Here is a 72,089-nt window from a genome sequence, read left to right as displayed (position 1 = left end):
GGCAACCCACTCCAGTATTCTTGCCTGGGAAATCTCATGGAGAGAGGAGCCTGGCGGGCTACAGTTCACAGCATTGCAAAGAGTTGGATACAGCTTAGCAACTGAACAACACCACCACACAATCAGGCAGATTGTGATTTGGGGAAATAGTTCTTGATGGAAATGTGGCATAAAATGGAGAGTGAAGTGACCTAGTGATATGGAATATAGAGCTTTGTAGGAAATTAAAATTTGTGTATAGAATAATGATTTCAAATATTCAAACAATAAAGTCGGGCTAAAGGAAAAAAACAGCTTTATTGAGATATAGTTCACATACAATACAATTCACCCATTTAAAATGTACAATTCAGTGGTTTTTAGTATATTCACAGAAATGTGCAACCATCAACCACAGTAAATTTTAGAACATTTGAATCGCCTCAAAAAGAAACCCCATACTCTTTACCTATCACCCACCCACTCCCATTCCCTTGTTCTTCAACTTTCTAGCAATAATAACTGCTAATCTCCTTTCTGGAGCTATAGATTTTTCCATTCTAGACATTCATGTGAATGGAATTATAAGTAGTCTTTTGTGTCTGACTTCTTTCACTTAGCATATGTTTGAGATTCATCCATGTTGTAGCATGTATCAATACTTCTCTTTAAAAACTGCTTTATTGAGATATAATTCATGTACCATACAGTTTACCCATTTACAGTATACAATTTGGTGGTTTTTAATATATTCATACATATATGCAATCATTACCACGGTAAATATTAGAACCTTTCATCACTTCATAAAGAAACCCTGTACCCTCTAGCTATATCATCCTCTCCTCCTGATAGGTCCCTCCCCGCCGTCTCCTGCCACAGTACTAAGTAACCACTAATGGACTTGCTGTTCTATAGATTTCCATATTCTAAACTTTCATATGACTAGAGTCATAATATGTGGACTTTGGTGACCAACTTCTTTCATTTAGCATGTTTTCAAGGTCATCCATGTTGTAGTACCTATCAGTAAGTACTTCACTCCTCTTTATTGTTGAATAACTTCCTGTTGTATGAACATGACACATTTTGTTTATTCATTCATCTGTTGATGGACATTTGGGTTTCCACCTTCTGGCTCACTTGAACAATGTTGCTATAAACTTGTATGCAAGTTTTTGTGCAGACATATGTTTTTGTTTGTCTTCAGTATATACCTAGGTATGGAATTACTGGGTCATAATTTTACATTGTTTACAACAGGTTGGTTTTAACTGAAGTCTATGCTTTATGATTGGAGAAGGCAATGGCACCCCACTCCAGCACTCTTGCCTGGAAAATCCCGTGGACGGAGGAGCCTGGTGGGCTGCATTCCATGGAGTCGCTAGGAGTCGGACATGACTGAGCGACTTCACTTTCACTTTTCACTTTCATGCATTGGAGAAGGAAATGGCAACCCACTCCAGTGTTTTTGCCTGGAGAATCCCAAGGATGGCAGAGCCTGGTGGGCTGCCGTCTATGGGGTCGCACAGAGTCGGACACGACTGAAGCAACTTAGCAGCAGCAGCAGCAGCATGCTTTATGACTCACTCTTTTTGTTATACATTATATGGGTTTTGAAAATTGTATAATTACATATATCTGCCATTATGCTATCATACAGAATAGTTTACTACCCTAAAAATCCCCTTGCTCCACTACTCATTCTTCTTTTCCTCTGTCCCCTCCATCCCCTGGCAACCACTGATCTTTTTACACTCTCCATAGTTTTGCCTTTTCTAGAATGTCATAGTTGGAATAGTACAGTATATAATCTTTTCAGGTTAGCATCCTTCACTTCAGCAATATGTATTTAAAGTTCCTCCATGTCTTCCTGGCTTGATAGATTATTTCTTTTTTATCACTGAATAATATTCCATTGTGTGAATGTAACACTTTGTTTATTCATTCATTTATTGAAGGATGTCTTGATTGTTTCCAGATTTTGGCAATTATGAATAAAACTGCTGTGGATACTCATGTGCAGATTTTTTGTGTGTGAGCATAAGTTTTTGATTAATTTGGGTAAATACTGAGGAGAGAAATTGCTGGATCGTATGGTAAGAGTATGTTTAGTTTTGTATGAAACTGCCAAAGTGTCTTCCAGAGTGACTGTGCGTTTTACATTCTCACCTGCAATGAATGAGAGTTCCTGTAGCTTGTTAAGGCTTTTTGATTCTAGTGATCCTGGTGGGTGAGAAGTGGTATCCCAGTTTTGTTTTGATTTGCATTCCCTCATGGCTAATGATGTTGAACTTTTTTTTCATGCTATTCTTTACTGAGGTAACATTGGTTTATAACATTATATGAGTTTCATGTATACATTATATTTCAACTTCTGTATACACTATAATGTACTCACTACCAAAAATTTAGTTTTCTTTCATCACCATATAGTTGACCCCCTTTATCCATCTCGTCCTTACACTCTTCCCCTTCGGTCAACAATACTCTGTTCTCCGTATCTATGTGTTTGTTTTTGTTTGGTTTGTTCATTTATTTAGTTTTTTTTTTTTTTTTTATTCCACATGTCTGAAATCATGTGGTATTTGTCTTTCTCCATCTGACTTATTTCACTTTGCATGATACCCTCAAGGTCCATCCATGTTCTCGCATATAGCAAGATTTCATACTTTTATGGCTGAGGAGTATTCCACTGTCATATATGTGTGTGTGTATCATGTCTTATTTATCCGTTTGTCCATTGATGGGTGCTTAGGTTGTTTTCATATCTTGACTATTGTAAATAATGCTGTGATGTACATAGGGGTTCATATATCTTTTCAAATTAGTATTCTTGTATTCTTTGGATAAATAACCAGAAGTTGGATAGCCAGATCATGTGATAGTCCTATTCTTAATTTTTTGAGCAATCTCCATCTTTTTTTCCATAGTGGCAGTGCCAGTCTACATTCTTACTAACAGTGTACATGGGCTCCTTTTTCCTAACACCTTTGCTAGTACTTATTGTTTCTTGCCATTCTGATAGATGTGAGATGATATCTCATTGTGGTTTTGATCTGCATTTCTGTAATAATTGATGATGGTGAACATCATTTCATGGGCCTATTAGCCATCTATACGTCCTCTTTGGAAAAATGTCTGTTCAGCTCCTCTACCCATTTTTGTTTGTTTTATTTATTTTTTCATTGGAGGAAACTTGCTTTACAATATTATGTTGGTTTCTGCCATATAACAATGCGAATCAGTCATATATATATATATCCCCTCCTTGTTGAGCCTCCCTCCCCTCCCCCTATCCTACCCATCTAGGTTATCACAGAGAACCAGGCTGGGCTCCCTGTGTTATACAGCAATTTCCCACTGTTTTACACATGATAGTGTATATATGTCAATGCTACCTTCTCAATTCATCCCATCCTAACTTCCCCCACTGTGTCCACAAGTCCTTTCTCTACTAGGTTCATCAGTACCATTTTTCTAGATTCCATATATATGCATTAATATACGGTACTTGTTTTTCTCTTTCTGACTTACTTCAGTCTGTGTCAGAGGCCCTAGTTCATCTACCTCACTATAATTTACTCAAATTCGTTCCTTTTTATGGCTGAGTAATATTCCTTTGTGTACCACATCTTCTTTATCCATTCATCTGTTGATAGACATCTAGCTTGCTTCCATGTCCTGGCTATTGTAAATAGTGCTGCAGTGAACACTGAGGTGCATGTGTCTTTTAGAATTGTGGTTTTTTTCAGGGTATATGCCCAGTAAGTGGGATTCCTGGGTCATATGGTAGATTTATCCCTAGTTTTTTAAAGAACCTCCATAATGGTCTCCATAATGGCTGTATCAATTTTCATTCCCACCAACCTTGCAGGAGGGTTCCCTTTTCTCCACATCCTCTCCAGTATTTATTTGTTGTAGATTTTTGATGATGGCCATTCTGACTGGTGTGAGCTGATACCTCATTGTAGTTTTGATTTGCATTTCTCTAATAATGAGTGATGTTGAGCATCTTTTCGTATATTTATTGGCCATTTGTATATCTTCCTTAGAGAAATGTCTATTCATATCATTTGCTCATTTTAAAAAGTGGATTGTCTTCATATTATTGTGTTGTAATAGTTCTTTATATAGTCTGGTTACAAAGCTCTTATCAGATTTATGATTTGCAAATACATTCTCCCATTCTTTGAGTTTTTGCATTTTCTTGATGGTATCTTTTGAAGCATAAAAGGTTTTCATTTTCATAAAGTCCAGTTTATCTGTTCTCTTTTGTTGCTCATGGTTCTGCTGTCATACCTAAGAATCCTTTGCCAAATCAAGATTTACTGTTAAACCTATGAGTCATTTAGCAGCATTGTAGCATTCTAAACATTTTTTCAGCTTAATTGAGTTATAATTGGCTAAATTTTTTTTTGACTTCTAAATTTTTTAAAATTTCTTTTTATAGTTGTTTTCCATCAGAGTTAAGGCTAATACTGATGCTTTGAAATTTGTTGAGACTTCATTTGTCATTTATATCTGATCATTCTTTATAAATGTTCTATATGTAATAGAGAAGAATGAACAGAATTTTTTGTTGGTCAGTTTATCTTGTTGTGGGTTTTTCCTTATCTTTATATATTTATGTCTTTCTCCAAATCTGGAGAGTTTTCAACCATTATTTCTTCAAATATTTTTTCTGTACTAATCTCTTTCTGCTTTTCTGGGACTCCAGTGGTACAAGTGGTATACACACACTCTTTGGTATTTTTTCACAGTTCTGAAGTTCTGTTAAATTTCTTCAGTTTTCTTTCTTTCCATTTTTTTGATTGGATAATTTCTGTTAATCTATTGTCAATCTCACTAATTGTTTCCTTTGCCATCTGTAATGGTTACTTTTATGTGTCAACTTGGCTAGGTTATGGTACCCAGTGTTTGGTCAAAAACTGGTTTAGATGTTGCTGTGAAGATATTTTTAAATATGTTAACATTTAAATAAGCAGACTCTGAATAAAGTAGGTTATCCTTTATTATGTGGGTGGGCTTTATTTAATTAGTTGAAGGCCTCAAGAGAAAAGATTTCCCTCTCTTAAGGAGAAAGAATTCTGCTTCTAGACTGCTTTTGGACTCAAGACTGTGACATCAATTTTTCCTTGGGTCTCCAGCCTCCTCTTGTGCTCTGAAGATTTTGGTTTTCGCAGCCTCCACTATTACATTGGGCTTCCCAGGCAGTGCAGATGGTAAAGAATCCACCTGCCAGTGCAGGAGACATGGGTTCAATCCTTGAGTCGGGAAGATCCCATAGAGGAGGAAATGGCAACCCACTTCAGTGTTCTTGCTTGGAAATTTCCACAGACAGAAGCCTGGCAGGTTTTAGTCCATGGGGTTGAAAAGAGCAGAAAATGACTGAGCACACACACACACACTAATGCATTAGCCAGTTCTTTAAAATCAATCGTTCTCTCACCATATATATATATATATATATATCTTTATCACTAATGTTTTGCAGTTTGATGCCAACGTATCAAAAAAAGAAAAAAGTACCCACTAACTTCCAAAATGACCCTAGAGGGCAGTATTGCCCCCATTGAGCCCATAGCACTTTTGAAGTAATTGCTATCTCATTTGATTGAGGTTGCTGTTTGGCCAGAGACTGGCTGGGTTGTGAGATCTGGGCTGTAGATCTCCAATTTCTCATGTGCTCAAAGACTAGACTAATCCCCTTTTTATAGACAAAACAATATGGATTCCAAAACTTTAAAGTAAGAATATATCCCATATAATCCTCATTTTATATGAACATAATGTACTGAGATGAGCTCAATAGAAGTAAATATGTGATTATATATATAAATGACTTTATACATATATATATTATATAATATATGTATTACACATTTACTTCTATTAAACTTATTCTGTGAATTTTTAATTTCATATATTGTATTTTTTGTCATCTAAAATTTCCAATGGTTAGTTTTTATAGTTTCTTTTTACTGTGCTGTGAACTATCTTTTTATTTATTTGAAGGGTGTGTTTACCTCACAGAGCATAATTATAACAGCTTTAAAGTTTTTGTCAATTTCAACATCTGAATCATCTTGGATTTGTCAACCGTTGAATGTCTTTTCCCTTGGCAATTAGTCACATTTTCTTAATTCTTAGTATGTCAAGTAATTTTGGATTGTATACTGAATATTTTGAACCTAAAGTAACAATCTGGGTCCTGTTAAAGTCCTCTGATGGGTGAGAATTTTTTACTGTGATTCCTTCTACAGTCTCCAGCTTTGAGGGGCACATTTTCTCAGACCTCTGGCCCAAACTATGGGGTTCCTTGGATTTTTTTTTCTCCTTGTACTGTCTATGGTAGCTCTGCTAGAGACTTTCCTTCTGATCAGTGTTGGGACAGAATGTAGGTAAAAATTTGGTAACTCACCCCTGTATGAGTCACTTCCTAAAGTTTTTAGTTCTTTTCTCAATTCACCTCCTTTGCTTACTTTTCAGGATTCTCAAGTAGTTGCTTGTTGTGTTCTGTTTTTACCCCCAGAAATTTTAGTTGTTTCAAGTGGAAGAGAGAGATTTTTGTGGGCTTACTCTTTTCTTGTCTGGTACCAGAAATTGGTACATCCACAGTGTTTCTTTTAGTGAAAGCCTGTGAGTGGTAAATTACTTCTTTGTATGTCTGTAAATGTCTCTATTTCGCCTTTACAATGGTAATTTGCCTAGGTATAAAATCCTACATTACTAATAATTTCCCTTTTTCAGTTTGAAAATATAATGCCACTGTCTTCTGGTATCAGTTGTTGGCTGATACAAAGTCTTCTGGTATTCTGATTTTCATTTCTTAGTTTCTTAGTGGTTTTTTTTTCTCTTGTGACTTTTAAGATCCCCTTTATCATTAATGTTTTGCAGCTTCACTTCAATGTGTCAAGAAAAAATACCCACAAACTTCCAAAATTCTCCCTAGAGGGCAGTATTGCCCCTGTTAAACCTGTGCTCTTTTGCGATCATTGTCACTTGACAGAGGTTGTTGTTGGCCAGACACTGGCTAGGTTGTGAGATCTGGGCTGTGGATTGTGGTCTCAAAGGCTAGACTAATTCCCCTTTTATAGATAAAATAACATGGATTCCAAAATTTCAGAGTAAGAGTTGTATCTATAGACCACATAATCCTCATTTCTGGGTTTATAGCCTATTAATTCCTATTTAACTGACTCATGGAAATCTGCAGCTTTCACTAAGGTTTTGGCTAGCTTCCTTCAGTCCTTGTTTTGTATTTCTTTATCCCTTTTAAGGTGTTTAAATATATTTCAGAGTAACTTAAAGTCATTTAAGGCCATCTCATTGGATCATTTGCCTGCCTTCCTTCCTTCCCCCAACTATCCATTCATTTATGTAATGTTAATTAAGTTAATATGCCAGTTTCTATACCAGACTAGGGAACAGAGATAAGTAAAACCCATACCCTTTTCTCAAGGTTAGCCTCTTCAGTTAGTTCAGTTTAGTTGCTCAGTCGCGTCTGACTCTTTGCAACTCCAGGGACTACTACATGCCAGGCTTCCCTGTCCATCACCAACTCCTGGAACTTGCTCAAACTCGTGTCCATTGAGTCGGTGATACCATCCAACCATCTCATCTTCTGTCATCTCCTTCTCCTCCTGCCTTCAATCATTCCCAGCATCAGGGTCTTTTCTAAGGAGTCAGTTCTTCACATCAGGTAGCCAAAGTATTGGAGTTTCAGCTTTAGCCTCTTCAGTGCATTATTAATCCAGATAAAAATTTCATGATGTAAAAGAGTGTTTTAAGGAACATGTGAAGCTGTGCCAGAAAGGTCTTTGATTTAAATAACAATTTTTTTCTTGGTGGGTATGGTATTTTTAGTCAGGAGAAACTTGTTCCTCAAGCTTTTATAAAGCCAGTACTGCTACTTTATTTAAAATATGTTATAGTAATATTGATCCGTGTGCCAAGTGGTTGTGAGATATTTTACAATATTTGCTGTCAATTTTATTCAGCAGAGAAATTGTTACTGGAAATAGTACTTTTGGGAAATGTTATTTTGTCAGGATGAATTATTCTATAACATATTGTGTTGAACCTGAAAGTAATCGACAAGTATTCAAAATGAATCCAAAAGACATTTGCTCCTTGGAAGAAAAGCAATGACAAACCTAGATTAAAAAAAAAAAAAGCAGAGACATTACTTTGCCTACAAGGTCATAGAGTCAAAGCTATGGTTTTTCCAATAGTCATGCACAGATGTGAGAGCTGAACAATAAAAAAGGCTGAGCACCAAAGAATTGATGCCTTTGAACTGTAGTGCTGGAGAAGACTCTTGAGAGTCCCTTGGACAGCAAGGAGATCCAACCAGTCAATCATAAAGGAAATCACCCCTGAATATTCATTGGAAAGGCTGATGCTGAAGCTGAAACTCCAATATTTTGGCCACCTGATGCAAAGAGCCAACTCATTAGAAAAGACCCTGATGCTGGGAAAGATTGAAGGCAGGAGGAGAAGGGGATGACAGAGGATGACATGGTTGGATGGCATCACCCACTCAATGGACATGAGTTTGAACAAATTCCGGGAGATAGTGAAGGACAGGGAAGGCTGGCGTTCTGCAGTCCATGGGGTTGCAAAGAGTTGGACACGACTGAGTGACTGAACAATAACAACAAATAACATCATTTCAAGAAGACATTTGACAGCATTTAATTTTTGAGCAAAAATAATAGAAATATAAATGTGCTTGTATAATTTTATGAATTAAGTATTTGTTACTAAATATTCCAAGAAAGAAGTGATTGGTTTAGATTAGGGACCTCTTTATTTATCATAAGTATTTGTTCAGAGTTTGGACTTTGAATTTTTATTTAATATGTGAGTTAAAAATATGAAGAATCAAACAGTGTATTAATTGTTAAAACTCTGTTTTTTGAAGAGAAGATATACCTTGTTTGGGGAAATAAACATCGTTAGGGAGAAGTAGATAATTTGTATGATAATTTTACCTAAATCAAATGGCTATTAATTGAATGCTATTCCAAAATTTATTATAGAAACTTATACATGAGCAAATTTGTTTTAAACCATAAAGTACTATATTTACAGGAAATATTATAATTTGTAGTAACAATTTAAAGGAATCCCAGGGCTAAAAGTATTAGTTTACTTGATGAGTAAGGCCATAAGAAAAAAAATATGAGTGAATAAATTTTCCCATTGGAAGAGAGGAAGAATGGAAAGGAGATCCCTCATTTTCAGTTTTTCATTCACAATTTAGTGTGCAGTCCTCCAGAGGATAGGACTAGTGGTTCCATTATTGGTAAAAATATTAGGATAAAATCCAAGAAATTGAGGAAAACATTGAGATATTAAAATGGAATTGAAAATATTCATGTATATCCATGATTAAATAGTGTGCTAGTTATCTATTATACATAACAATATTTCCACCAACTTAGAGGCTTAATGCAAGATACATTTATTATATTACACTTTCTGTGGGTCAGGAGTCTGGGCATAGCTTAGTTAGATGCCCTGCTTCAGGGACTAAAAAGCTGCAATCGAGGTGTCAGCCAGGGCTGCGGTCACATCTGCTTCCAACCTCACATGTTTGTTGGCAGCCTTTCATTCTTGTAGGCTGCTGGACTGAGGGCCTCAGTTTCTTGCTGGCTCTCAGCCAAAGGCTGTTCTTAGTTCCTTACCCAAGTGGCCTTCTCCATAAGCAGCTCACAACATGGCAGCTGGCTTCTTTAAAACCAGCAAGGGAGATAGTGTCCTTGCAAGACTGGTGTTAGTCATACATACTATAGTCATATATGTATATATATATGATCATGTGCATCCTTTCACCTTTGGCACCTACTACTGACCAGAAGCAAGTCATAGTTCTTCCCACTTTTCGGAGAAGGTAGCTACATAAAGGTATGAACACCAGAGGACAGGGATCACAGTGGCACCATAAAGTCTGTCTGCCACAATTATGTATTTTTTTTTTAGCTCTGTCCATTAAAATGACCTAAAAGCAATGTCACCTCAGTACTAATGAACACTCCCTCGTGCTCAGGTTGTAGCTTCTGAAGACCATTCCCCTTAAAGGGAAGCTGGGTCCTTTTGGAGAAAGAGCTTACTGCAGGGCTGGGACAGGGAAAGTACAAGGAGATCTAGGGACATCTTTTATGCTCACAATCCATAATGTTCTCAAAAATCAGTGGGGTTATGTCCCACTGGCCACAGTCATAACATTCAGAACATTATGAAGACTAATGGTGGCAATTAATGGAAACAAATGAGTTCTGTGAAAACCCATGATTTGATAATGATGTTCAAAATAGAGAAACTAAACAAACTCAGAAGGTGGCAGGTTGCTCTGAACAACTGTAGGACCATCTCTTCAATAGTCAACATCATAACAAAAGATACCTAAAAATTAAATGCTGTGGGTGGTCCTTGAACAGATCATGATTTGGATGAAACAACTGATTTTTTGTTTTTTATGTTATTTGGGAAATTTTTAATATGGTTTAGGTATTTGATGAAATGGAAAGATGGAGTTTGTTGACTTAAAAAAGGAGGTTATAAAATAGCGTGCACACTGTGATACATCCTTGCAAAAAGTACACACACACATACACATAATAATGTAGGAAAATCTCTTCAAGTACAGGCACTGAGGTGTTAACAGTGGTGGATCTCTGTGACGGCTGGCAGGGGGTGTTTATGAATTTCTTCTTATTTCTGAAACAAATTAGTAGCTTAAAACAATACAAACTTATTCTCTTATAGGTTTATGAGGCCTTCTGATTCCCCTCCTTCCCTTTTCTAAGAATCCTTGTGATTACATTGAGTGCACATGGATCATTCAGGGTAATCTCTCCATTTCAAGATCTTTCACTTATGGTGGGGGTAGAGTGGGAGGGAGGCTCGAGGGGGAGGGAATTTATGTACACATATAGCTGATTCATGTTGTTGTATAGCAGAAATCAACCAAAATTGCAAAGCAATTATCCTCTGATTAAAAAAAAATCCTTCACTTAGTCACATCTGCAGAATCCCTTTTGCCATGTAAATGGTTCCAGGGATAAGGTCAGGGACATCTTTGAGGGGGGCCATTATTCTGTTTGCCACAGAGTATGATGTTTTTACTTTTTATTTTTGTGTCTAGATTTTGTAATTTTATATACCATGTGTGTGTTACTTAAAATGTGTAAGTTAAAGGACTTACCTGGTGGTCCAGGGGTTAAGACTCCATGCTCCCAAGCAGAGGATGCAAGTTAGACCCCTGGTGGAGAAACTAAGACCCCACATGCACCACAGTGCAGCCGAAAAAAGAAACAAAACTAAAAAAAAATATGTAAGTTAAAAGTAGAAAAATGTTAGTTTAATTTCAAGTGACACGAATGTGGTTATTTATAAACTTTACCTGGCTGCATGTGAAGTTTGAGCTTTGCATCCATTTATTTTCTTACTTTTTATTTATACCAAATCATAAAATTCAAGTTCACAATTCCATGTTGCTAGAAATTGCAGCAAGTGTTTGGTAGCTGGGTCAGAGACTTCTGTATATCGGACTGAACAAGGAGCCATGAATCGAGAAGTCATTTCTTTCATTTGTTGTCTCCCCCAGCCACTAAGGGGTGAAGTATCAAACTCAAATTCTGTAAGGATGAATGTTTCGCCTTAGGAGAGTGGGTCTCCCCAGGGGCAGTGCCATCAAGGGTATACTTTGAAAACACATGGGGCTATTTTGGTTGTTACAGTGATTGACAGGAATCCCCTGGCAGGGATCTCCTGGCAGTTAGAGGGCAGGAGCCAAGAATGTCATGTGTCCTTCAGTGTCTGTGACATTTGTACAGGGATGAATGTTCCTCCGTTTTACATAATTTTTGAATGTCCCTCTAGCCATCCATGTGTATGAAAAACCTATCTGTGGTTGTCCAAGCCTAAGCCTAACCTTATTTACATGTAAAGTTAAAGTCCTTTTTTTCTAAAATTTACTTTTAAAAATATGGGATGCTTTCACAAATGTGCATGTCATTCTGTGCAGGGGCCATGCTTATCCTCTCTGTATAATTTTAATCTTAGTATACTGCTGCTGAAGCGAGCATAACTCAAAGTATTTTTTGAGCAGTTTTAATATCCTGGAATTTTCCAGGAACGGAACTACTGTGTAAATTGAAAGGAGTATGTGTTGTTTTGTTTGGAACCTTACCAAGAATGGTTTAATGTTTTAGAAAATCACACCAATGACATCAATGCCATTTATGGGCTGTGCTGGATATCTTCCATTGCCCTTCCAGATTCACTCCGCCCTCTCTGCCTCTGCTGTACCCTGGGAAGGGATTGGATCAATAGATTTCCTTGCTCTCTGGCTTCTGCGTAGGTTCACTCATTCGAGAGCATGGACAGGAGATTTGGAAGGCAAAAGGAGAGTGAGATATGGCACTTGAAAGGACCACTAGAAACGAGATGTTATCTAATCCATGGAAGCATAAAGTTGGATATGACACCAGTATTCTGTTTGAAAATGATAATGTTATATATACGATTGAGTCCAGGCTAGTCAGAAGGCACCAGTAAACTGCCTGGAGAGGTGTCTTAAACTCGTATGGTACTTGATCCTATCAATTCATTTCTCACTTAATCCACATTTATGGCTTCCCGAGAGTTCTCTATGACTGGTTAACAGAGAAAAAGCACAGGCCTGGTTTTTGCAGTTTGCTGCCCAGCCAAAGGCAGAAGGTATTTCTAGGGGCAAAACTGTGGGCAGTACATCTTACTGTTCACTTCAAGTGGGAGGAGAGATGGCCTCTTTTCTCTCTGGGCATAGTATAATTGGGAGATACAATCTGACACAGCCCAGAGTGTCCCTGCTTATTCTTGCTGTATGTGCCAAGAATGCAAGGCCCTGACCACTTTACCTGACTCATTTCTCTGGGCTGTATGTGCAAGGAGCTGCCTTGAGGGGGGAGGTGATATTTCCTTCTGGGGTAAAGAGCAAGCTTGCTATATAAGATGTCAATTCCCCAAGGCCGGTGTCCTTTGGCTGTGATGCAGACATGCGTTGTGTACATAGTATGTCCACCTGGCCCCTCTGCATGGCCTCTTTTTGGGCTTAGGGCTGTGGGGAACCCACACAAATATGCTGATGGTGCTGCTACTGCTTACTGTGCTGCTGGCATCCAGGAAATGTTAACAGGCTAATTTGTTAGCTTGTAAATAGGAGAAAATCCCATACCCTGACAAATATTTGTTAAATGCTTTGCAGTTGGTTTTATAAACCTTTTGCAGATTATGTGACATGAACCTGATTTTGCATTGAGTGTTGCAATTCAGAGTTCTTCCTCTGTGGCTTTGGTGCCTTAGGGGAAAATGTTGCCAGTTCTACGTTTGAATGTCTTATTTTTTTCTCTATTCAGGCAAAACTCCCTTGGCAGAAGTGTCACTGCATATCTGTTGGAAAAAGAACAGGTACATTTTAATGACTTCATGAAACCATTTGACAAAGTTTCGTAGCAAACAATACTAAGGACGAGGAGTGAATGGATTGCCAATATTGTAAATCAGAAATTCAAATATTTGTTGTTAGGTTTTTTCTCTTTACACCGTAGATAGATAACATTATATGTTCCTATTCCAATTGTTTGTAATTCTGTTTTGCCCCTTTCTTTTCCATAGTAAGTTTAATCTTAGAATTGTCCTTATTTCTCATAGTTCTAAATAATGAAATTTCAGCATTTAGTCTGAAAAAATCATAGGCCCTCCTAACTGCTGTTGTAAGAAATCCCAGCAACAGAATAAGAAGACAATATTCTGGTTTCTTAAGATGTCCTTAAAATGTTATGTCTAACAAAGGGGTCTTGTAAGACATCTGGAACTGAGAACTTATGGCTTATTCTGTGAAAGTAACCTTGGCCTTAAAAGCCTGGTTTTTTTGTTTGTTTGTATTATTTAGTAATATGTTTCCCTGGTAATGCTATTTAAACCTACATCTCCATGTCCTAAAAGCTATGAATACCTATGAGTTGGTTTTAATAGTCAAGTGAAATGAATATTTATGTACACACACAAACGTGTATGCAAATATTTATAGCATCATTATCAAAAACTGGAAACAACCAGATGTCCTTCTGCAGGTGAATGGATAAACAAACTGATTGCTGCTGCTGTTTAGTTGCTAAGTCATGTCTGCCTCTTTGTGACCGCATGGACTGTAGCCCATCAGGATCTTCTGTTCATGGGATTTCCCAGGCAAGAATACTGGAGTGGGTTGCCATTTCCTTCTGCAGGGGATCTTTCCGACCCAGGGATCAAACCCATGTCTCCTGCTTGGCTGACAGATTCTTTACCACTTTGGCCACCTGGGAAACCCATAAACAAACTGGTGCATGCATACAATGGAATACTAGTCAGTAATAAGAAGGAAAGATCTATTGATTCACTCAACAAAATGAATGAATCTTTCTTTTTGTGGTAAAGTATGTATAATATAAACATTGGTGAATCTTAAATTCATTTTGCCAAGCAAAAGAAGCCAGACTCCAAAGACCCAAAAGTACTGTATGATTCTATTGATATGGCTTTTTTTTTTTTTTGGTTGCACTGGGTCTTTGTTGCTGTACAAGGGTTTTTTTCTATAACTGTGGAGAGTGGAGGCTACTCCCCAGTTGTGAAGCATGGGCTTCTCACGGCAGTGGCCTCTTCTGTTGCAAAGCATGGGCGCCAGGGCATACAGGCTTCCATAGTTGCAGCACTTGGGCTCAGCAGTTATGGTTCACGGCTTAGTTGCCCCATGGCATGTAGGATCTTCCCGGACACGTCTCCAACCCATGTCCCCTGTATTGGTAGGCGGATGCCCATCCACTGTACTACCAGGGAAGTCCTCATATGGCATTTTGAAAAAGGCAAAACTAAAGATAGGTGTATTAGTTTCCTATTGCTGCTACAAAAATTTAACACAAATTTATTCTCTTACAATTCTGGAGGCCAGAAATTTGAAATCAGTTTCACTAGGCTAAATAAAGTCAAGGTGTTGTAGGGCTGGTTTCTTCTTGAACCTCTAGAGAAGAATTCATTTTCCATGACTTTTCTAGCTTCCAGAGGCAGCCTGTTTTCCTCAGCTTGTGACTCCTTCCTCACATCACTCCAACTCTTTGCTTCCATTCTCAGGTCTCCTACTATCTCCTTTGACTTTCTTGCTGCCCACTTTAAGGACCCTTGTGATTACATTTAGGACCCACCTGGATAATCCAGGGTAGTCTCTCAATCACGAGATTTTTAATTTAGTCACATCTGCAAAATCCCTGTGGGGATTAGGACATGGATGTCTTTCCATATCGCTGTTTTATTTATGTATTTATTGCTGTGCTGGGTCTTCGTTGCTGCACACAGGCTTTCTCTAGTTGTGGCAAGCGGGGCCACTCTTTGTTGCATTGCAAGGGTTTCTTATTGAGGTAGCTTCTCTTGTTGTGGAGCATGGGCTCTAGGGCTCAGGCTTCAGTAGCTGTGGGACCTGGTCTCAGTAGTTGTGTCTCACAGGCTCTAGAGTAGTTGTGGCGCACAGACTTACTTGCCTTGTGGCATGTGGAACCTCCCCAGACCAGGGATCAAACCCATGTCCCCTGCACTGGCAGGCAGATTTTTTACCACTGAGCCGCCAAGGAAGCCCAATCTATTAATGTATTTTTTATCTTTGATTTCTCTTAATTTGCATTTGTTTTATATATTTCCACTTCATTTACATGAATCATTTTGTGCTTCATTTAACAATAGTTCAGTACTATATTTCATATTTGAAAGTTGCTAAGAGAGTCGATCTTAAAAGTTCTCATCACAAGAAAAAAGATTCTGTAATTATGTATAGTGATGGATGTTAACTAGACTTATTGTGGGAATCATTTTGCAATATATACTTATATTGAGTCATTATGTTACATACCTGAAACTAGTATAATAATGTTTGTCAATATATTGTTTTTAAAAGCCCATGTTTTAACTAATGTAAGACTGTCAACAAAAAGAGCTATACATAAATATTGTACTCCAGTTGGTAAATAGATACAGAAATATAGATAGGTCTATAAATATCAGATAGTATACTTAGATATATTTTCTGGCTCTGGCTGCTGAAATGGCCTAGAAACAGTTACACCCCAAAAGTAGGAAGCACACCTCTCATCCAGATCTTTGTTTCTAAACACCATTCTCCCATAAATGGAATCAGGGCTCCTTGAAGAAATGGCTGATTCTAGGCACTGGGGCAGGAAGATACAAAATGAGTACAAAACATCCGGTGGGACCAGAGGGGGAAAAACATGTTCTTTCTAGACCCCTGCTATGAATCATACACTGTGATGTATTTTTTAATATTTATTTTTATTTATTTATCTGGCTGTGCCAGGTCTTAGTTGCAGCATTTGGGATCTTTAGTTGCAGCATTCAAACTCTTAGTTGTAGCATGTGGGATCTAGTTCCCTGACCAGGGATTGAATCTGGACCCCATGCATTGGGAGTGTGGAATCTTAGCCACTGGACCACCAGAGAAGTCCCTGTGATGTATATTTTGACTTTCATACCCTTGCTATACAGAGTGTGTGCTTTCCCTGTAATAAACTGTACATTTTTAAGTTTTTCTCATTTTAGGGTCCTATGATTACAGGACACGAAGTGATGCAGTTTTTTTTCAGGTTGTATTCCATTACAAGTATTACAAGGTTTTGAATATGATTCCCTGTTGTTTAGTTACTAAGTCATGTCCAACTCTTTTGCCGCCCCGTGGACTGTAGCCTACAAGGCTCCTCTGTCCTCGGAATTTTCCAGGTGGGAATACTGGAGTGGGTTGCCATTTCCTCCTCAAAATATTGCTGCAAATGGCAATATTTTATTCTTTTTTATGCCTGAGTTATACTCCATTGTCTGTATATACCGCATGTTAAGCCAATCATCTGTTGATTGGCACTTGAGTTGTTTCCATGTCCTGGATATTATAAATTGTGCTGCTATGAACATTGGGGTACATATATCTTTTTGAATTAGAGTTTTCATTTTTTTCAGATATATATTCAAGAGTGGGATTGCTAGATGATATGCTAGCTCAATTTTTAGTTTATTAAGAAACCTCCATTCTGTTTTCTTTTACTGACTGCACCAGTTTATATTCCCACTAACAGTGTAGGAAGTTTCCTTTTTCTCCACACCCTCTTCAGCATTTATTTATTTGTAGACCTTTTAATAGTGGCTATTCTGACTGGTGTGAGGTGATACCTCATTGTAGTTTTGATTTGCATCTCTCTAATGATTAGCAATGTTGAACACCTTTTCAGGTGCCTGTTGGCCATCTCTGTGTCTTTTGAGAAATGTCTATTTAAGTCTTCTGCTGATTTTTTGACTGGGTTGTTTGATTTTTTTGACATTGAACTGTATGAACTATTCATTTATTTTGTATAGTAACTCCTTGTCAAAAGCATTGTTTGCAAATACTTTCTCCCATTCCACAAGTTGTCTTTTCATTTCGTTGATCGTTTCCTTTGCTATGCTAAAGCTTTTAAGTTTGGTTAGATCCCATTTTGGAGAAGGCAATGGCAACCCACTCCAGTACTCTTGCCTGGAAAATCCCATGGACGGAGGAGCCTGGTAGGCTGCAGTCCATGGGGTCACACAGAGTCGGACATGACTGAAGCGACTTAGCAGTAGCAGATCCCATTTATTTTTGCTTTTGTTTCTTTTGCCTTGAGAGACAGATCTAAGAAAATACTGCTATGATTTATGTCAGAGAATGTTTTGCCTATGTTCTTTTCTAGGAGTTTGATGTAGTCATGTCTTATACGTAGGTTTTTAAACCATTTTGAGTTTATATTTGTATATGGTATAAGGGAGTATTCTAATTTCTTTATTTTCATGTAGCTGTCCAGCTTTCTCAGCACCACTTGTTTTAGAGGTTCTCTTTTCTCCATTGTATAGTCTTGACTTCTTTGTCATAGATTAATTAATTGTAGGGATGTGGGTTTATTTCTAGGCTCTCTATTCTGTTCCATTGATCTATATGTCTGCTTTTTTCCAAGACCACACTATTTGGTTACTGTAGTTTTGTAATATAGTCTAAAGTCTGGGAGGGTTATGCCTCCAGCTTTGTTCTGTTTTGGTGGGGAACAGGCACTGCACAGTGTGGCATGCAAGATCTTAGTTCCCTGACCAGGGATCGAACCCATGCCCCCTGCAGTGGAAGGGCGGAGTCTTAACCACGGGACTGCCAGGGAAGTCCTCAACTTTGTTCTTTTTCCTCCGACTTGCTTTGGCAATTCTGGGCATTTTGTGGTTCCATATAACTTTAAGGAGTAGTTTTTCTATTTCTTTGGAAAATGTCATGAGTATTTTGACATGGATTGCATTACATCTGTAGATTGCTTGGAGGTAGTGTGACCATTTTAACAGTATTAATTCTTCCAATCCAAGAGCATGGGGTTGCTTTCAATTTCTTTGAATCATCTTCCGTTTCCTTTATCAGTGTTTTATCTTTTTAAGTGTAGAAGTCTTTCACCTCCTTGGTTAAGTTTATTGGTAGGTATTTGATTTTTTTTTAATGTGATTTTAAATTTGATTTTTTTTACTTTCTTTTGACACTTCATTATTTGTATAAAGAAATGCAGCAGATTTCTGTGAATTAATTTTTTATCCTGCTCTCTTGCTAAATTCATTTGTTAGCTCTAATAGATTTTGTGTGGAGACTTTAGGGTTCTCTCTACATATATCATGGCATCTGCAAATAGTGACAAGTTTTACCTCTAACCTTCCAATTTGGATACCTGTAGTTTCTTTTCTGATTATTGTAGCTGGAACTTCCAATACTATGCTGAATAGAAGTGGCAAGAGTGGGCATCCTTGTGTTGTTCCTGAACTTAGAAGGAAGGCTTTCAGCTTTTCACTGCTGAGTATTATGTTGGCTGTGGGTTTGTTGTAAATGGCTTTCCTTATGTTCCTTCTATACCCATTTTGGTGAGAATTTTTATCAGGAATGGATATTCAATTTTGTCAAATGCTTTTTCTGCATCTGTTGAGATGATTATTTGGTTTTTGTCTTTCCTTTTGTTAATGTGCTATATCACGTTGTTGAATTCATTTTGCTAATATTTTTGAGGATTTTTACATCTGTATTCGTAAAAGATACTGGCCTATAATTTTTTTTTTTTTGTAGTGTGTTTGTCTGATTTTGGTATCAGAGTGATGTTGTCTTCATAATATGAATTTGGCACTGTTTCCCACTCTTCAGTTATTTTGCAATCATTTGATAAAGGTAGGTATAAGTTGTTCTCTGTATGTTTGGTAGAATTCCTCAGTGAAGCTGTCTGTCTTGGACTTTTGTTTGCAGGGTAGTAATCATATTGTTTAGTGTTTCTCTATCCTTCTATGTATAAATTTCTTTTTAAATTTCAGTGTCATTTTTTAAATGTCAAATTCTACTAATATTTTTCATATTAGATTTCTCTTAATTTGTATTTGTTTATATATTTCCTCTTCCTTTACATTAATCTTTTTGTTTCATCTTGTGCTTCATTTAAATTATATAAAATTGAACTTTAATTCAATTTGTGAATACTAATTTTTAATAAGGGAGTAGATTCCATTTATATTTATCATGATCACTAATACATTTGTTTTATTATTCATTTCATTTTTCTATGCTACTTTGTTTTCTCATCATTTTTTGGTGGCACAGTGGTAAAGAATCCACCTGTCAATGCAGGAGACATAGGAGATGTGAGTTCAATCCCTGGGTCGGAAAGATCCCCTAGAGAAGGAAATGGCAACCCACCCTAGTGTTCTTGCCTGGAAAACCCCATGGACAGGGGAGATTGGCAGGCTACAGTCCACGAGGTCACAAAGAGCTGGACATGACTTAGCGATTGAGCATGTGCGTGATCATTTTTTATTTGCTTTGTGATTTTTACATTTATTTTTCTCTTTTGAGTGTTTACTTTTATCTTCTTTGTTTCTTTGGAAGTCCTATGTGTTCCTTTTGATACTGGTAAGCTTGACTTTTTTTTTTTCGGTGGCACCATGTAGCTTGTGAGATCTTAGTTCTCTGACCACAGATTGAACCCTGGGTCCTCAACAGTGAGACCGTGGAGTCCTAACCACTTGACCGCCAGGGAATTCCCTGGTAACTATGACTTTTAAGTTTTTCAGAAGCATTCTGTGGGTCTATGGAATGTCGTGTACCCTGTATTGTAATAGCAAGAAAGTTCTCTGTGACTGTTAGTGTCACTTCAGAAGAAATCTGAAGGCAACTTTTTAAAGCAGTTCTTTGTAGCCAAGAATAATTTGGGATAATTTGAACATCAGTAAAAATAATTGCATCAGGGAATTCCCTCACAGTCTAGTGGTTAGGACTCTGAACTCTCACTGTGTTCAATCCCTGGTCAGGGAACTAAGATCCTGCAGCCTAGGTGCTGCTGCTGCTAAGTCACTTCAGTCGTGTCCGACTCTGTGCAACCCCATAGACGGCAGCCCACGAGGCTCCTCTGTCCCTGGGATTCTCCAGGCAAGAATACTGAAGTGGGTTGCCATTTCCTTCTCCAATGCATGAAAGTGAAAAGTGAAAGTGAAGTCGCTCAGTCCTGTCCGACTCTTCTCGACCCCGTGGACTGCAGCCTACCAGGCTCCTCCGTCCATGGGATTTTCCAGGCAAGAGTACTGGAGTGGGGTGCCATTGCCTTCTCCGGCAGCCTAGGTGCAGCATAGCTTAAAAAAACAAATAATTGCAGTGAACTGAGACACACTGAATATGTTTGAATCACGAATATAAGACTACCAAGAAAACTTATTTTTGCCTTAAAAAAAAAACCTGATTATGGTAGTTGACTTTTAAAATAGTGGGATAAAGAGGTCAGGAGATACTCTCCTCAGTGAAATAACCATTTAACTGGTAAAAATTATTTTAAAAAGTCAATCATTTTAAGTATCTGGAATTTGTTTTAAGGACATACAGCAAATAGAGAAGCATTTATTCAAGAAAATCTACAGACCTTAGTGATGGACCGGGAAGCCTGGTGTACTGTAGTTCATGGGGTTGCAAAGAGTCAGACACGACTGAGCAACTGAACTGAACTGAACTGAAGAACAATGGGAGTCAGTAGAATTTAAGCCAAGGACTGCTTCCCATCCCCCAGCTCAGTATGATGGAGGCTCTGCTCTTAGAACTCTTAGAAAATAGAACCAGAAAGATGAGGCCCCATTCCCTTACATCTCCTGGTCTAGAGCTTTGGTTTCACTCCAGGGAGGCAGGCCAACACCACCTCTCATCACAGCCAGCTCTGTGTTGCAGAAGGTATATATCCAGGCAGGGGCAGGGCAGATGACTGGCGATCTCTCCCCTGCCCAGGTTTCACGGTAGGACGGAAGGTCTGCACACGTGCGGTAGGCTGTATAGTACTGGGTTCCATCATTCCTGCTCCTGTTTGCTCAGAGGGCAAAGGTTCCATATCAGGAAGAGCGAGATGATAAGACGAGGGGCTACAATCCCTGCCCACTTACCCTCCTCCAGAGCAGACGTGTCACTCTGGGAGAAGTGGGCCACCAGCCTCCTCTTCCCTCAGCTCAAGCAGAGGAATACAGAGGTCCCCTTAGAACTTAGAACAGTGCCTGTCACACAGTGTGAGTGTGTGTGTGTGTGTGTGTGTGTGTGTGAGAGAGAGAGAGAGAGAGAGAGAAAGACAGTTTGGCAGAGCACACAGATCTTTTCAGTTACAGTCTTTTTCCCCCAAAAGTTAGCCTGTTGCTTCATTTTCTTCTGAAAACCGATATTGTAGAGAAGTCTGAAATCAAACTGGCTTTGTTGCCTTCGAGCACAGTGGTTAAGAGCTCTGGTCAGACCGCCTCGCTTTGTGGCGCTCTGACCAGAGCTCTTTGACTTGCCCCGTGATGTGTGACCTTGAGCAAAGTGACTTGACCTCTCTGATCCTCTCTGATCCTTACTGTTGTCCTCGGCAAAGTGGGGCAGCTCCTAGACCTCCCTGTCGTGGACCCTTTGGATCTGTTAGCCAGACCAGCCTTCCTCTCTTTTCTTCGTCTGTTTCTTCTCGCTCTAACCTTTTAGTTCTGGTGGGACTTCTAGTCATAGTACCCTCAGCCCCTGCTTGAATATCTCACTCCATCCTCTTGCCCACCGTCATGGATCCAAGGGTGAGCACAGAACATAAACAACCGGTGTCCTTCTGTGGGGAAACCAGAAGAGGGACTCTGTCTTCTTTTGGGGCAGCTGAGTTGGGACACTGTGAGCCCAGAGCTGCAAGTGCATCTGGGGGAAGCCTGCCTGCTTCCAAGCGCAATGAGAGAGCTGAGGCAGCTGGAGGGCAGAGGGATCCTGACAAGATGGTCCCAGTCGCTGAATCCAGTCCACTTAACAGCCAGCACCACCATTTTATTGGAAGGCTATGAGGGTTAAATGAGAGAATTCATGGAAAGTACCATGTGGCGTGTGGAACTCAAGCCCTCCATTAATGATGACTTGTTTTCTCCTCCCAGAATGATGGCAGGGCTTCCCCCACCCCACTCCTCACCCCCGCCTGTCCCTTATTAAACATTGTTGCCAAATATCTCTGTGGGCAGGTACTTAATTTCCTGTGAACCGTGGTGAGTTCTTTCAGTCCACAGATACAGATCTTCCTCCAGCTTAGGAAGACCTTCTCTAAGCTTTCATCCTACGCCTTGGTGGGAACAGCGAGTCCCTGGGTGCTGGGGCTGACGCTCTGTTCTTCCTATCTTTATCTTTGTCCTCCTCTGCCTGATGAGTTCCTGGAGGCGTGGACGTGGTCGGCAGTGTTAATCTCAATAGCTATTGACCTCTTCCTTGTTCTACCCCCAACTCCCCAGGCCACAGAAGGTCCAGGTGGCAGAACTCCTTGCTGACATAAAGCCAGCTCCTTTATGCTGGGTGGTTGTGGAGAAGGCTTCAGCTGTTTCCCGGGCCAGGGCTGCTGTCTTTCTAGCAGCAGTACCAGCAGGTACCTGCCATACACTACTTCTCAGTGATAGACTTCAGGCAAAGTTATGGGGACAAGGGCAACTATGCAGGTTCCACAGACCCCTGATGTGCAGGCCTAGCCTGGGCGCTAGTAAGAAATGCAGAATCTCAGGCCCCAAACTGGACTCACTGCGTCACAGGGAGCCTTTCTGACAACGTTCCCAGGCAATTTGTGTACCCATTTGAGAAGCTTGGCTCCAGAGCACAGGCCACTTTAACCCTTTTATTCATAGTCCTTTTTTTTTGGAGTGGGGAGATCTACTCACAAGTCATTTTTCATAGCAAAATCCTTCCCAGACTCCTCACCAGACCACATCATGTCATGTTCTTTTTACCGCTTACTTCATCTTCATGTGAAATTTCCCTTAATGTCACTACCATAAAGTGGGGGCTCTATTACCAAGGACTAGGAATCTTATATGCACAATTCACAGTTTATTGAAACTTTAATTTTACTAGGTCAGATTTCTGCTGTGTCTTTGGCTCGCCTCACCTTTTGGAGAATTACGAAACTTGCCACATTTCTGCCAGATGCTTCTTCCTGTTTTGTTCTCAGTTTGGGCTGTTTGTTTCTATTTGCTTGATGTTTGTATGCAAAAACAATCAAAAAACATTTGTGGTTTATGTAAACACTGAGCACAATTCAAATTTGTTCCATATGAGAGTCTCTGACTAATAATTCTAATGTCCTGTAGTTGCTCTAAGGTTAAGGTTGAATTATCATTTCTTTTTAGCATATTTATTGAATGTGTTTTCGGGTGAAAAGCCGTTATGTCATTAAAAAGAAGTCTTTGTTCAAAATGTGGAAAATTTTTCAAGAGCTGCTTTAACAAATGTTGCTAGCTGAAAGGTCATTCTGTAAGATAGTTATGTTCTTGGCAAAAATTGAAAAGCACAAGCACATCAAGAGTTGGCCAAGGAATGGGGAACTGGGAATTCTCTTCTGCTGGAGGGAATGTATATTAGTACAGTCATTTTGGAAAGTAATACTGAAAATGTGCCACATCTAGCAATTTTACTTCTTTGATACTCAAAGAGAAAGTTTTTATAAATGTGGGCAAAGAGGTATTAAAGGATGTACTAGAATTTCTTAAAGTGCTATTGGTGTGTGGGCCACTTGTTTATGTATCACCTGGGCTCCTGGATAAACTGCAAATTCCTCAGCTGTGTACTGTACCTACTAAAAATAAGAATTTCTAGGAACTGAGGCCCAGGAATTCACATCTTTAACAATGTGTTCCCTTCCAAATTTGAAAGGCATTGCTGTTTTCCTAATATGTAGTCTAATTTTATTTCTTTTAGTGCTTATTCTTATTGTTTTGAAAAGAAGTGGTATTATATGGTCCACAGAAAAGTGAGAAAAGAAGCAACTAGTATCTGTAATGCTTGCCCTTCTCCAAAGATTCTTTGAAATTTGAAGGTAATTTTTTTCCTTCTATGCTTATATATGTTTGTTTTTTAAACTTGCTACGGAAAATTTCAAATATATACACAAAGAGAATAATGCATCAAGCACCCATGTGCGTATCCTACAGCTTCAACGATTGTCTGCTCAATTGCAATCTTCTTTCAATTCTATCTACCACTCAGCCTCAACCTCTTTTCCACTCACCCTCTTTGAAGGCCATCTCTGACAGCATATCATTTTATCTGTAAATATTTTGACAATGTATCTCTAAAAGATAAGGACTCAAACATATGATCACACCATCTTTACACCTAAACCAGATTAACAATAGTTTATGTCAGCATTTATCTGGTTAGTGTCGATAGCAATCCAGTCAGTGTTCACATTTCTCTAATTGTCTGATTTTTTTAATACTTAACTTGACTTAAGATTCGGATGAAGTTCATACAGTTCAATTGACTGAGATATCTTTTGTTGCTTTTCTCATCTGTTGGTTTCCCCTCCAATGTTTTTCGCCTTATAATTTATTTATTGAAGAAAGAAGATCCCATAGTGTTTCCCACCATCTAGATTTTATCGATTACATCCCTGTTGTTTCATTGATATATTTCTCTGTTCTTTTATTTCCTGTAAATTGGCAGAGAGAGCTAGTGGGTTGATTAGGTTCAGGTTTCATTTTTTTCCATCAATGCACTATGTATTTCCATCATGAGGCATATGTCTGCTTGTTACTCTGGTTAGCAGCTATTGATGATCATTGTTCAGATCCACTGATTTATTAGTGGTTGAAAAATGGTGATATTCTATCAAGTCTTCTTCATATATTGTAGGGATGCTTCTTCAGTTCAGTTCAGTCCAGTTCAGTCCCTCAGTCATGTCCAACTCTTTGTGACCCCATGGACTACAGCATGCCAGGCCTCCCTATCCATCACCAACTCCTGGAGTTTACTCAAGCTCATGTCCATTGAGTGGGTGATGCCATCCAACCATCTTATCCTCTGTCATCCCCTTCTGCTCCCACCTTCAATTTTTCCCAGCATCAGGGTCTTTTCAAATGAGTCAGTTGTTCGCATCAGGTGGCCAAAGTATTGGAGTTTCAGCTTCAGCATCAGTCCTTCCAATGAATATTCAGGACTGGTTTCCTTTAGGATGGACTGGTTGGATCTCCTTGCAGTCCTAGGGACTCTCAAGAGTCTTCTCCAACACCACAGTTCAAAAGCATCAATTCTTCGGCGTTCAGCCTTCTTCACAGTCCAACTCTCACATCCATACATGACTACTGGAAAAACCGTATCTTTGACTAGACAGACCTTTGTTGGCAAAGTAATGTCTCTGCTTTTTAATATGCTGTCCAGGTTGGTCATAACTTTTCTTCCAAGGAGTAAGCGTCTTTTAATTTCATGGCTGCAGTCACCATCTGCAGTGATTTTGGAGCCCAAAAAATAGTCTCTCACTGATTCCATTGTTTCCCCATCTATTTCCCATGAAGTGATAGGACCAGAAGGCATGATCTTAGTTTTCTGAATGTTGAGTTTTAAGCCAACTTTTTCACTCTCCTCTTTCACTTTCATCAAGAGGCTCTTTAGTTCTTCTTCACTTTCTGCCATAAGGGTGGTGTCATCTGCATATCTGAGGTTATTGATATTTCTCCCAGCAATCTTGATTCCAGCTTGTGCTTCATCCAGCCCAGCATTTCTCATGATGTACTCTGCATATAAGTTAAATAAGCAGGGTGACAATATACAGCCTTGATGTACTCCTTTCCCAATTTGGAACCAGTCGGTTGTTCCATGTCCAGTTCTAATTATTGCTTCCTGGCCTGCATACAGATTTCTCAAGAGGTAGGTCAGGTGGTCTGGTATTCCCATCTCTTGAAGAATTTTCCACAGTTTCTGGTGATCCACACAGTCAAAGGCTTTGGCATAGTCAATAAAGCAGAAGTAGATGTTTTTCTGGAACTCTCTTGCTTTTTTGATGATCCAACAGATGTTGGCAATTTGATCTCTGGTTCCTCTTCCTTTTCTAAATCCACCTTGAACATCTGGAAGTTCACAGTTCATGTACTGTTGAAGCCTGGCTTGGAGAATTTTGAGCGTTGCTTTGCTAGCATGTGAGATGAGTGCAATTGTGCAGTAGTTTGAACATTCTTTGGCACTGCCTTTCTTTGGGATTGAAATGAAAATTGACCTTTTCCAGTCCTGTGGCCACTGCTGAGTTTTCCAAATTTGCTGGCATATTGCGTGCAGCACTTTCACAGCATCATCTTTTAGGATTTGAAATAGCTCAACTGGAATTCCATCACCTCCACTAGCTTTGTTCATAGTGATGCTTCCTAAGGCCCACGTGACTTCGCATTCCAGGATGTGTGGCTCTAGGTGAGTGATCACACCATCATGATTATCTGGGTTGAGAAGATCTTTTTTATATAGTTCTTCTGTGTATTCTTGCTGCCTCTTCTTAATATCTTCTGTTAGTTCCATACCATTTCTGTCCTTTATTGTGCTCATCTTTGCATGAAATGTTCCCTTGTTATCTCTAGTTTTCTTGAAGAGATCTCCAGTCTTTCCCATTCTACTGTTTTCCTCTTTTTCTTTACATTAATCAATGAGGAAGGCTTTCTTATCTCTCCTTGCTATTCTTTGGAACTCTGCATTAACATGGTCCACTGGAGAAGGGATACTTCTATTAAAAGAATATTCCCTTCATCAACTATTTTTTTTAACTTATAGTTCATACAGGGCTTCCCTAATAGCTTATTTGGTAAAGAATCTGCCTGCAATTCAGGAGACCCCAGTTTGATTCCTGGGTTGCAAAGATCTGTTGGAGAAGGGATGGGCTACCCACTCCAGTATTCTTGGGCTTCCCTTGTGGCTCAGCTGGTCAAGAGTCCACTTGCAATTTGGGAGACCTGGGTTCAATCCCTGGGTGGGGAAAATCTCCTGGAGAAGGGAAAGGCTACCCACTCCAGTATTCTGGCTATTTCAGTATAGTTTATACAGGATAAATACTTGATCTTTCCCTTTACTAGTTTTTAAAATAATGGTTGGTTCTCTGCATGGCTGTGTGCTAAGTTGTTTTAGTCGTGTCCAACTCTTTGCGACCCTATGGACTGTAGCCCACGAGGCTCCTCTAACCATGGGATTCTCCAGGCAAGAATACTGGAGTGGGCTGCCATGCTGTCCTCCAGGGGATCTTCCCAACCCAGGGATCAAACCCATGTCTCTTGCTTCTTCTGCATTGGCAGGTGTGTTCTTTACCACTAGTGCCACTTGGGAAGTCTGGTTGGTTCTCTAGTATTCTCCAAAGGTGATCATATTTTAGATGTCAAGATATAGTTCACATGCTATAAAATTCACTAGTCTCTAGTATATTCACAAAGTTGTGCAACCATCACCATTAGGTGATCATTTTTAAAAGCCTCAGTATAAACTGAGGGACATATTTGATGTATTTTGATCCAAAGCAATTATTCTTTTAACATTCAATTGTTTTTCATCTTTAGCCAGCTGGAGCCTCTTTAAAACTGGCTCCTGAGACCTTCTGACACTTTCTTTTTTTGCTTTCTTTTATGAGAAGATATCGCTGGTTCATCTTGTACTGTTCTGCTCCAGCCCAGGAATCAGTCATTTCTCCCAGAAACCCTGGTCCTGTAGTGGGAAATTATATATAGAGATCCCAGTCTGGGTGCCTGGGGTGCTCATTATTACTGGTTATTGTTTCTAGACCTCATATATTAATTTTTACCTCTTCATTGGAGCTAATCTGTTTGCTTTGTCCTGTGATTTATAATCCATGAGGTAGAATTTAGCTATTAGTAATTCTCAGGAATTAAACTGTCTTATTCAACTAATGATTTGTGTGAAAAATACTGTTTGAAAACCACCTAATTGTCAGTCAGTGTTTATTTTAAAATTATTTCCCTTGGGTAGGGTGGTTTAAAGATTCAGAGTAAAAATTCTTACTTGGCATTAATTATAGTCAGCTGAATTCCAACGTGACGCAACGTGTTCATATTAAGTATAACAAGTATCAAGTACCAGATAAATGATAAATTTTTATAGGGCATGCTTAGTTCAATAAAACTAGGTTCTTGCTACGGGAAAGTAAATGCTTTTTTAACCTTTGGGATATAATATAATGAATTACCACAACTTTATTCAAGAAGGTCTATATTTCTCATAAGCTAGTAATTTATTGTTTCTTATTTGGATTTCTGTCAGTGATGAGAAATGAAAAGCAACAGCTTCTTTTTTTCTTTTTTTTAACAGCTTCTTTTCTGAATAATCTTTTTCTGAAGAGATGATTGAAAGGCCTTGTATTATTCCTGGCTCAAGGACCCATAAACATGTCAGGGATTTTTAGTTAAGTTATTAAAACACTGTCAAAACCTTTAGTAGTTGCTTTTAACTATCTGATATACATTAACAGCTCTGAAGGAACAAATAAATTTTAGCACATAACCAAAATCCCTTTGACTGCTTTGAAACCATCTAGTTTGTATTCACAGCATATGCCTTTGAAATGTTCTGCTCTCAATCTCCCTAAATAAAATTTCACTTTATTGTGTGTTTATTTAAGTGAGAAAATGAAAGCACTTAAGAATGTTTGTATTCAGCCATACACAGGCTCCTTATTCTTAGTTCCCCAAGGGCAAGCACCATCTTTTTACTCCCTGTGTCCAGAATTCTCTAGGTCCCTAATACTAAAACAACAAAAAAAAGTATCAGTGCAAGAGAGGCTGTAGTAGGTCCCTTAAATGCAAGGTCTCAGGTGCTTAATCACTTAGTGCTTGATTATCAAATGCTTTCAGTGATTTTAGGTGTCTTCAGGGTCCTACTGTGAATATTTTCACAACCTGTAAATTGTGTTTTATACAATATGGAACAATCTCCTTTTTAAAAAATATATTTCTTTTTTTCGGCTGTGCTGGGTCTTAGTTGTGGCATGTGGGATCTAGTTCCCCGATCCTGGGCCCCCTGCATTGGGAGCATGGAGTCTTAGTCACTGGGCCACCAGCGAAGTCCCAATATCGAACCATTGAACAATTTCTGATCTCTGCTGTTCATACTTCCTTTGCGACTTCACTTTTATAACATGAGAATTTTGTATTAAATGTAGTTCTAGTGAAATTTTTATCATATACTGTTTCTTACAGCTTTCCATAAATGGATTTGAAATACCTTTTTAAAAAACGCAAAAAAAAAAAAAGATTATAGCTGACCTCATCTGTACAATCATCCATAGACTAATCTTTGTTGGACTTCAATAATGGTTTGTTAAATATAATTAATAGGACTCGGCCATCCTTTCCTTGTTTCCCATCAAAGTTAACAGTCTTTTAAAAAATATTTTTGGTTGTGCTAGGTCTTAGTTGCAGGCATGTGGGATCTAGTTCCCTGACCAGGGATTGAACCCATTCCTCCACATCTGGAGCAGGGAGTCTTGGCCACTGGGACCACCAGGGAAGTCCCCTAACAGTCTTTAAAAGTGTCTGTACCTAAACTGCTTTTGGCTTTTTAAATTGAACAAACATCTTTTTTATGTTCCTTGACACTTTTTCCTCAAGTGCTAGTGGACTTAGAAGTATTGGAGGGTAATTATGGAAGAACTAGAACAAGAATATTGACATTAGGTTTTGTCCTATGTTGCTTAGTTACATGATTGATGAGACCCATTCTTGACATGTCATAGCATTAAAAGGAGGCCCTTGGAAAGTACCTATTAAATGCTGGTTACCAATATTTTGAAATCATATTAGTGTGGGTATACAAGCTATTTTTCACTTTTTTTTTAAACTTGAAAAAATATTAGTTTTATTTACCTTTCTGTGAATAGTCAGTATCTCAGCCCAGTGGAATTTTCTGTAAATGATGACATGTCATTTATCATTTAATTGCTTGAAAAAAATCAAGCTTAAAGCCTTGAGAGGAAATTTACCATCAAGTACATTTTCAGAGAGTACTTCTTACTGTACCTTTGCTTTTCCTTTTTGAAAGCAACTTTATAGTTTTAAGAGGTCTGAAGGAAAGGACAAATTGCATTCTGGGAGTTTTAAAAAGTCATCACGGGATACTAAAATAGAAGGCCTCTAAATTTGAAGAGATTTCACACTAATATGCTGTTTGCTTTATAACTTTTGTGTTCTTTACTGTTTAGAAATATCTTTAACATTTAGTGAGCTGAACAAAGAAATAAAGCATATCAGATTCGAATTAATGTAAAGGCTACATTATTTAGCATTTAACTAGGAAGTTTTAAACATAGTTTGGGTTCACTATGAAAAAAGCATACCAATTTCAGTAGCGAAATTGCAAAATACACATTTTTGGAGTTGATAAATGTTTTATTTACTCAAATACATATTTTACTAAGTCTCTTTAAACTTTGAAAGGCTTAAGGACTTTGTAAAAAACACCCATATCGCCATTCTGCTGCTCCCTCTGTATTTATTAAAGAATGTGAAAAATTCTTTATGAAACAATCACACAAGACATATATTTCAGACTCCCCAACCGTAAAACACAGATATAGAGAAAATATACGTTACAAATTCCTGTTCGTTGCAATGTGCGAAACAAGTTTCAAAATGTAACACGTAACACTTTTTATTTTTTCTGCCGTAAACTAATCAATTAGGTTCTCTGAACGTTTATTAAAAAGAAAAAATTAAACGGTTGTTACGTGCTCTAGGATAACCCTTCTCCCCCTCCTTTTGCCCACACACCCATTTAGACTGGCAAGTCTATTTTCATTTTATTTCAAAGTTGCTTTTTTTTTTTTTTTTAAAGCGAAGGCAGGGGATAGTGGGGGTTGCTAAATTTATCTTCTTCTCCAGCCACAGGGATGAAGAAAACACATTTACTGCGGGCGGGGGTCTGAGGGCCTGCAAACAACTCAAGCAGGCGCCTGGGCCAGGACCGGCGCGGAGAGGCGGTAGGTCTCCGGGGAGGGCCCGGGGGCCGGCCGCGGCCCTCGGGAGATGGTGGGGGGCGGCCGGGCCGGTTGCGGGCCGCTTGCCTCGCCACGGGGTCGGCAGACCACGGCCCCGCGCGGGCTTTTACGGCCCAGACGGCGGCAGCGGCGCGTGTGTAGCGGCGGCGGCGGGCGGGAGCGCGGAGGAGGTGGAAAGAAGGGGGGCGCTGTCACGGAGACTGCGGCCGCCGGAGACCCCGCCGCAGCGAGGCCACTGGGCTCCCCGGTCGCGGAGCGTGAGCGCGCGGACCGGGGCGCCAGGGGGACACACCGGGCAAAGGAGGGGGCCTATCTATCCTTCCGCATTTTCCTGGGTCTCTCTCCCGGGCGGTGACGTGACGTGCTGACGGCGGGCCCGTGCCGGGGAGCTGGGCCGCTTTTTGTCAGCTCCGAACTCGGCCCCTCCTCCCTCCCTCCGCCCGCCCCACCAGCCGGAGCCCGGCCCAGTGCTCCAGAGAAAGGCCGGCCTGCAGCACCCGCCACCGTCGCCGACCGCCCGCACGCCCGTCCGGTGAGTTCCGGGCGCCGCCGCGGCCGTAGGGCCTAGCCTGCGCGCAGGGGCCTGGTCCCGGCCTGGTCGGCGGCCCGCGTGGCGCCCTTCCGCGCTAGGCCGGGCGGTGTGGCGCGCGGCGCCGAGCAGGCCCCAAGGAGGCCGCAGTTAGGCCCGGGGAGGAGCCCGGCTGCCTTGAGCGGCGGCGGAGGCGCGCTCCGCAAACGGGCGGGCGTTGGGGGAGGGTTGCCCGGTGGCCCTGGAGATGGCCGAGGGGCCCCGGGTCGGTGTCGCGGCCGGCCTGGGGCATCGCGCGGGGGTGAGGCCTGGCAAGGAGGCGAAGGCTGCAGGCGTGAGGTGAAGGCCGCAGGCCGGCCGGGCCGATTTTCGCTATGTAAATATCGACGGGGGGGGGGGAGGGACGGGGGACAAGATGGCGGCACCTCGGCGCCTGCTACTGGGGACGGTTGAGGGGGTTGCCGGGAGGGGGAGCCGCCATCTTGAAGGCGGCGTCTGAAGAGAAAATTCCGCTACAGCCCGTGAGGGGGGGTCGGAGAGCGGGCGGCGGCGGCTGCGGCTCCGGTGACGGGTCCCGGAGGCCCGGCACGGCAGCGTGTGCGTGCGGAGGGGGCGTGCTCGCTCCCCACAGCGGCCATTGCCCTCGCCGCCATGATGGGCGCTCGGGCTCCAGGCGCTCGGCGGCAGCGCCACCTTCCTGCCCTGCCTCCCGCAGCCCCGTGACTGGCTCCTGCTTCCGCTGTATTTTAACTGAGCTGCCGCAGGCGGCCATAGCTGGCGCCCGGGTGCCGGTGCCATCTCGTCCCTCAGGTCCCTTCCCCCGCGCTGGTAGTCATTTGAGGGTCGTCCGGACGGATGGCCGCCGAGGCATGTGGATTCATCACGCAAAAGAGACCCCAAGACATTTTTTAATTTTTACCACATCGAAGTCACACGTGACTGTTAGGGTGCCCTAGATGCAGTTGTTTTCCAACAATCACCGTCTTCTCGAGTAAAAAAATTAAGGAGTAAAAAAAAAAAATTGATAGGTAAGAAGTTCTTAACCACTTTTATGCTATAAGGGAAAAATGCAAATTGCACAGCACGCAAACGGAGGAATGAAAAATCTTACGGAGTCATTTGAATTTCATTAATTCGGCAACAGCTTTCTAGAAAAGATACATTTAAGCTCTTAGCGATCTGTTGGTAGCATTTTTTTTTCCGCCAGGAGTAAGAAAAGGGCAGAAGTTTTATATTCTTACTAAAGGACAGCATAAAGTGATGCAGTGCTGTTCATGTGCCTGGTATGGTATTCAGTTTCTCTATTTGATGTGAAAAACTCTACGGTGCAGTTCCACCTTGTAAGTAGTTTTGATTGCATACTCTACTCTCCCGTGAACTCGGAGCCCAGTGCCAGGTGGTGCTCCGAAAGAGTAAAAAGATTCTTGTAGTGCAGACGGCGACTCCAAGAAGTTCGTTGTTCAGAGGCAGATGAGGTGAGATGGACTGAGGTGGTGCGGGGAAGGTACAACCAGTTATTGGGGTTTCAGAGGAAAGCAAAGTTAGGTCACATTTTGAGGTTACTGAAGGATGGGTAGGACTTTGTTTGATGGGGGTGGGGAAAGGGCGTTTCAAGGGTGAACGCTTCCTACAGAAAACAGCGAGTGTGTATAATTTGGCTGGTGTAGGTAGGGGAGTGGTGGCTAAGGTAGATCGAGCTTGCTTTGCAGGTAGAGAGGCTTATACTTGATGGGAAAAGCCCAGAGAGCCCTCAAGTATCAAGAGTGATGACGCACCTGAGCCCGGCTTTATAGTCTCTTGGACCTTCCGGTGGCCTCAGAAGAGTTTCAAAGTTGAGATATGAGAGTAGCAGGTTAACCTTGAAAAGCAGTGTTTCACTACAGGAATGATTATCAAGAATGTTCGAAAGTAAAGCCAATTTTGCTACTTTAAAAAAATAATCTGTAAAAGATAACTGCTCCTTTTTCTTGTCCTAATTTCTCACTTCAAGTAACCTTTTGTTCAAGAGTTGCTATAATTTCTGTAATAAACCAATGGGGAGGGACTTCTAGCTTTTCATTTACCGTGGTTGAACATTACAGGATCAGTGCTGTGGGTTACTTTACCAAAAGGAGGAATGAACCTGTAAGTATCCCCATGGTAATTTTTAAAGAAGTCAGTTTTAATGATGATTAAAAAGGCAGCAGCCTTCAGATGGCTCTTTTGGAATCCCTATTTTTCTGCTTGTAAGAGGAACCACCTTTTTGATTAAGAGGGTAACTAAGGCTGTTCGCTAAACTAAGCCTTCTCATGTTTTGATTAATATTTGAACTGGTCTAGATGCACATTTTGGGAATGTGTCTCCTAGAATTTTATGATAACGTAAATTTATAGGTAGCATAAATATTTATTAGAAAGTTGTTTCACTTTTTCCATTTTTTTTAAAAGAGTCTCATGTTGATTGTAAAGGGCCATGGGTTAGAAACGTTTGAGACAGTGCGTTGTAGGAGGCTGACTCTTAAGCAAGATACTAGGGTGGGCTGTGGTTGTTGGGATGGTAAAGGTAAACGTAAACTTGAAAGAACCAGTTGCTTTGTATCTTGACAACTGGGAAATACATAGAACTCTAAAAGAATTGTTATTGCTGCACATGCAGTGCAGCAGCAGTGGATGTTCCAGTACAGCAAGGGTGGATGAATAAGATTCAGAGTTAGACTCAAGTTGTATAGTTAAGAGGACAGACATCTATGGTTTAAAACTGGTGGAACACTGGCCATCTTGGATAAACGAGGTGTTGATTTTCAATTTGTGTATCTTTCAGATAGATGCAAGTTTGCCTTTTTTAAAAAGCATGCGCATAATGCATTGAAGAAAAACTTTTCTTTCGCATTGCTGTTTGTAAATGCTTCTTTTCTAAACCCATCTAGACTTTTATTGCCACTGATGTCCTTGTTTATATCATTTGTGTTTGTGTACACTGGCAATTCCAGACTTTTCTTTTTTACTTTTTAACTCCTAAACCTGTCCTTTAAACCACTCAGCCTCAGCAGAGATTACCTAATCGTTTACTTAGGCCAGAAAGATAGATGACTATCAGATATAAGCAATTGAATTTCCTTCCTGCCACTTCAAGCTCTTCCTTTGTCTCTCCCTAGGCTGTCCTCCTGTTCTTCGCTTGCAGGAAGAATTGGCCTCCTTCAGGCCCAGACGCTCTGCCTGTGGGATCCACTGGTCCCAAAGTATGGAGCTCTCTGTCAGTGTGGTTCTGCCACTTGCATCATTGCCTTCTAACTGCTGGTGCCTTTCCCTGTCCTTAAAAACATTCCTGGGTTTGCTCATCTTAAAAAAACTTCAGCTGTTTTTCCTTTCACCAGCACGTTTATTTCTGTTCATCCCACTTTTCTAGATCCGATACTTCCCAAATTGGGAAACTTTCCCACAGCATGTCAGCAGGTGTATCTCGTAAAAGTGTTCTGTGTTTCAGAAACTCTGTGCTTCTCTCTCTTTTGGCATGGGATTTTCCTCCAGGTCAGTCATCTATGCTGTTTTCTTGAATCTTCTCCCGTGGTTTTGGTGCCATTTACGATGCCCACCCTCTTTTCTAGTTTCTCATCTAGCATTTCCAGTTGCCTATTAACCACCTCTATTCAGGTGTCTAACATGGCCGAAACCAAATTTATCTGGAACATAATAGATGCCCAGTACTGTTTATTTGGGGGGAAATTGCTCTTTAAACCCAGAGCCCCTAAAATAACTCCTGCTTCTAGCTTGTTTTCTTTCTTTTATGGCACCATCATTTTTCCAGGTTTATTCTTCTGTCTCATATAGCAGTGTCGGTATGTTTTAATTTAGCATTTAATTTATATTTTTGTTATCTTTTCTAAACCTGTAGAGACAGGTTCTCATTTATCCTTGTCCCAGAGCATTACCTGGCACATAGTAAAGACAGTTACCTAAAAACAATTATCTCAATTATTGGGTGCAGAGAATTGTATGTAGTTGGATAGTTTTCAACTATTAAAGTATCTGTCTAGTCACCGTGTTCTTTGACCAAGGGGTGTATGTAGTAACACATACCACATAAGCTGAGTAACCCCCACTGCTTAAACTTGGGGTTAATATAGCCAGTCTCCTCTTATTCCTGTCAAATTATTTTCCAAAGAACTTTTTTTTTTTATAAAATCCAGGAATCTTGTAACTATAATTTACTCAAAGGGAGGTACATTTTGAGGAAGCTACACGATCTTGAAAATACAACCATTAGGATTGAAAAAATATTTAAAATTTTAAAATTATGAAATATCTCCGAATTGCTAAAAAACAAGTGTCGCTCAGATTTAACAGATCTTAAATATCTTACACTTATTTGTTTCATAATTTGCTCTGTGTTTAAAGAAAACATCACAGATTATAAAGAGTGCCTCCCTATCCCGTTCCTGTCTTTTCTTTGCCAGAAATAACCACTGTCTTAATCCGTATGTACCAGAAACAATATCAAGTACTGCTTTGTGTGTTTTAACTTTACATATATGGTATCGTACTGTGTTTATCATTTTACATATGTTTTTTCACTTAGTAAAGTGTTTTTTGAGATTTTTTTTATGCTTGTATGTGAATCCGGTTTAGCGATTCTCAGAGTGCTCCAGGAATTCCCAGGGATCCTTGAGATTCTTCCAGCCTCATTCTTTTGTGCACTGCACAAGTACTGTACAAAGGCGCCACGAAACATGATGTCATGATAGATGGAACACAGACGCAGTTATGGGAATCCAGCTGTCCTCTATTAAGCCTGTCTTTGAAGAGATTTGCAGAAATGTAAAACAGTGCTACTCTTTTCACAATTTTTTTGTTTTGAAAAATAGTTATTTAAAAATCAGTGTTCATGTTTACATACAGTGGGTTGATTTTCTATGAACTAATAAATCTTTTTAAGATGTCTCGGATTTAATTTTTAACATAAACAGGTCTAGATAGAACCCACATAAACAAAAACTCTTTGAGGTCTTCAATTTTTAAGAGTGTAAAGAAAAAAAAAAAAAGTGTAAAGAGGTCCTGAGTCCAAGAAATTTGAAAACCACTGATCTACCTCATTCATTTTACTTATATTTTAATGTGTAAATATACTGCAGTTTATTTATCTGTTCGTAGGGAGGGGCCCTTAGATTGTTAGCAGTTTTCTGCAATTTCAAACAACGTGGCCCTGAGCATCCTAATAGGGGGTTCTTCTCTCTTGAGATTGTAGAAGTCGAGTGGCTACGTTCAAGAGTCAGTGCATTTGTCAATTTTATTGGGAATTGTCGACTTGTGCTCCATTTGACATCCCCACCAACTGTATATGAGCCTCTATTTCTCCAGACCACTGCCAAAAGATTAGACTTTGCAGTTTTCTCCAGTCTTTGGGTAAAAATGGTATCTCATTGCTGTTTTCATTTTGCATTTCTTAGATTACTCATGTTGTTGAACTTTTTTTCCCATGTATTTATTGGCTGTATGAATTTTCTGTGACTTACTTGTGCCTAACCTTGGTCCATTTTTTATTGGATTGTTGCCTTTTCCTCATTGGTTTATGGTTATTCTTTTTATATTCTGAATATTAATGATGTGTAGTTTTACACACTGAAAATACCATTTTCTAGCCTGTGGCTAATCTTTTAGTTTTGTTTGTGGAATGTTTTTTGTGTGGGACTTCTTGATGTGAAAGTAGTCAGTTTTCTCAGGTTTTGTTTTTTTTTTAAATACATGTCTTATGTTTTCTCATATCAGCAAGAAATTATTCCCTTGCCCCAAGGTCATAAATGATATTGTACTTTTTTCATATTTAGATCATTGATTCATCTGGAATTTTTTCCCTATTGTGTGATGTAGGGATCTAATTTTATCTTTTTAATATGAATTTGCTGAGTAGTTTGGCCTTCCTCCTCACTAATTTGTAACACTACTCTTGAAGTTTATCGTGTACTCAAATATATATATATCTGTTTCTACTTTTTTTCTGATTTCATTGGTCTGTTTGACTATAATACCTTTACCACTCTGATTTAACAATGATATCTTTATAATTAAATCTTTTTAATATAAATTTATTTTAATTGGAGGTTAATTACAATATTGTATTGGTTTTGCCATACATCAACATGAATCTGCCACAGGTATACACATGTTCCCCATCCCGAACCCCTCTCCCTCCTCCCTAATTAAATCTTAATAAGTGTTCTTTTTCAGAGTTTTAAAGCTGTTTTCCTTCCTTTATTTTCGGGTCAGTTTGTTGGTTTGTATGAAAAACTATTGGATTTTTATTGTATTTTCATCAAATTTACAGAATAGTACATAGATAAATACAGATATATGCTAAATAGTGGAGCTGGGATTTGAGTCTTGGTTGTATTCTACTGCTTTTCATAAAGCTCTTGCACAGCTTTTATTAGATTTTTTGCTAGAAAAAATTTGTATAATTTTTGTTATTGTGAATATTTTTTAGATATTGTTTCTATTTATTGCTGATATATAGGGAGTACTATGGACTTAATGTATTGATAGTGTAACCTTGTTGAACTTGCATATTACTATATTTCATAGATTCTGAAGTACATTTCCCCCCCCTCCATTACATCTTACATCTCTCCCCCTCAGAGAGTCACATAGATCTTCAGTTGATAGTGTTCTTTAATCATGGTTGTCCATGTCTTGATGTTATCGTCTTTATATGCATCACTTAAATGAGTATGTGGATTGTTGTTTTGTAATTTCTTGCTCAGCAATACAACTGAAGGCAGAAGGAATTGTGAAGTGAGTGTCTTTACCGGAAAGAAAATCCCATAGATAATAATGGAATATTTTGCGAAATGCTGTATCACCAATACTCTTGTTGGTAGAGGAAAGTATTGTTAGAAAAAATTGAAGAGCTTTAAGTAGAAGAGCATTCCAGAGTAGGACCCTGAATGTGAAGTTTTAGGAGTACTCCTCTATCAATTTCTTTTGCTTCTATTTTTTTCTTCTGTATATGCACAGGCTATGATGGAAATACATCTAAATCAGTCTAAAAGAATTGTCTTGATAAGTCTAAAATGAAATTTCTAGATGTTAAAGTGTAGTATCAGTTTAATTGACAGTGTATTTTCCTTAATTGTAGGTAGAACAAGGATGCATCTTAAAACAGGTGGTATTTTTGGATTCAGTGAAATGTGGGAGTTTATAATTCGTTTGTATTTTCTAAATACATAAGTGTACGTGAATAAAGATGTTTCATTTCTTCTTTTGATTCCTTTTTGCCTCTTTGTTTTTTGTTTTCTTTTTCTTCTACTTCATTGACTAATGCCTCTAGCACAGACTTGTATGAAAACATTGATAACAGGCATTGTTGTCTAGGTACTTTAATGTTTAATGGAGTGCTTCTAATATTTTATCATTAAAAATGATATTTTGGTGGGGTTTTTTTTTTTTTTTTGGAGGGGGGATATATTGAGTATTTCTTTCTGAAACAAGTTGTGTTTAATAGAGATGATCTGTTTCTAGAAAGTTAGAATTCATCTGTGAAATTGTCTTTGCCTGGTGTCTTTTTTTTTGAATTGTTTTTTGATTAATAGTTTTTTTCATGATGATAAGTCTTTTGGTTTTTCTTGAGTTTTCTTTATACAAAATAAAGTATTCTAGAAAGATATAACATTTCAAATATATTGGTATAAAATATATAGTCTTCTCTAATGACTTTAAAATGTCTAACTTCATTAATTTGTTCCTTTTTTGTACTGCCAATAACTTGCCTATATTAAATACTGCCAATAACTTGACTATATTAAGGCTTTTAAAATAGTTCTTTTTATTGACCCTTTTTGTTTCTGCTCATATGGTTAATATTTCTATCTTATTTGCATCTATTCTGACATTTTAAAAGTTTAATTTGAAGTTTAGCTCATTAGTTTTTAATCTCTACTGTTAAATGCCTTTAAAACTATAAAATTTATTCTGAACTGTAACTGGATACTGTGAATTTGATATGAATTGATTTTTTGTTATTTCTAAATGTATTGTGATTTTTATAATTTTCCTATTGCCCATTGAATTACTAAGACTTTCAAATTTATGGGAATTTTTTTGGGGGGTGTTATTATCTCTGTGACATTTATTTCTGCTTTTACTACTTTATAGTTGGGGGACATTGATTAATACACAAAAATTAATTGTATTTCTCTATACTAACAACAAACAATTTGAAAATCAGATTTAAAAGCCAGTACAGTTGATTGATTGTTTGATATTTTTGTTTTAAAAGCCAGTAGTACAATTTATAATAAGATCACAAAGCATTCAATACCTTCAAATAAACCCAGCACAACTTACTAAGACCTTTAGTTAAAAAGCATTACTGAGAGGAAATGAAAGACGAGCTAATAAATGTAGAGAGACACAATGTTCATGGATCATAAGTGTCCATATTATAAATATGTCAATTTTGACATACAGATTCAATGAAGTCCCAATCAAAACCCTAACAGGTTTTTTTTTTTTTTTTTTATAGACCATATCAGATTTATATGGAAATGAAAAGGGCCTGGAATAGCAAAGCCAGTCTTGAAAAAAAAAGTTGGAAAACTTACACTACCATATATCAAAGCTTATTATAAAGTTATAATGATTAATATAGTGGGTGCAAGGCCGAATTGGTCAGTGGAACAGAATAGTCTGAAAGTAGACCTACATATATAAGGTCAGTTGATTTACAACAAAAGTGTGTTGGAATTTTAACTGAATGTAGTAATCAAAGAGAATTAATATTACTGATCCAATATATTGAAGAGCAAGATTGATTTTTCTTTGTATTTGTATTTTTTTAAAAAATCCTTTAGTAGAGTTTTCAGTTATTCTTATCAGTGCTATTTTACATTTTTAACTATGGCATAAACAAGCTTTTGTCTTAAAAAAGAAAAACCTTTGCCTTCAAGTATATTAATTTTGTATCAGCACACTTCATGAATTCATTCTGAAATTAAGATTTTAGTTGATTCTCTTGAATTTCCTCGGTAAGTCATATGTAAATAAATATAATTTCTTTCAAATAATAATTATATCTTGCATTTCATTATCTTACTGCTATGGCTGTCAGTTCCCATACAATCTTAAGTAATATAGTGGGCATCCTTGTCTTAAGTTTGACTTGAGAAGAAATACTTCTAGTGTTTCATCTAAGTTTTAATATATTTCTTTTTGTTATAAAGTGATACTGATATCAGTCTCCTATCTAAAAATACATATTGTAACATGAACTAGTTTTTGATTTGCGTGTACTTGTGTGTTTTTTTAAACAACTTTATTGAGAGAAAGCTGTTACAAAATACACCCTTCAAAACTGTACACTTCAGTGAATTTTTTGTAGATTGAGTTGTCCTCCTATCACCTGTAATTTTAGAACATTTTTATCACCTCAGAAAGCCTGTACCCAGTTAGCAATCAGTTTCCACCCCCTGCCCCTGCCAGTCTACTTTCTGTCTGTATGGATTTGCCTTTTCTTCCCATTTCATGTTAGTGGAATCCTGTTGTTGTCTTCCTGTTCTTCCTTTTTCTCTTCACCACCTCCTTCTTCATAGTAAGAACACTTAACATATGATCTACCCTTTTAGGAAATTTTAAGTGTACACTACAATATTGTTAGCTATAGACACTATGCCATATAGAGGATTTGCAGAACTCTATCCTTTACCATTATCTCTCCAACATCTCCTCCATTTAACCCCAGGGAACCACCATTCTACTCTCTGCTTCTCTGAGTCTGACTGATGGGATTTTGAGACTGAATACTATCCCACTGTATTTATATATTACATTTTCTTTATCCATTCATCTGTTAGTGGACGTTTAGGTATTAATATTTTGGCAACTCTTAATCTGAACATGAATAGGGGCTTTGGAAAAATAAGGTTTTAGGAAGACTTGTCATTTTTAGGTCTAATTTTTTTTTCCCGTTTAAAAGCTTTTTTTAAAGAAAAGTTTTTTAATTGAAGTATAGTTAATAGGCAGTGTTGTGTTAGTTTTAGGACAAAATTTTAATAGATTTTGAAAGTTTGAACTCTTAGACTTTAACCAAAAAACCTTGAAATGACTGATTGGCACAAATGGTTTTATGGGAAAAATTATAATCTGTAACAACTTGGCATTAAATTTTTGAGCAAAATGTACAGAATTCTGAGTAGGACAGGACAAGGAAGGACAGGCTCTGACATTTACAACAGGAAGCATTTTTTTTTCCTCTTAACACAGAGGGTGGCAAGGTTGTTTAGAATATTCTGTTAGTGGAATTTGAATTAAACCTTTTAGCTTAATATTACTTATATATATTTTTACTTATTTTTTGAGTGTTTGATCTGTCAGGTGTTGATAAAAGTTGTAAGTTTTTACTACTATTGATTTTTTTGGTTCCGTTTCTATCTCATAGTTTTCTTTCTTTTTCCTTTTACATATTTCCATGCTGTTTTATTTGACACATACAAATTAATAATGACTTGAAGGTAGACTAGAGAACACACATTTATTTTTACTTTCTTTTGAAATCACATTGAGGAAGAAGTATACAAATTCAAAGAAAAAAGAAAACCTGAGGGATATGCCACTTGTAGTCCAGAATATGATGAATTTCTGGTTGCATAAAGCAATTGGGAATCAATGACAAGGCCCTAGAGAGCTTAGCTTAATGAAATGTATCCCTATTTGAAAAACTGGAAGGACCGTCCCTAAATTGTCATTTTGTGTTATCCCCAGTGTCAGAAGTGGGGACATCCTAGGAAAAAGAGCAAGCCATGGGCACAACCAGATAATTAAAGTTATGGAAAGCCAAGCCATTTACTTATCCGTATAGATGTCTCTAGTAGTTGTCCTTCTGAGCTAATGCCAGAAATTTGGCTTTTTGAATTGCAAATTCATCCATAGGAAATTCCAATGTGAGTATTGTGGGGAGAAAGCTAAAAGGGCAGTGCTTTAGGTAGCTTATAGCTATCCTGAGGATATTGGACCTCCAGTACCTGCGCTATGGGATACTCATCCACCATAAAGGAAAGTCTGGCTAATTACATGGTTCCTTTCTCTCCCTTGGCCTTATTCTGGACAGGACTCCTTTGGTCAGAACTTGGGTTCATTGCTAGGCAACCAGGGATTCTCACTTGGGCTGAGAAAATACAGAATATAGCCCAGCTATCAGAATGTAGTCTAGACCCTCATCCACAAATATACGTGGAGAACCTGTAAGAACAATGCTTTTGAGGAATACCATTTGTCTGAAAGAGAGGCACCAAATTCAACGTATTGAATAATGAAACAGCAGAGGGAACAGTTTAATATAGAGTACAGAATAAATTCTCAGAGATATTTGAGAAGATGCAGTATCCACTGAAAAAAGGTTACTGTGAAAAAGAAAACTAAGTTTATTTTGAAATTAAAACTTTTTAAAAAAGCTTTTTGGCCATGTTACTTGGCGTGCTGAATATTAGTTCCCTGACCAGGGATCGAACTCATGCCCCCTGCATTGAAAGCACAGAGTCCTAGCCTCTGGACCGCCAGAGAAGTCCCAAAACATATTTTAAGTAAAAATCAGTGGATGGGGTGAAGATCAAATAGCTAGTTTAGAAGAAAGGGTTTAAGGATTCTGAGAATGTAATAGAAAAGGATAGAAAATACAGGAGAAAAGGTTAAAGCAATGTGGAGGCTAGATTTAAGAGTTCTAGCATTCTGTAATAGAAATTCTAATAAGAATGAACAGAGAAAATGGAAGAAGTGTAGAAACAGAAGAAAATTTCTTCAATTCAAAAAGGGCTCAAACTTTTGATTGGAAGATTGCCACTGGGTTCTGGAGGAAGCCCACCAGAGCTTGTTAGAGTGGTAGCGATGAAGATAAAGGGAACATGATGAATTTAAGACTGGCTGGCTGTGAGACAAATTTAAGGGCTGAATTGGTGAGAGAAGTGAAATAGCATTCCAGATTTGAAAGTTAGATATCTGAAGAAATGATAGCTACATATCCCACATTGAAAAATATGGGAAAGAATTGGTAAAGAAATGTAGCTTAAGAGAGAACATATTAGGCTTTAAATGTAAATTTTAAGCAGTTTCATTTTCTTTTTAAGAAAAATTCTGTTACAGACGGGTCTGCTTTTGTTTGTGTTTCCTGTGACTTGAGCGGTTGCATCTAACATGTATAATACAGTTTGAGTCTCTGAGCATGTCTTAGGGAGAGGAACTAGAGTTATATCATGAAATTAAAAGGCACTGAGTTTTTGGAAGACCAGAAGCAGACAAGTGATTCTTGTATGCTTATGACAAAAAGCAGAGGGAATACATAAGTACCCTGTTAATCTGCCTGAGAGGAAGACTGAAAGTGTCTAGGTATCACAAGATATAAAACAAATAAATTATATTCTTTATCCCTAATTTAAGACATAAAATGCCACTGCTATACTTATTAACTTGGCATGGTATTTTTATTGCTTTATTTTAAAGGATGGAAGAAAGTTATTTGAATTTCCTGAGTTTAGCTCAATCCATTATTTCTCTTAAAATGGTATGTTTTTCTGCTGTGAATTTCTTGCATAGCATTTTTAAGATCATGCATCCAGGAAGGGAATATTTTACTGAGCTTAAGGTGACAGTGGGGTCCTGGAATTATTTTGAGGGCATTTGATAGACTAAAACTATGTGTTCACCCAAATCGTTGGGTTCTTGGTTCTCTGAACCATTCTGCTGATTTGTCTTCAGATTCAGCTGGTCCCTGGACATGGTTCTTGCAGCAAAAGTAGGGGCACTTTCAGTTACATTATCAGTGTGCGCCCCCTACCACCCCGACTTTGTCACAATCCATAGAGGTGTCCTAGTCCCATTCTAAGAACATTGGTTTCAGTCTGATGATCAGAGAGGTTTCTAACCCAGAGGGGTTACAAAGTACAGTAACCTCTGCCTGGAAGTTCAAAACATGTTTTTTTCCTGATTTGAGTTTTTATAATGACAAAATAGAAGGAAAAATAACCAGTCAAAACTGTTGAACAGTTACTGCTTACCTGAGTCAAAATAAGGTGAGTGGACAGACACCCTCCATTTGGACCAGAGTATCTGTGGAAATGGATATGATGTGAAATATAGAGAATAATAGCAAATAAGTTTAATATGGTAACTTGTGTTAATATTTTAGAGCACCCTGAGTTTTGGGGAACTGCTGGAGCTTTCTGAGCAGGGAGTGCCTTGAACAAAACAGTACTTCTGAAAATTAGTCTGCCCACAGATCGCAGGAATGCCCTGGCAGTTGGCACCAGCCCTTACTTGGAGGTTCCTGGTCATTTGTTGTGGGAGTGGCAGAAAGTGAAAGGCCAGTTGAGAGGCTATTTTTGTCCCTTGGGATCAGGAAATGTGAAACCGAGAGTGAATGGTGACACTAGAAATAAAAAGGGACAGATTCCAGGGAACCTGTGGAGAAGGAAGGGACACAGTATGACAACCTGGTGGAATATAAGCAGGGAAGAAGGAAAAGGCCTTAGTGGTCATATCGGGAGAAAGCAGGATTTTCTCCTGATGAAAATCTTCAGCAGACAGCCTGGTGGAAGTGTTAGGAACTACCCTGAGTATTGGATTTGGGGAATTATCTTTGTGTAAATCGTAATTGAAACTCTGGAATAAAGAGAAAGAAGAGAATAGGGCTAAGTGTCCTATCCTGGGCATGACTGAAGTAAGGGGAGAGGGCCAGCAGAGTAGACAGAAGCTGGGAAGATAGGGAGAGACAAGAGTGTCACTTAAACTGAGGAAGGAGAGAATGAGGGGATTAGCTGTCAAACTCTTTAATAGAAAAGCTGAGAAAAGGGGTTACTGTGCAGATGGAAAATTCTTAGAGCTGATGGGTTTGGGTTTATGTAGGGAAATTGGGGAGAGGAACCTTAATACCTTAAGAAACCCTATTTATTACCTTCTAAATTGGCTTAGTTTCATGTTTTAAGACTATGTCATTATGCTTAGAAAATTAGCTTACATTTATAATTTTGTAGTTACATTTTTAAAACGGGAGAATGGACTATGGCCAGAGGTGATTTTGTTGGGGAGAGAGCAGTGACAATTTATTCAGAGCATTTATGTTTTACTTTTTTTTTCTTTTTTACATTTTTTTATAGTTGAAATATTTTTGTTTTTGGTCCGTTTAATTTGAACAACTTCAAATAAATAGCATGAAACATTCACTTTCCTGAAAATGGATAGAATACATCTCAGAATTGACAAACTGAAAATCTGTTTATTAATGTTACTTGAGTTTCTCATGGATATTTCATTAAGGATTATATATGTGTATATAAATGCAAGTTTAGCATCTGAAAATAATCATAATTTACAGCAAACAAGTACAGTCAGAAAAAGGGAAAAAGGATAAAATGCTGTAGAAATTCAGAGGAGGGGGGATATTATTTTCATCTTTTTCTTTTCTGGGTATGGGGAAGGGGGTTTGGGGGAAGGTGTTCCTGGTAAAAGAAATTCTGAGCCAAGTATAGAATTTGGATCTTATGTGCATATTGAGCATTTTTGTTTGGTTGAAGTGTGTGAATGTGGTGTTCGGGGATGTTGCTTGAAGGAGAGAGACTTAGGAAGATAATGAGAAAAAGATAATTTGCAACTGGCACTTAGAAGATGGCAGAAGTTTCATCTTTATTTGAAGGAAACAGGGAGCCATTAAACATTTTTTGAACAGAGGCCTGATATCACCTAGCTGATGCTTTAAAAAAAATGACTCTTGTTTCTGTTGTTTGAAATTTTAGCAAGCTCCTGTGGCACTTTTATCATCAGCAAAAGATGATAAAAGTAAAAGAAAGATGTGTTTAATACTACCATTTAGGTTGGATTAGAAAGTGAGAAAGTAGAGATAAGGAAACCAGTGAGGGAGGAAGTTTATGTAATACTTGTAACATGAGTAAGCCCTAATCCCTGATGTCTGCTCTTTTGAAGCAGTGATTAGTATTAAGTAGTATATTATTTGATTGGTTAATTTTTTTGTTGTAAATTTTTGGCTTAAGTAGAAAAGGGAGCATTAAGGTCATTGGGGTGGCTTGCAAAACTCAAGGCAGACTGTAGCTGGACCTCAGAAAGATCTAGAACCAGGAGCTAAAAAGCTATAATTGGTAAGCTTCCCTTCCCTGCTCCCTTTTCTCTATTTCTCAAGGTATTCACTGGATTCTTTTTCTTTTTTATTTGTAAACTTTTATCTCACTAGTCTAAGCTGAAGTTGGTAAATAGTCTTCCTCACCTCCTATGTTCCAGCCATGAGGAGAGGAGAGAGAGAATGATAGACTGAGTGACTTTTGCTCATGGTTCAATTCTAGGGATAGGACTTTGATTTTATTGTGCTCAAAGATGAACTTATTTGTACTGTTTTATAGTTAGTGCCAATCAGCTATGGCCAGGAGAGTATAAATTCACTGTGGGAATTTACTTCTCTAGACTGGAGGGTTAGTTAAGAGGTCATTTTAAGTTAGGCAGAGATCCTAAAGGGTGTTTGCTACACACACTTTGAATTTTTAACTGTTGTTTAATGTATTGGTTGGAAGATAGCAGACTGCGTTAAATTTAGAGAAGCAGTAAGAAAATTGTGCAGGAATTTCCTCCCAGTAAGCTACAGATTGAGTCTTAATAAAGCCAGTTGACCTTGTGTGAGTGAGGAATATTACAGACTGAGAGGAGACAAGAGTGCTGGGATGCTGGAAATGTTCTCTATCTTGATCTGGGTAGAATAGTGATTACCCAGATTTATGCATGTGTCAGAACATCAGGATGTTTGCTGTATGTATGATGTATGTAAGTAGTATCTCAGAAAGTCTAGGCAAAGTTGATTTTTTGATTTATCTACCTTTGCTTGTCATATAGATGCCTATATATCATTATGGTTTTGGCAATTTAATTTTAACTTTTTTATTTCACCTAGATACATTTTTGATAGATATTCATTTGTCACATAATTTTGAGTGTTTCAGAAGTGTAAATATTATATGATATTTTTAATACATGATATAAAACACCTAATGCTTGGTTTACTTTCTCCCCTAATTTAGGAGCTGTGACTGATGAAAATTAAAGGCCATGGATGAAGATGGACTTGAATTACAACCACAAGAACCAAACTCATTTTTTGATACAACAGGTATAACTATTTGGATTGTTCCGCTTCCCAACTACCAGATTTGGAGTTGGTTGTCAGATGGACAAATTGCTAGATGCTCTCATTGATATTCACATTTAGGTATCTTATTATCCTGTCAAACCTACAGATGTTGAAGTGAGTACATTATTATTTCCCTGCCTAAAAATATGGCTCCCTCTTAACCATCACTCATATTCTTGTCACTAACAGCATGGAGAAGGCAATGGCACCCCACTCCAGTACTCTTGCCTGGAAAATCCCATGGACGGAGGGCCTGGTAGGCTGTAGTCCATGGGGTCGCTAAGAGCTGGACACGACTGAGCGACTTCACTTTCACTTTTCACTTTCACGCATTGGAGAAGGCAATGGCAACCCACTCCAGTGTTCTTGCCTGGAGAATCCCAGGGATGGGGGAGCCTGGTGGGCTGCCGTCTATGGGGTCGCACAGAGTCAGACACGACTGAAGCGACTTAGCAGCAGCAGCAGGAGCAGCAACAGCAATAGGATCAAAACCTTAGTGTATAGTTCAATTATAGCATTAAGTTCTATTAAAGTTCTTCCTTTGAAGATATTCCTTGTTTACATCTCTTCATTCTACTTTCTTCCACATAGACGAACTCTATCATCTCATTCTTAGTCTTCATTAACTTTTAAATTCTTTTCCTTCCCATTAGTCTTTTTTGCCTAGCCCAGCAGAGTACTCATCATAAAATAACATGTGGATGTTGTCATTTCTCTGTTTCCCATTATCCAGCAGGTAAAGTATAACCCTAAGGCAGTCTGTTTTCTGACACCATCCTACTTTTAAAATCCTCTCTCTCACAAGGTAACAAAAGGAGCCATTTGCTTCAGGAAGATGGAGTCTTACCTCACTCCCCAAACTGTTCAAGAAAAATTAAATTTATGAATTTCTAAAAATAGAAGAAGAAAAGTATTCACAATTTTTAATTACTCATGGTTCCCATTATATAACATAGTGAAGTTACTATGCTAGGTTTTGTAATGTAAAATGGTTTTATATAACATTAACTAGGAATCCTTATAAATAAAATGTTAATGAGTTTTCCATTGGACTTGAAATGACTATTACAGTATATTAAGGAAATAGTAATTAACTATCAGGAAATTAAATATTAATGATATTTAATTTTAACTTTTCTTTAATCTCTAAATCTAATGGGGGTTTGTGTATTTTTCTTAACAATATGGGATAGTCTTTTGATTCACCTTTGGTAATTTCAGCTTGATAATGATAAATGCAAAGTTATGATTCTTTCTTCTTTAGAACATGAAGTATAATTAATGTGCTTGAAGGAGAGACTAAGCTCTTTGAGAAAAACGCACGCTATTTACTAGCTTAATCTTGCTGCATGCAAGCCTAGATCATGGGCTGACGGGTAAATTGAAGGGCTGTTGCATTTTAGCCCTGATTGTTAACACTTATGGTGTTTGTTTATCTTTGAGCAAGTCACTTAATCTGCCAGGGCCTCCATTTCCATATGTCCTAATAATAATGAAACCTTTCATTACAGTTTTTCAGAACACTTCCCATATATTCCCATTTGATCATCACAACAGTCCTGTGAGGTATGCATGGCAGATACTACTGTCCTCATTTTACTGATGAGGAAACCTAAACTCAGAGGTTAAATGACTTGCCCAAGGTCACAAAACTAATAAGTGTCCAAATCCTGCCCTGTGGTTTAGATTTTTTAACCGGTACTCTTGCCACTAAATGCTTTCATCTTCATGCCTGCAAAATGGAGATTACAGTGCTCTATTACTTGATGTTACATTGAGAATATTGAAAACAGTATAAAACATTTTGTGTGAGTTCTATGGGAATTAAAGCAAACACTTTGTTATTTCTAGGAATAATTAAAATTTAAATGAATATTAACTGGCTTTAAGATGTCTTACATTTTTAAAGGTTCTTTGGCCCTTGTTGATTATTTGTGTTTGTTAAAAAGTTTTTTTAAAAAGCCCTGTGTGTCTCTGTGGGCCTGGCCATTGATACAGTCATTGAGTTAGGCAGCTGCTTGGACTCAGCTTGGTCTGAGTCACATCCAGAAGTGCTAATCGACTGAATAGCTTTTTAGGTAAGACTTTTATAAAATATGTTTGCTTTTTTCTGGATCAGGAGCCAAGATACTGGATTTGTTTTGTCTTACATTATGTTTTGGCAAGGATATCTGATTTTGATTCTCATTTGTGGCATTCATTCAGAGTAATATTTACTGAGCACCATAATCTGTGCAAACTGTGTGATCTTGGTGAAGTCATTTAATCTCACTGGGCTTCAAATGATTCAACCCTCTACCTTCATTCGTTAACTGCAGAGTGGACTAGAATAGGGTTTCTTATATTCTTAAGAACTGCCTGGGGGATTGGGATATGGGAAGATGGGAGGAAGCTGGATGGAGGCAGACTACCCTGGTGAAGTTGGATCAGGCCCTGCTCCAACTAACTTTACCCTCCACTGCTGCAGAGCAGCTACACTTCTATTCATCTTACCTTTCCACAGAGGCTCCTTAACCAATTGTCTTTCCTCTATAACTGTGGCCTTCTAGCCCTGGTTTTATTTATGGCCCAATCCTTTTTATATTCTAGATTCAGAAGATAGTTTCTGAATTTCCATAGTCATAAATGGAGGATATTGGTGGGATATTGTCCTCAAACAAAACAGGAGAAAGGGGAAAAAATGGAAGGGAAGTAAAAGAAAACATGGGAGAGATGAAAAGAAGAAAAAACATGAGAGAGACATGGAGCAAGAAGGGAAAGAAGTGAAAAACATATAATGAGGGAAATGGTATATTTACCTCCTGAAGTTGCTTTACTTACTAATTTTTATAATCATAATCATCCCTCAAGTATCTATACATGTGGGTTTAATCTTAGCCTAGGAAATTACTTTCATGAATATATTTTTTTGTGTGACTGTCTCAATTTTTCTATTATTTCCTTATCAGTTGATTTGGGATGAGTGTAAAAATTCTTGTGTTAAGAATTTCTAATTTCTGATATGATTCAAAAATAGAGTTCCTCTTTATTTCTTTAATCTGTCTTAATGTTTGAGACAACTGAGGCGCTCTAGACTGTTTTCCTGGTAGAACTTAAGTAACATTTGTATTAATTGAGGTAGTCATGCAGGTCTACCTGAAATTTGTGATTTTAATTTTTGTTTTTTTTAAGGAGCTGATGCTACACACATGGATGGTGATCAAATTGTTGTGGAAGTACAAGAAACTGTTTTTGTTTCAGATGTTGTGGATTCAGACATAACTGTGCATAACTTTGTTCCCGATGACCCAGACTCAGTTGTAATCCAAGATGTTATCGAGGACGTTGTTATAGAAGATGTTCAGTGTCCAGATATCATGGAAGAAGCAGATGTATCTGAAACAGTCATCATTCCTGAGCAAGTGCTGGACTCAGATGTAACAGAAGAAGTGTCTTTAGCACATTGCACAGTCCCAGATGACGTCTTAGCTTCTGATATTACTTCAGCCTCAATGTCTATGCCAGAACACGTCTTGACGAGTGAGTCCATACACGTGTCTGACATTGGACATGTTGAACACGTTGTTCATGATAGCGTAGTAGAGGCAGAAATCGTCACTGATCCTCTGACAGCCGATGTAGTGTCAGAAGAAGTATTGGTAGCAGATTGTGCCTCAGAAGCAGTCATAGATGCCAACGGGATCCCTGTGGACCAGCAGGAGGATGACAAAGGCAACTGTGAGGACTACCTTATGATTTCCTGTAAGTCTTGTGGTACAGTGATTGTCAAAGGTGTTTTCAAAGGTTGTCTTTCCTAACTTAGGTTGGGAGGATATTTTCTTGACTTCTATAAAGTTAAATTAAATCTCATTGACCTTTCTTCATTGTTGTTTCAGTCTGGACCCTGTAAGATAACTCAAAATTAAGAAAACTGAAATGATACAGGATAGAGTCATTTCTTTTTAAGGACACAATAGAAGGATGAAATTTCTTTCGTCTAGAAAGACAAAGGTGGAAAGGAATAGAACTGAACTTTGTGAAATCATGAAGGATGTGATTAGGCTGTTACAAGCCTTTATTAGAATTAGGAACCCTCTTGAAACTTAAAAGAAAAATGTGTAATCAAACTACTTATATTCTTGTATATGGATGTACAGTACTACTTACATAATACTTATTTACTTGCTGCTGCTGCTAAGTCACTTCAGTCGTGTCCGACTCTGTGCGACCCCATAGACGGCAGCCCACCAGGTTCCCCGTCCCTGGGATTCTCCAGGCAGGAACACTGGAGTGGGTTGCCATTTCCTTCTCCAGTGCATGAAAGTGAAAAGTGAAAGTGAAGTCGCTCAGTCGTGTCCAGCTCTTAGCGACCCCATGGAGTGCAGCCCACCAGGCTCCTCCGTCCATGGGATTTTCCAGGCAAGAGTACTGGAGTGGGGTGCCATTGCCTTCTCCGACTTATGTACTTATACAGTATGTAAAGTGCTGTTTATTATAACAGCATGGAAAAGAGCTCTGGCATAGTATTTAAACAAATGATTCCAAAACATGATTTCAAATGTGACAGACTCATACTAGATTATCGAAGAAAAGTAACTGTTTTGGAACACACCTCTAACATCTGGGAGGACAGCTGTGTCGTCTTACAATCTGTTTCTTCGTGCCTCTGTCAGAGATAAAATCCACAGTTGAATAGACCACAGTTCTGACCCAGTCTGGAAATTCCCATGCCTTTAGGAACTAAATTCAAACAAGACTCACAGACTGTTTGCTCATACAAATTTACAAGACTGTTTGCTTTGCTTGAATACCTGTTACAGTTAATTTAATAGAACATGTTGGAGTCCACCAGCATTTTAGGAAATACCTTTTAAAAGTTCTTAAGATTTTGGAAATCAGAGAATTGTTTGTGTGAAAAGAAGAAAAATGCCTTCACTCCAACACGTTTATTGTGCCTCTACTGTGTTTCAGAAATTTGTGTAGATAGTGCAAATATAGACTATAGCCTGCCAGGCTCCTCTGTGCATGGGATTTCCCAGGCCAAATTACTGGAGTGGGTTGCCGTTTTTTCTCCAGGGGATCTTCCCAACCCAGGGATCAAACCCGCATCTCTTGTGTCTCCTGCATTGGCAGGTGGATTCTTTACCACTGCACCACCTGGGAAACCCAAGAATATGGATATATGCTAAATAAAAAAACACAAAAAACCATTGTTCTTGGAGAGCTTGCAGTCTACAATGGGAGAGAAAGATAGGTCACACTATGATGTAGAGGTATGACTAAATTAATCTGGAGACAGAATGGAGTTGCTGACCTTTGAACTCAACGATGAGTTCCTAGTTTAACAAGATGAAGAAGGTCATGGATGAGGAGGAGCCATTCCAGGAAAATGGTATAGTATGTCAAAAAGAGTCTTGGCCTCTTCTGAGAATCATGGGAACTTTAGGATGTACTTGTATCTTTGTGCACTTTCTGTTTAATTACTTAGAATGCATTCCTAGAACTAGTATTGATGGATCAAAGGGTACACATATTTACAAGTCTGGTTATATTTGCCTTGATAGTTTGCCTAATCCTAGTATTAACTCCACCCACCAAGTTTATGAGAATGTCCATTTCCCTACATTCTGACCAGCGTAGGACATTGTTTCCCCTTTTAATTTTTGCCACTCTGACAAGGAAAAATATTAATACCCTGTTTGAAACTTGAATTTATTTTAGGAAGATAATCCTAGTAGTAATATGGAGTAAGAATAGGTGAGGAGAGTTAGTGATAGAGAGTAGTCGAAATGGTTCCTAGATGAGACAAAGAAGATCTGAGTACCTACATAATAGTGGGAGTATAGAAGGGGAGTTCAATTTAAGAGAGTTTAGGAAGTAAAATGAATGTGATTTGGTGATAGATTTAGGGGTAGGGATTTAAGGAAGAAAGAATTCAAGGAGGACCCTAAGGTATTCTACCTTGGGAGATGACTGCCTGGTTATGCTGTTACCTGGGAGGAGAAATAAATTCAGTGGAAAGAAAGTGATTTAGGACCTGTTTAAAGTTTGGGTTGTTTGCTGGGAACAATCTGGTGGATGTTTCTGTGGAAGTTAAAAATATGAATTTGGTGCTTTTGAGAGAGTTTGTGACTAGAGCGGAAGAAATTTGGGACAAGAGGTTGTATAGCTGGTATCCTGTCCTATCTGGAAATGGATGGTGGGCCCCAGAAAGTGCTTATCAAATAAGAATGTCAAATATTGATCCTTTGGGAATTTAAGAAGTAGGCAGAGAAGAGCCCATGAAAATCAGAAAGGTTTAGGAAAAAGAGGAAGAGAAAAATCTTTAACACTGTCAAAGATAAGAATTACTAAGAGTGTCAGTCACTGAGGAGGGAGTGGCCTTTTTCTTTAGGCAGTTAAGAAGTCATTGGTATCTTTTTCAGTGAGCCTTTGTTTTTGTGGAAAGGCAACTTTATTTTTAATTAAAATTTTTTTCCTTTTTTTTTTTTTTAAATTAATTTATTTTAATTGGAGGATAATTACAATGTTGTGATGGTTTTCTCCATACATCAACATGAATCAGCCACAGATATACATGTGTCCCCATATCCTGGACCCCCCACCTCCCTCCCCATCCCATCCCTCATGTATATTACCATATGTAAAAAAATTTTTATTTTAACTATTGGGTATAATACAGGCTCAAGGATGTATAGTACAACATGAGGAATATAGCCAATGTTTTGTAATAACTGTAAGTGGAAAGGAACTTTAAAAATTATAATAAAAAGTTATTGGTATCTTAATTAGAATAATTTCAATAAAGCATGGGCCAGTGGAGAGGATGTAGAGGAGATAAGCTATAATGGGTTGAGAAGTTGATGGAAGTGGTGGGGTAGGTGAAGCAGTTTGTATAAATTGCCATTTTGGTCACTGAAGGGATAGAAAAAGCATGAGTACAGGTTTTGATGGTTGGCTGGATGGTGGAAGTGTGTTGAGCATTTATAGGTTTATAGGTGCAGAACACAAACTGTTGAACAGTCATCCCTTTTCCCTTCAAAGTAATAATCATATTAAACTGTTGGCTTTGGAATCAAACCAGTTGAATGCCTTGTAATTAATTAGCTTTTCTCTTGTTTCTGCTTCCCAGTAAAGACACTTCTTTTATGCTGCATTTTAACTTAAAACCTATATTGATTTCAGAAGTTTAGGATTGAGAGGGCTTTGTGCCAAACATACACAGGAATGGCCTGATTTTATCCGTGATAGAGAATGCCGAGATGCCATTATTAGCAGTCAGCTTTAATGCTCTTCATAACATGAGAGAGATGGTATCTCTGAATTCCTGTGATGTTTATTCATTACTTGATAGGTCAAAGAAGAATATGAACAGATGTTCAAATATTCTTCTCATTAAAAATTTCAGGAAATCATTGAATCGAAAGAAAGATAGCGCTAAGTCGTGTGCGACTATTGCAATCCCATCAACTGTAGGCTGTCAGTTTCCTATGTCCATGGGATTCTCCAGGCAAGAATACTGGAGTGGATTGCCATTTCCTTCTCCAAAGGAATTGAATCGAAGAGACTGCTAAATAGCTTTTAGAGTCTTTAGTGTCCATCTTGGCAGATTTCTTCCCTCTGAAGGTCTCATTTAAAAAGATGATGACATAGCAAGTAGTAGTGTTGTGGGTAGTGTACATTGGCACACTCTTTCACAGTATAAGCTGCCTTTGAAGTCAGAATGATCTCTGTCTTTGCTGTCTAGATGTGATTGCTTCTAAAGTGTTTCTTGAGGACAAGAACTATCTGTTGCATCTTAGCTACTTACATATCTTCCTCATCAAACCCTTTGGCATATTAGATGTGAAATATTTGTTGAATATATGAATGCTATAGCTGAAAATCTGTGGACATTATGCCTCATCTAAGGTATTAATGACACATTTCTTCCCTTCCAGTAGCTGTGGCTCTTGGTTCTGGTCAGGCTGGGTTTGGTAGCTTTGCTTTATGGCACTTAGGAGTTTTTTGTCTCTCTGAAAGTGGAGTGTTTGAGTCATCCACTTGTTACTCAAATTGTTCCTTAAGTTCTCCATTAATTTGAGACAGCTTCCAGACATCCCTAATTTCTTTGCAGTGATCTTCACCCTCCTATAGTTTCACTTTGCAGCTGCATGGTCAAGATGCTACTTGGTGAAACATCAGTTTGTACAATAGGGAAAGTTAGAGAAGATCTGGTGATGATGAGTTAGGCACTACCTTGCAACAGCTGCAGGAAACAAAATATTCTCTGGGTGCCTCTGATTGATCAACGAGATGTCACTCTAGGTCTGTTGACATCTTTCATGTCTTTTAATTAGAACAGTTAGATCGGAGATGAATAGGAGTTAGATACTCCTTTCTAATCCTATATTCAGTTTAAGTTTTGAAATTTTTTTTTTTATGGTAACAGCTTTGTACACATACTGTACCATTCACCCATTTAAAGTGTGCGATTCAACAGTTTTTAGTATATTCATAAGCTTGTGCAGCTATCCTCACAATTAGTTTTAGAAATTTTTTTCATTTCCCCAAGGAGAAACCCCATGTTCTTTGAAGTATCACTCATATCATCCCTCTCCATCCTCTCCAACTCTAAGCAACCATTCTGCTTTCTTTATTTGCTCATTCTGGACATTTCATATAAATGGTATCCTATAATATGTGGTCTTTTGTGTCTGGCTTCTTTTACCTAGCATAATGTTCTCAACATTTATCTCTGGTTTTTATCTAAATGTGGTTTGATTGTTATCAGGTCAATATGAACAATTTTTAAAACTTATTCTAAGAGATTTATCCTCTTGTCCTAAGAGAGATTATTTAGTTGGAGATTTGTAACAGGTTGGTAACAACAAAAATAGGTAATAGTAAATCTTCACTAAATAATATCTTTGTGCCTAAGCTTATACTTTGTTAGTGTCAGCAACCTTATAATGTTGGTGTTATCACTGTTTTACAGATTGGGTAACTGAGACTCAGTGGAAGTAAATTGTCCAAAGTTACATATACAGCTAGCATTAGGGTGAACATTTGAAATCAAGTGTGTTTTATTCCACAGTTTCTAGTCCCTACTCTAATATTGCGTTTCTTCATGTGTGTGTATATACAGTTAATACTACAAAGCAGTAGAGTTTGGGATAAGTAGTGTTTATTGGTGGATAGTGGAGGCAAATAAGAGTTGCAATGATTTACTAAAACTTACCATATTACTGCCAATATCTACGTTAGGAAATAATTTAGAGGGGGCCCAAATGCTTTCTTAATTATTAACCCATTATAGCAGAATCTACCCAGACAGCGCTGATGCCCTATTCCATTGTTTTTCTACTACAAAAATGTTATTTCAAATGTTATATTCAAAATATGTTTACATGAGATAAGTGAATTGTATGTGAACTATTATTGTTTTACTCTTGCCCATGTTTACTTTTTTTGTATATATTTATTTACAAACATTATTGATAAACCATGATAAGCCAAGAACCATGCTAGCTGTTAGAAATAAACAGTGAAGGTCTCTGACTTTTTAAAGTTCACAGTCATGGAGAGAAGACAAACAGAAACAGGTAACTACCATTGAGTGTGTATATAACTGGATGTACCAAGTATTTTGGAAGCACTAAGTGAAAAGATGTTAGGAAATTTGGGGTACACTTGATTGAGCTAAATGCCATAGAAGTGTTATAAGCCCAAGTTCTGTGGAAGCTTGCTTGAAGACATATCTTAATTTATTTCATCTCTACTCCTATGCATTTCCTTCCTTCCTTAAGTTGTTTTGAAGCAAATTCTACCTATCATTTCATTCGTAAGTATTTGAGTATATAGTTCGCAAAGACAAGGATTTTTAAAAAATGAAACAGTAACACCATTATCACATCTTTAAAAAATAGTGTATGGTGAACTTAATTTGAAAGGGGAATGAAATGTTCAGTGGGCAGCCAAGAGGGGAGGAATGGAGCATGCTTAAATGGAAGGAGCTGGAAAAGATAAGTTCAGAGACTTTTGCTTGGGGTACAAATAATGCGTTTGCTGAGGCAAATGAAGGAAGTGGTGAGAAATGAGTGGTAAAATAGGGAAGGGCACAAATCGTACAGGCTCTTAAATATCTTGTACTAAGAGGGGAGTTGTTAGAAGGTTGTAAGTAGATTAATAATAACATACCTAGATTTACAGTTTAGAAAAGTAACCTTAATGGTAATGTTGAGAGCAGACAAGGTCAGCGTAAAATCAGAAACAAAAAAAAAAATACACTATAGGAGGAGGTTGTAGAAGTCCATGTGAGGAACAGCTGATGATGGTTTGAAATAAGGTTCTCTCAGTAACTGAGTTTGGCAGAAGCAGCTTTGTGACGTATGTAGAAAGTAGGATTTGGATTAAATTTAGGGTTGAGGAAGAGGGAGGGTTTGAAGCTCCCTCTCAGGGAGCTTTCTGTGCAACTGGGCAAATGGCAAAGCCATTGCTGGAGGTGGAGCATGTAGACAAGCTGAGGGTCTGTCTACAGGGTTGCTGCCTGCCACTGTTCACTGTCTAGCCACAGTGTCAACCGCACCCCTGAGGATGTGGAGTGTGGTGGCCTTGGCCTTCTGGTTTAGGTGTTTTGACCAGTTGGTCTTGTGTTAGCTCCTAATTAAGAACAACTTCATAGTGAAGACATCCAACCAGAAGTTGTTTGGGGAATGGTTAAATAAATCCAAACCCCTTTATGTTTGATGCATAAACTCTGAGGATCAATACAGTCAAAGGACTTGTTTATTGATTCTAGGAGTTACTAGCACAGGAAACATGATAAAATATTTATTTCTTTGTTCTACGGGCTGATTCTTGAATGTATATGTATCTTACCATTTTTTAAAATATATGTGCTCTATCAGTTTTCTTCCTTAAACCATTTGATAAACCACAGCAAAATTTCAGAATTTAAAAAATACATATCCACATGGGAATATTTCTGAAATGTGAGAAAAGTCTTATTTATTGAACTATTATAGAGAAGATGCTTGTTTTGATAAAATTCAGAAAGGTTTGTGTTAATCCATAGAAAATTATTATCTTTACTGTAGGCATTCTGAAATTTACTAAGAAATCACAACACTAAAATTACAGTGAATTAAGAGCTTTCAGTTTAATGTCCAGTCTGGATATCAGATAGATTTGTATTAGGAATGAAAAGTGTTAGTCACTCAGTCATATCTGACTCTTTGCGACCCCATGGACTGTAGTCTGCCAAGCTCCTCTGTCCATGGGATTTCCCAGGCAAGAATACTGGAGTGGGTTACCATTCCTTTCTCCAGGAGATCTCCCTGATCCAGGGATCGAATCTGGGTCTTCTCCATTGCAGGTGGATTCTTTACCGTCTGAGCCGCCAGGGGATAAAGTGCTCAAATAAGATAAAGATGTTGTAGTTCCTTCTCCCCACCACGAAAAAGATTGGGTTAAAAGTTCTACATCTTGAAAGTGTTAGATACAATTGGAGCTTCAGATTGGGCTTGTGATTCGTATTTACTGTTTATCTGCTTGAGCCCTAGACAAAAATTGTCTGATAGCTTGCTCTTGGGACAGATCTCTGCTTACTTGATGGGATAATGGGAGTTGGTTAGTGGAGAGACAGGAGAGAGGGAGAGAGAACATACCTGTCCTTTCATAGGGATGATAGAGAAGCAGCATGGTGTATGGAAATAGCACATGTAGCTTAGAGTCAGCCAGCCTTCAACTTGGATGCCATGCCTGCTGCCTATAAGCTGTATGAATTTGAGCAAATTACTAATTTCACTTTTTTGAAGTTTTATTTGTGAAAAGGCAGTAATACTACCTGACCAGCAGTGTGGTTGTGAGAATTAGAGGTCATGCACACCAGGCTTCCAGCACAAAGCATGCCTGTCAATAACTACTAGCCATAATAATCATCCACACAGAGTCTGTCTGTTGGTGACATCCATTGGGCTAGCAAGACTAACCCTGGACTGGCTTCATTTAAAACCTTCCTGTTGTCCCATCAGGGCATTTTTGGGTAAAGGCAGGCATAGGGTAGAATTCGAAGAAGGCAATGGCACCCCACTCCAGTACTTTTGCCTGGAAAATCCCATGGACGGAGGAGCCTGGTAGGCTGCAGTCGCTACCTAGAGTTGGACATAATTGAGCAACTTCACTTTCACTTTTCACTTTCATGCATTGGAGAAGGAAATGGCAACCCACTCCAGTGTCCTTGCCTGGAGAATCCCAGGGATGGGGCAGCCTGGTGGGCTGCCGTCTGTGGGGTCGCACAGAGTCAGACATGACTGAAGCGACTTAGCAGCAGCAGCAGCAGGGTGGAATTGGAGCAATCATTCCTCTTCCCTCTGAATTTGTGAAGAAAGCAGTTCTTGGTTAACAAGGTTTAATGAACTGTGTGTTTTAGGCCAATTCAGTGTAATTTGGCCTATATTTTTCACTAATTATATCTCTGATGCCAAGTTGGAGATCACTGTAACTTAGGTTAGGCATTGGAATGGCTCTGATCCTTTAAGTCTCTGTCTACAGAGACTAAGTAAGCCTTTGAACCTCTCTAGGAAAGTTTCAAGAATTAAGGGAGATCAGATTATAACCAATTCTTTGAAATATTTTATAGGCTATATAATAGAATTAAGTTGAAATTTTAACCTCAAAAAGAGGATTCTTGAGGAAGATAAGAGAGGGAAGTCTAAAAGTGAACTTCTAAGTTAACTGATAAACTTGGTTAGGTATGGAAGTCTAGGTTGAAATGAATTTTCCCTGAGAATTTGTGATGGCATGTTTCATTGTCATCTAACGTTTGGTTTAAGAGCCTAATGCCATTTTGATTCTCGTTTCTTTGTAGATATTTCTTTTTCCTCTGAAAGTTTTACGGATCCATCTTTTCATCCCCATTGGTCTGAAATATGATCATAGGTTGTATTTAGTTAGGTGTGGACCTTTTTTCATGTGTTGTGTTATCATGCATGGTGAGCCTTTTGAAGATTCATGTTCTTCAGCTCTCTGGAATATTTTATTTAATATTTTGCAAGATGAATTTAAGTACATAGTTTCTAAATTGCACCAACCACATTTCAAGTGCTTAGTAGTCAAATGTGGCTAGTGCAGATATATAGAACATTTTCGTCGTCACAAAATTCTATTGGTTAGCACTGACCTGCAGGCTCAATGAAACTGCAAACAATGTGATCTCTTAAAACTCAGAGAAGAGATACAGAGGTTCAAAAATGTATTACAAGACATTAGAGGTAAATAGTAAACTGACAGAAGTTGGAAAGTAAGAATATGATCAAGATAAAAGCCACCATAGAAGTAACTACAAGAATAAATATGCCTCAGTATATAACCAGGGAGGGGCAGAGGGATACCTGGCTTAAGAAAATCACAAAAATGAAATGGTTAAAAATAAAAAGATATAAATGATTATGGGGAAGATGGATAGATATGGGAGACAGATAAAGGAGACAAGTGCACATAAGTGAAATTCCAGAAGGGACTAACTGAACTAGAAAAATACTTAATAATGGAAAAAATTTTTCCGAGATAAAGATTAGAATCTTCAAGGAACTTTCTTGAAATAAAGATTAAATCTTTCTTTCAAGTTGACCAAATGATAAAACTACTAAGTCATAATCACAGTGATGTTTAGGGAACTTTGAGGATAAAGTATTATAGGGACATCCACACAGAAATACTCAGTGCTAGAAGACAGTGGAACAGTATCTACAAAGTTCTGAGAAAATGTAACCTAAGGATAAAGTGCGCCTGTATTTTGCTGTAGTTTTGCTTTTGCAAATGAGATTGTTGATAAGTCAAATTTTTCTTTAGCTTTTAAGATACTAAATGGGATGTAATGATTATTACATAAGACTTGACAATATTGTAAAGTAATTAGCCTCCAATTAAAATAAATTAATTTTAAGAAAAAACTAGGAAGAAAATTTACTAATGATGCGATCTCTGGTTAGTGAGACTATTGGTAATTTTTTTTAATACCAAATTTTATATAGTGAACATATATTTCTTTAAAAATCTGAGGATGAGGACAGAAGTCTAAGTTCTAAAGACAGGCACCTCCCCACTTTCTCTCCCACCCCTTATTAACTGATGGGGCTAATCACATATCATTTCAGAGCTTTCCTTTCTTTTTCTGGAAAAGGTAAGAATCAAATGGAATAAAACTATATAGAAATGCTAAGGAAATTGCAAAATGCTATGCAAATGATAGTTATTATTAGAAGAGGTCTTAATTTCCAGAAATTATGCTCTTCTGTTTTGGAGAGGCCTTATTCTGAAACTTTAGTTCTTCATTACAACATTAGAAGGAGGCACTTATGCAGAAATCATATGTGTGATGACTCAATGTTATGAAAGTCTTCTTTGTCTGTTTTTAGAAATTGATTTCTAATGGAATCTTTAAAATCACAGTGAAATTTTTAGTACTTAATAGGACCACCAAAGTGTTTTCTTTTTAAAGTAAATCACTTCTGTAATATTTCATATTCAGAATAATTTCGTAGTTTAAGTTAGACACATTTTCAAGATGAAAATCTGAAGGTGAATTCTACTTTTGTAAAAGACTGAATAATGAAAATAGATTCTGCTTTTATCAATGGAAGAGATCCATTTGTTCAGTTTTTATTTGGGCTTCAGGTTCTGCAATTTTAGTCCTAGATACAACTCAAGGATAGCCCTCTTCCCCATGCATCCTACCTCTGTCCTGATTTTTGAGGCCTTCTTGCATTATTGCAGTAGACTCAAAAGTGGTATCTCTGCTTTGTGTCTTGATGCCTTTGAAGCTACCTTTCTCAAGGCCAGCTCTGTGAGACTCATGCACCATCTACAGCAGAAGTTCTTGAACTGCTGATCAGAATCCCTGGGGCAGGGCACCTCTAAATCTGTCAGGCCCCACCCTTGCAGTTTCTGATTCTGTAGAACTGCTTGGCCGTGCACGTGTTTTTAAGTTTCCTGAGAGATTGTCATACCTGACCAGACTGTGAAACCACCTGTCTATGAGTCAAGTCTGAACCCCTCTGCCTGGTTGTACAAAGCCTTCTGTGACCCTGCTCTATCTTAACAGTTAGCCACATTTCCAGTACCTGTTACAATCAGTTTTGCATGTCTACTTGTTGAGGTAAAAATCGTCCAGTTTTATGTGAATCAAGTTAAGAGATGATATTTGTAAAAAGGGTGTTTGAAAATGGTAACATTTTATTTAAATATCTGCTGTTATTATATATTTCCTGCCCTTTTTAGTGGATGATGCTGGCAAAATAGAACACGATGGTTCCTCTGGAATGACCATGGATGCAGAGTCAGAGATCGATCCTTGTAAAGTAGATGGCACTTGCCCTGAAGTTATCAAGGTGTACATTTTTAAAGCTGATCCTGGAGAGGATGACTTAGGTAAGAGAAGACCTTCAGCATAGTATCCATCCTGATCAAACACTTCACCCTAATTACTGTTTGGTGGTTTAGACAGTGAATATTTGTAATCTTTTCTGAAAATAACCTTTTAAGCGAGGATTCCAATATAGCAGTAGAAAAGTATGCAAATGTAATAAGTAAAACAAGTGAAAATGAAGTTTTCACATAGATTCTTGAGCTGTCATCTTCCCTGATAGGTGGGACTGTAGACATTGTGGAGAGTGAGCCTGAGAATGATCATGGAGTTGAACTACTTGATCAGAATAACAGTATTCGTGTGCCAAGAGAAAAGATGGTTTATATGACTGTCAACGACTCTCAGCAAGAAGATGAAGATTTAAGTAAGTAGGTGGCCTTTTTGTGGGAGAGAATTTTTGTTCTTGTAGCTCTTTTTTTTTAAAAATATGATCAGTAACTGGAGGAAACAAGTAGCAGTATTATAGAGACTATGATTCTGCTGTATTCCAAGAGAAACATCAATGACTTACTATGTGTGCTTAGAATATGGCTTTAAAAACAAATTATGGAACTGTATTCAAAATCGTATAATAAACCATAATGGAAAAGAATATGGAAAGATAAAATTAAAGAAAGCAAATTATGTTAAAAGCCAAGAAATACATGATTCATTCAACAAATATTGATTGAGTGCTTACTATGTAAAAGCTGTGTTCTAGGTATATAACATGTGAACCTTCTTTCTACTTGTCTGTTAACCGAATTCACATGAAAATATCTTTCCTGTGATCTCTGTAAACGTGGTCACAGAAGTTTCTAAAATTTTCTACTTAGATGTTGCTGAAATTGCAGATGAAGTTTATATGGAAGTGATTGTAGGAGAGGAGGATGCTGCTGCCGCTGCAGCAGCCGCTGCCGCCCATGAGCAGCAGATGGATGACAACGAAATCAAAACCTTCATGCCGATAGCATGGGCAGCAGCTTACGGTAAGTCCTGTTGCAGCTCTTGGGATTGAGTTGGTTCTTGAACGTGAATTCATGATTAAAAACAGTTTCTGTGGTCTTATGTTTCACAAATCTGAAATACCAGCATCCTGTAAGGGTTATTTGATTTGAATAAGAATAGAGGAAGATTATAAAGTCTACTTTTTGTCTTTATTTTTAAGGAATTTCCTTCATGTGTATATCATGTAGAAGGAAGTAGTGCAAGAAGTACACAAGCTTTCAAGCTGAAACTTTTCATCTTGATTATATGTGGCCCATGACTTTACAGTTTGGGGAGACAACAAGAGAGTCCATGGGGCAAAATGCTGACATATGTTTTTTAGATATGGAAGCTAGGCATTTCTTACAGTCTTGCTATAATAGATGTGGTCATAAAACCCATTACCTAGAATGGGGAATTTCCGTCATTCATGAGTATCATGGCTTATTTTCGTTGTTATAGTTAATAGAGTCCCTAATTCTTTATAATTTATAATACTTTATAATTTTGTTTTTTAATGCACATTGTTAGGTAATAATTCTGATGGAATTGAAAACCGGAATGGCACTGCAAGTGCCCTCTTGCACATAGATGAGTCTGCTGGGCTTGGCAGACTGGCTAAACAAAAACCAAAGAAAAGGAGAAGACCTGATTCCAGGCAGTACCAAACAGGTGAGGGCATACGAGTTCCACAGCGCAGCGTGCTTTGCGAGCTCTCAGATGAAACTCTAGTATGTATCCTTAAAGGTGTTGTGATGGCATTTTAGCTGCTAGACCACATAGTTTTTGTGTATTGAATTTAAAAATATAATTTTAAGAATTCAGTGATATTCATGAATGATTTCCTTGGATTAAAAACAACAGTGAGTGGATCAAATGTAGATTTAAAAAATTCAAAACTTGGGTGATTTTTATGTGGCTATGCAAAGAAATCCCTGAGATATGTTATAAGCATTAACTTTTTTTAAAAAAATGAACGTATTTAAAGAATCTGATTATGTCAGCATAAAGCAGGAATAATTTACAGAGCAGCAGGACAAGTACTTCAGTTCATGTGGCATATTCCTGTCTATTCTTACATGCTGATTTGCATACTAAAATTTTTTAGACATCTTTAAGCTTTACTGTAAATTGACATGTTATGTTGTTAAGAATAACCAAAACAGCAATTGTGATTATGAAACTTTTTTATCAATAATTTTCCACCGATTTCTTAATTGGTATAGCTTCAGTTGCTAGTTGGTAAAAGTTACATATTTATTTCATTTATTTTTTCCAAGCTGAAGGGAGTGAGATTGGTACAGTCATACTGAGTGGAGTTTTCAGACCAGGTACCCTTCATGATGAGGCTGCTAATCTCTTATGTTGAAAAATTGTAAAAGGAATGTTAAGCAGCAAGTAGCCTAACATAGGAGTACTTGCCCAGTAATGTTCAGAACACACACTTTAAATTCTTGAAGAAACCAAAACAGAACTTGGTTTGATCACTCATGCTCCTTTCTTTTCCTTTCTTAGCAATAATTATTGGCCCTGATGGACATCCCTTGACTGTCTATCCTTGCATGATTTGTGGGAAAAAGTTTAAGTCGAGAGGTTTTTTGAAAAGGCACATGAAAAACCATCCTGAACACCTTACCAAGAAGAAGTACCGCTGTACTGACTGTGATTACACTACCAACAAGAAGATAAGTTTACACAACCACCTGGAGAGCCACAAGCTTACCAGCAAGGCGGAGAAGGCCATTGAATGCGATGAGTGCGGAAAGCATTTCTCTCATGCTGGGGCTTTGTTTACTCATAAAATGGTGCATAAGGAAAAAGGAGCTAACAAAATGCACAAATGTAAATTCTGTGAATACGAGACAGCTGAACAAGGGTTACTGAATCGCCACCTTTTGGCGGTCCATAGCAAGAACTTTCCTCATATATGCGTGGAGTGTGGTAAAGGTTTTCGTCATCCATCAGAGCTCAAAAAGCACATGCGAATCCATACTGGCGAGAAGCCGTACCAGTGCCAGTACTGCGAATATAGGTCTGCAGACTCTTCTAACTTGAAAACGCATGTAAAAACTAAGCATAGTAAAGAGATGCCATTCAAGTGTGACATTTGTCTTCTGACTTTCTCAGATACCAAAGAGGTCCAGCAACATGCTCTTATCCACCAAGAAAGCAAAACACACCAGTGTTTGCATTGTGACCACAAGAGTTCGAACTCAAGCGATTTGAAACGACACATAATTTCAGTTCACACAAAGGACTATCCCCATAAGTGTGACATGTGTGATAAAGGCTTTCATAGGCCTTCAGAACTCAAGAAACATGTGGCTGCCCACAAGGGTAAAAAAATGCACCAGTGTAGACATTGTGACTTTAAGATTGCAGATCCTTTTGTTCTAAGTCGCCATATTCTCTCAGTTCACACAAAAGATCTTCCGTTTAGGTGTAAGAGATGTAGAAAGGGATTTAGGCAACAGAATGAGCTTAAAAAGCATATGAAGACACACAGTGGCAGGAAAGTGTATCAGTGTGAGTACTGTGAGTATAGCACTACAGATGCCTCAGGCTTTAAACGGCACGTTATTTCCATTCATACAAAAGACTACCCTCACCGTTGTGAGTACTGCAAGAAAGGGTTCCGAAGACCTTCAGAAAAGAACCAGCACATAATGCGACATCATAAAGAAGTTGGCCTGCCCTAATAATACTTTGGCAGACTTTTGTAGAGATGTTGGCTTTGAAGCAGAAAAATCATTTTAAAAGCCAGTCAGTCTCGTTCACATACAATACTGTATATTGATTTATGCTGTGTACAAATAGATTTATTGCTTTTAGTTGACTTTTTTTTTTTTATATTTTGTTCAATAGTGTGTTCTGAATTCTATTCAGTTTGTTTAATAAATGGGGAAAAGCAGCAACAAGCAAGTTGCTTTTAATAAAGTAATCCCTGATTCTATACTGAATTTTTCTATCTTAGAAGTTTTATATTTATTTAAATATTTACCTTGCTTACCTTGATGGTACTCTTCTAAGACCATTTAACTTAAAGTTGAGGTAATTTTAGATTGGTAACTCTGAAAGTACTCATGTTGACTAATTTTTTCCCATAAATTTCTCACAATAAAATTGTCAGAGACATCTACTAACATAAACGGGAGATTTTATGGTCAGGTCTAATTATCCTAACATGGAAGTCATTTACTCTTCTTGTTTAATATTTTCAGACCACGTGACAATGAAAGTTTTCATTCGAGCTTTTGCGTCCCTGGCATTGCTGAGTGAAGAGCAGTGGCTGGGTTCGGGTTTACCTTTCGTTTTGTTCAGCAGACAAAATATCCTTTCAGGGGGTGCTTTCTTTGGAGTATTTACACCTTTTGTCAGCATAGCAAACTTTTAGAAAACTTTACTGAAAATTTTTGCCTGATCCTGTTGTATTTTGTCTGTGCTGCTTTGTGTTGGAATGATTGTGTGCTACAAATGAGACTTACTGAGGACTGCATTTGGAATCTCCTAGAGGTAATTCGTGGCTCATAGGATCTTTTGCAACTTTATATATGTAAATGTACCCTGACTTATGTATATGCACATATATATGACATGTATCATGTGTATCGTGTGTATTGCTTATTTTACATATTTATACACACAATCCCAGTTAGTGGTTGTTTAAAATCTATAATAATGAAAAGTATTAAATTTACAATAACATGAAAGATGCAGGGATGCATGAGAGAGCATTTTGTAAATCATGCTCTTTGGAGAGACTACTCAGGTGAAGAATTAGAAGGAAAATAAGGACACTAGTATTTTTAAAGAGTAAAGGTATTTTCTTTTAAATATCTTTGGTAACTGAAAAATAGAACTTAAGATGTTTCTACATAGAATGTTTTCATATAACTTCAGCTTCATGCCTTTATATTTTTCTGAAAAGCTAATGAGTATCCAGATATATACTCCCTCAGTTCTCTCTGAGAAGCCCGTGAGGGGACTCTGTGTCACCAAGTGAGGGGACTAAGGAAGCAGCGGTTCCATGTACCACAGAATGGGTGCTAATTACGACTTCAACTTGGCAAGTTGAGACTGCTCGTTACTTCTCCGTTACAGCTAGCAGCCTTTCAAAAACGTAACACTCACGTTGGCTTTGATTAGAAGGTAAAGGTGTATTCTCAGTGCATGAGAAAATTTTGAGGCCTTATTTGGAATATCACCAAGTCTTTCACAGTTGTGTTTTTCTTTAGCAGTTAACTTTTTTTTAACAAATAGATATGATTCAGGGTCATAAATACATAGAATGTACTTGGTTACTTAGAATTTGGTTAAGGTGAATTTTGGAGAACAGAAAATAGGTTTTGGGGTCTCGCTTCCCTGGTGGCTCAGAGGTTAAAGCGTCTTCCTGCAATGCAGGAGACCTGGGTTAGATCCCTGGGTCGGGAAGATCCCCTGGAGAAGGAAATGGCAACCCACTCCAGTACTCTTGCCTGGAGAATCCCATGGACGGAGGAGCCTGGTGGGCTACAGTCCACAGGGTCGCAAGGACTCGGACACGACTGAGCGAATCCTTAGTACATTGGCTGTTGACACATGAGTATCTGGCACATTGTGGGAGATTTTGGAATTTCTTTCCCCACTTGTTAGCTGCCTTGCCACTTCATTATGGTGCTCTATCCCCTTTGTGCTATTAGGTTTTTAGCTTTCATCTTTGTCTTTGCCATTGATACGTCTTTGCAAGAGTTATATTTTTAGGGTTAGAAATCTAATAGTGTTTGGCAAGCCTCTGAAGTGCTAGACTGATTGAGTCCATTTCTAAATCAAGTGCTTTAGGCTGGTACAAACACCATCTTTGAATGCCAGTGAAAGCCAAGGCATAGAAACGCCTGTGCCCTTTTGCCCCCCGTAACGTGCTTTTTTTTTTTTAAGTAACTAACAATTTCGTGATTCATTGCCCTGCAGTACAGTTGAAAGCTCTGTCTGTTTTTTTGTGAGAACCTTTAAAATCTCCCTTAATTTCTATTTTTCCCACAAATAATGTAAAAGAAAACACTTAAAGTAGAAATTTGTTAATTTTAAAACATCCTGTAAAAATTAATACAGAAAATATAATTGGTCATTTATATTTTTTTAAACTAACTGAAAGATAAAGAACACAACAATTTACACACTTTATATTTCTCTTACACGGTCTGGAATCATACACCATTCTTTTCTTTTTAAAGCACAATATTGAAACCTTTAAAAGGTATTTAAGGGTTTGGTCAAGTGAATATGATAAAGTGTATTTGTCTGTATAAAGAAAAACTGAAATCGTAGTCACTGTTATGTACTGACATTAGTTACAACCTAGTTTTAATTCTTAAAATGATTTTGATTAGCAAAGCTAAAAGGATGTTTCAGTTAAATGTTTTAAAGAGGTACAGATTTTTACAAGGACATAATATAAGTTATTGTTCTGTAGAAATATCCTATTAAATATTGTATGTCCCTCCCTCTGTACACTTTGTAAAAAAAGTAAAATACATAAAAAGAAAATCATATAGGGATGTGTGACATTATTGTAATTGTGTACTTGAGAATAACGTGCAAAAATAAAAATCAGAATATTTTCCTGTTAATGTTTAGTCTATTTGATACCAGTACTAAGTTAATGCTTTTTCTTAAGGGAAAAAAAAAATGTACAGTTTTTGTAAACCCAATAAACATCAAAAGCAGTGGATTATTTTCCTTTCCCCATTTCTTAATTCCTTACATGCCGCAGCAGAATGCACAATGCTTGATCGCTTTGAATTTTGTTACTTGGATTTAAATACTACTAATATTTCAGGTCTGCAAATTTGCAAGTAACATTTCAGAGAAGTTAAGAGGTGACTGGGAAGTCTTTTGATGAGCATGTCCTTGAAATTCTTATTTACTTTTATCTTCATAAAGGATTTGTTTTATTAGCATCTCTAATTCCCCCAAGATAAATTTCCCCACGCACAAAATGGTTTTTGAGAGCACTTAAAGTGTACTTCAGCATCAGTCCAATAGCACATTTAGTCAGTGGGGTTGTCCGCACCTCCACAGCAGAATCCCTGCCCTAGAGTTACCCCTTTGTACACAGTTGGAAGGCTTTAGTAGACATTAACATCCTAGAGAACAGTCATTGTTATAATAAAAATCAGAAGTCAGGTAAAAGTTATCAGGAGTCAGAAGAAAATAAAACAGATTTGAGTCATCTTTGATTTTTAAAGATGAGAGCTTATGTAACTGTTGGAACAAGTGTTTCTCTAATAGTTGAAACACTAATCAAAATTTGAGGTAAATGATTAAGAAGATAGGTGAATGTTACTGTCTAGAGCCATAAAAAAGACAAAACCACGCCATGCTGAAAACTGAATCACGATAGAACCCATGATGGATAACATCTTACTTGTCTGATCCCAACCACAGACAATGTATTGCTCTCTTCTCTGGGAACCTCAGTATTAACAATGTCCTTTATTTCTCACAAATTCTAGGATTCATGTAAGGAAAAGCTTTATGAGTAGTTGAAATCTTACAAGGGTGATAGTACAGGGCAGTGGTTTTGAAAATGTGGCCTGGTAGCGGTGGTGGCATTATTACCTGGACTTGGTCAAAAAGATGCAAATTCTCAGCCCCACCCTAGATTCACTGAATCAGAAACTGGGTGTGGGACCCAGTCAGTGACTTGTGTTTTAACATGTCTTAACATATGACTTTGATGCATGCTCAAGTTTGGAAGCACTGCTTTAGAGCACTTGAGGAACTTTATAAAGATTACTGGTGCATTAATTTTATATAGCAGACAACACACATACATGCCCTAGAAGGAAGCAGTGATGGTGAAATGGGACTCAGTTTATACGTTCACTTTCATACCACTTTATACCCCTTTTGAAATGTGAGCCTGTCAGTAAGTCTATCTTTTAGTATACATGTAAATATCCTGTATGTACTTCATAAATCTTGTATGGCCTCCCCAAAGTTACATTCCTCAAAAGTAAATAGAATTCACAGGAAGGTTCAGCAAGTAAAAAAGAAAGGCTGAAAAAAGTGTGTTGAATTGGCCCAGCAGTACTTAAGTAATTCATATCTGAAAAACCATTTTGCCACATATGCAGCTGTTAAGGTCACATTAAGTTTGCCCTTTTGGATTTTGTTTTATCTTTTGTGTATGTATTGTTTGCCTTTTTCATAAAATAACTCTTGGATTTGTTATATATTGTTCCTGTTATTTTTGACACCTTTGCTATTGTAAATAAATTCCTATTTTTAAGTTACTCTAGTGGAGTGTTGCCTGTAGACAAGGTCTACACACACACATACATGGACACGAGGCTTAAATCACACAGTTAATAAATCCCCAACACGGTACTAGATGGAAGTAATGTGACTCCTTCAGTAGTTCATCACTTCTAGGCCCGATGAAAGTATCACTGTTATACCTACATATAGCATCTGCACCTGCTCAGACTTCAGAATCTTTTTCATGGCCTCTGATGGAAATTCTTAGTCAACTAAGTTTGAGGTCAAAGTACAAAAAATCAAGAATTATTTTCCTTGATTTTTCCTATTCTCTTGGTCTCAGGTTACTTGTGTTGCTGATACTGGTGAACACAAAGGATTTGGCGTTGTAGTGATGTGCTGATACCACAGAGCCACAAGGGAAGTTCACCGCAGAAAACCTACATAGTACTTCTGGATGGTCTTTGTTCGCTGATG

General features: G+C 38.1%; 1 protein-coding gene and 1 non-coding gene across 6 annotated transcripts; one reads left to right on the top strand and one right to left on the bottom strand.

Moving 5' to 3' along the window:
* Positions 1-11,971: 11,971 nt before the first annotated feature.
* Positions 11,972-12,076, bottom strand: LOC138986529 (U6 spliceosomal RNA). The gene has a single exon (XR_011463344.1). It is a non-coding gene; the product is annotated as a U6 spliceosomal RNA (small nuclear RNA).
* Positions 12,077-31,283: 19,207 nt separating this feature from the next.
* ZFX (zinc finger protein X-linked) lies at positions 31,284-70,080 on the top strand. 5 transcript variants are annotated; one of them, XM_070366235.1, is made up of 8 exons: positions 31,284-31,328; positions 47,910-47,998; positions 51,191-51,760; positions 63,260-63,409; positions 63,628-63,771; positions 64,223-64,375; positions 64,905-65,045; positions 65,889-70,080. In XM_070366235.1, the coding sequence occupies exons 2-8, from the start codon at positions 47,938-47,940 to the stop codon at positions 67,070-67,072; spliced, it is 2,403 nt and encodes an 800-aa protein (XP_070222336.1). In that variant the 5' UTR covers positions 31,284-31,328; positions 47,910-47,937; the 3' UTR covers positions 67,073-70,080. The 5 variants fall into 5 exon arrangements, with proteins under 5 accessions (XP_070222336.1, XP_070222335.1, XP_070222338.1 ...); XM_070366234.1 differs by lacking the exon at positions 31,284-31,328 and adding an exon at positions 31,579-31,878; XM_070366237.1 differs by lacking the exon at positions 31,284-31,328 and adding an exon at positions 32,451-32,903.
* The last annotated feature ends 2,009 nt before the right edge of the window (positions 70,081-72,089 follow it).

Source organism: Bos mutus, chromosome X, assembly GCF_027580195.1.
Source record: "Bos mutus isolate GX-2022 chromosome X, NWIPB_WYAK_1.1, whole genome shotgun sequence".
In the NCBI taxonomy this organism is placed as follows: Eukaryota; Metazoa; Chordata; class Mammalia; order Artiodactyla; family Bovidae; genus Bos; species Bos mutus.
The sequence above is the reverse complement of the archived record's forward strand: the minus strand, read 5'-3'. Positions and strand labels throughout refer to the sequence as shown.

What these genes read in the sequence shown, in the direction of transcription:
- ZFX (XM_070366235.1), top strand. Translation starts at nt 47,938, where the DNA reads ATGGATGAAGATGGACTTGAATTACAACCACAAGAACCAAACTCATTT. An exon ending in GCAAGAAGATGAAGATTTAA is followed by an intron (nt 63,772 to 64,222) that starts GTAAGTAGGTGG and finishes TTTTCTACTTAG; the next exon opens with ATGTTGCTGAAATTGCAGAT. An exon ending in TTCCAGGCAGTACCAAACAG is followed by an intron (nt 65,046 to 65,888) that starts GTGAGGGCATAC and finishes TTCCTTTCTTAG; the next exon opens with CAATAATTATTGGCCCTGAT.